General features: G+C 47.1%; 1 protein-coding gene across 1 annotated transcript; it reads right to left on the bottom strand.

Annotated features, from left to right (window-relative positions):
• Positions 1-47,317: 47,317 nt before the first annotated feature.
• LOC119385759 (uncharacterized) lies at positions 47,318-50,239 on the bottom strand. Its single transcript, XM_037653145.1, has one exon. It carries the CDS (start codon positions 50,237-50,239, stop codon positions 47,318-47,320), a length of 2,922 nt encoding a protein of 973 aa, XP_037509073.1.
• Between the last annotated feature and the right edge of the window lie 21,850 nt (positions 50,240-72,089).

Here is a 72,089-nt window from a genome sequence, read left to right as displayed (position 1 = left end):
GTCAATGTAACACGGCCGGTAATACCACCAAACCCGGCGCATCTGCAGTGTGCGGATCATGCGATGTACTTGCTAGGCACCTTTGCGCACGAGGAATCGAAATCGTAGCGCTAGTGCCTTTCTCGACGAGCACTTCAGACAACATCCTCGCTAAGGGTGTTGGATCAGATTTGCTGGATCATGCTGGATCAGATTTATATAAAGGAAGGCTCTGTTTATATATAAAAGAATGTGGAGCTCCTAGGGTCAGCGCAAGGAACACTCCACGCGAATTCCATTCGTGTAGCGGATAACTGATCGGTTTCGCTTCTTCATAGTCGAATGAATGCCCGTCTTATGTTAGGAAATATCCGAAGAAATAGCCGCGCCAAGTAGTGCAGACCATGGATGCCAGCTTTATGTTACAATTGCTCAGAACATGATCTATGCAGTTTGTTTTTCTGTGAAGCACAATCAATGTCGAGGAGAATGTAGCACTGCCTCAGGGGTGCGCTACAAGCGGTTAGCACCGCAAGTGTTACGAACGACATGCTGATTAAGGAAGTGGTTCACGAGTACAGGCGCAAGTATTGAGGTTGCGCATGTGCAGGGCCGTTCGTATAACTTGTCGGTATACTAATAATTTCAGCGTACCTTAGGTGGTAAAATCCACCTCAGCCCGTGTGAGCATTGCTAATAAAGAAAGAGAATAAGTACCAAAAGCCGCTACGGTTGTGTTCGCGAAGTACATTACAGGTGTACGCACCGAAGGCATTCGAAGATCGGAAAGTTGCACGAGCCCTTTCCTTCAGACGAGGCCCACTGCCCGCCAGGAGAGCCAAGCGATCGAACATTAAGCCAAGAGCAACCACTCGTCAATAAAACATTAGCTATTGCTATACCCGGCATCTGATAATGCTATACTCACGCTCTCACAGCAAAGTGGTCGCATTCGCAGCCTCGGAAAATGAGTGAGTTAGATTATGCACCAAAGCCTCCACAACGCGTCTAAATGGGAAACAAATAGGAGGAATATGACACGCTTGTACACTACGACATCACAAGTAAGAAAATCATGTATGGTGCTTGTCGCGGAAAGGTCATGACAGGTCTATGACAAACGACTCAGACTAATATCCAACTATATTTAATAATTATGTAACTTTTACCGCAGTGGCGCATACTTCTTGTGAATTGTGTACATTCGGTTTGCATGTATAGCGCAGGGGTAACGACGACACAAAAAGGAGCAACAAGACAAGCCCCGCCCCTAGGCTATGGAATCAGATCCACTAATCAACACACATCTCCACCAATTTGAAGCACATGCACAGCGGTTCAAAGCATATCATTATTTTTTAAAGCATTCTATATAAAATACTCTGTTGAATATACTTTCCAGTTTAGTGCTATTTAAGCAACACAGTAATATGCTTCAGAAGAGCTCTACAAGTAATAAATCTTTAAGCCGAGAATATTACAATTTCAGGGCCCCAAATACGTCATGCTACATCAAACATCTGTGTTTTAGTACTTTAAGCGTGACGTATTCGTGCCATTTTTTTCTTGCTTTGTATGCTGCGTGCGTCTTCATCGTCACTTATTTTCGTTATTTTTTTTCTCCTGCTTTGTCTGCTGCTCGTGTCTTCAGCATACGTCCCACGTACACACGTTGCACTTCCGTTTCTAGTGCTTGGTACAAGCATCACAGAATAGAACGGTAGCAAAGTGTGAATTACACTTAATTAATAGCGCGGGCGTGTAGGCGTAAGGGCAGACAACGAGACGGGCCTTCATTAGCAGGCAATAAAACCCATCGTGTGGGAGCTGTTGGCACTGGCATTCGGCAAATAGTGTACCGTCTACCGACCACGTGGGGAATTCTGGTTTGTAGTACAACCTGTACGAGTCAAAAAGAAGAGAGGAATCCCCACGTTCTACGTAGGCTCCCAGTAAACATTCTAATCTTCCGACGTCTATCACGAATGTCTAAGATTAGCCCTTAGTGAACTAACAGAACTGCAGCTAGTATGTTTGCGTGTATCTTTTTTTTAGGTTCTTAAAGGCCGCTTCGGAGCTTGCACGCTTCACGTTCATAAGAACAACAGCCTGTTGGGCAACCTTGGTAACCAACTCGGTGCAAGAGAATGGCAGCGGACAAAATAGGAAAAAAAAGCTTTCCTGGAGATAGATACTGGACTGAATGTACAGAAATAGCTTCCACTTGCCTGCCCCTGACACGCTACATATTCAATACAGCCAGTGGAGTTTCGAATATTCCGGGTTTTATATTGCGATCAAGCTGCAGTGGCACACGTACATTCCTGTTCTATAGCGTGATTCAGTAATTTTATGGAAAATGCTGTAACACTGATGCATGTACGGGGTTCCCTTAGCGTCAAGAATTGGGACAAATGTCCCCTACAGAGCAATAGCAATGAGGCAGAGCAAAACGGCGCTCATTGGTAGTGCTGTGAGAGATGGGAGTGTTGACTTGCATTTGACATAAAATACAAGAAAAATCCTACTTTAAATCTACCGACTTACACTGCATTGTGGCGAATGTGTATAACGTAGGACACGCGTAAAGGCTGTTGGACTTAGCAACGCCAACAGCAATGTCGAGTCTTAAAGATGGAACAAATGTCACACGCAGTGCAATAGAAATGTGGCAGGAGAAAACGGCACTCATTCGGCAGTCCGTGGCGTGAGGGATGGGGCATCAATTCAGGTACTCTAAATTGCTAATTTCGTAGCCAGGGGGTATACCATAGCAACAAAATTTATAAATGTGACACTTACGTAGCTCGCCTGTTCCGACTGCGCAGATCGGCTTCTTTCGGCGCCAGGAAACGTGCACGACTGCAGTCAATAAAACGCCGCTTCCTGGTTTCGCGGAATTGGATTTTATTGCGCCCCAGTGAATCAAGGAGCAACGTAAAACCCGAAGGAACCGCGGGACCAGCGCGTGTAATGCATATTTGACCAAAGTGAGATAAAGAAAATGAAGGACGCGTGTTAGGGAGATTTTTCTCTGCGGTTTTTACAGCAGCAAGCGTTCGTCTAACTGGCTTTTCTTGCTTCGCAAATAAAGCTGCGCAGGACGGCGCCATAAAAGTCAAACTGAGGCAGTGAAATGCGTGCAACTGTAAACTCACGCATCGCTCAGGGTATATATTTCTGAAGGAGAGTCCCTTGGGTTAGTTTATCTAGCAGAGTTACGGAAGAATTTAGCGCGAAGAATTATTAATACACACACACAAGTAAGACGACGTACGAGAAGGAGCGCTTTTAAGTGTTCGTACGGCAGCCTCGTTCCTTCTTGCGCCCGTGCCTTAATTTAACTGCTTTAAATATGTTGGTAACGAAGTATGCATGCGTTGGCATTAACAGCACCAACGCGTTCGCGCGGAAAAAAGATGAGAAGTGAAATTTCAAATGAAAGACTGACCTTCATTTTATTTTCACTTATTGAACCTATGATAGTGAAATTGATTAGATGAGAGCTTTCAAAAGATTAATTTATCAATTGAAACTTATTAATTGTTGCGCTTTTTTATAGTACCTTTAACTAGTCTCACTTGCGGTTTCCTACTCAGCAGAGGTGATATGAACAAGCAGAAAAAACGGGAAACAAAAGGCAGTATTTGCGCGCGCACGAGGAGGTAAGCATAGCCATCGCAAATTGTAAAAGAGTCGTGTAAGGGACATCGTAAGAGACCTGCGGGCTTTAAGATCTGAAGTGATGGCTTCGCAGCTTTCTGCTCCCTAACGCTCACCTTCACGGAATTATCTGACGTTCAATCTCCTTAAAGTCGTATTGGTTTAGATTGTTTATACAACGATGTTAAAGCATTGCCTGAACATGACCCACAGTTTCAAGAGGGCCTATTATATCATAACGGTGGAGTTTCAAAGGCCAAAGAATGTCGAGGGAAATGTTGCAGCGGCCGCAGTTATGAGATCACAACAGCGCCGCAATTGTCCACCGCGGCCGCCGCCGCTGATGTCCGTAACCACTATCGCCCCAAACAAGAAAAAAAATGGAACCAGAAAAATTCCTCAGATCCCACGCGTTGTGGGAATCGATTTCATGCGAAGCAGTCAGCGAGTATTTCTATGCTGCACTTTATGGCTTTGAGCCAACCGTTGCGAGGTGGATTGACGTGTTTTTCTAAATGTATCTGTGTGCACATCGTGGGCTTACGAGGAACGTCGACAACACTGCGTTTAAAGGGTAACTTACGGTGCGACGTGACGTCAGCCGTCACGTTAGACTACATACGTCAGTATTATCGAAACTAAGCACACTTTATGGTGCAATCATGTGAATATCATACAGACTTTTCGTTAAGCAAAGCTTCAATATAGCTTGCTGGATCATAGGACTAGAAATGTATTATTTATTAGACCTGTAAAAGCGGAGCGAACACTGGAACCGCAGACGTTAATCTGAAATGACTGATGTATCATAGGAGTACATGTGTAGTGTTTATCGCTTTCTTGTAAAATTAGATAGCCAGCAACACAACCACAATTGACATTACACCGACAATGCGCCTGCATAGGCTATTTTTCCAAACCAGTTTATATACCTGGCGTGGCTCTGTGGTAGAATACCTGATTGCCACGTAGAATGCTTGGCTTCGATTCCTGCTGCGATTATAATTTTAATTCTTTCCATTCGTCAGATCAACGCTTCTGATGTCGGTTTTCCTTAACGCTCTCGCATTTAAACCACCAACGTCTGTTCTCGCCGTTCCTAAGTAGATATAAACTGTCAATCACCAGTGGCGCATACCCGTACACCGCGGCCCATGCTAAACGGGTATCTGTCACACGTGTCTGGAGGAAAGGGTTCGACGACGTACGCGACAGGATTTTCACGTTATTCAAGTCATGACTCGACAGTCATATTCGTCAAATCCTCTTACCCTCCCACGCTAATTTTGGTCTACATCAAGTTAAGGAGGTGAGCAGGTGAGCATGACAGCCCCATTCGTATACAGCTAGATAGATAGATACGTAGATAGAAACGCTCAAAGTGTTAAAGGTTCGCTAAGAAATGCTTCGCATTTAAAAAAATGCCTAGCATCGGATGGGATTTGAACGTGAGCCACCTGCATGGCAATCGAGTGTTTTACGACCGCACCACGCTGGTGCTTGAAACTCCTTGGCAAAATTTTTACAGTCGTCATGTCGGGCAAGGAATCGCGTTACCTTATGTATACTATAGCGTGGCAGAGTAGTAAAATAACAACGGGGCGTCACACAATGTTAATTGCACAACAATTGTGTGGTTTAACGCTTCCCACCCACTACAAAGCACTCTACCATAATACTTCACATGCAGCCACTTGCAGCATCAACAAAGTGGACATAATGCCTTACAGATGTGTAGCGCGTACCTCGCTTATCGTCTCAAAAAAGAATAATGGCTTAGTGCATGGGTGTTTCCCTGCTTCACAGAACCTATGATTTATGGCATAGTGGATACCTTGAATGTTTGCTTGTGTTAGTTGCCCCAAGATACTTTAAAACGGACTCTAGAAAGACCGCTCATCGAGCTTTCGCTGTGACTGTGCTGCGCCTTCCGCGCAGGACTGGCGTTTTTTTTTTTTTTACTTATGTAGCAGTTTAAGCTGGGTGCAGACAATATGTGGTCCCGTAAACGAGCCCTTAATTCAGGAAGTACAGCGATAGCTGAATCACTCAGGGGCATAGGCGTGCACACCGGCGACGTGGGGTGGAGGAGGGGGGTCCGCCACCCCCTGCTTATGCAATGCGGCGCCAAGTGTGCCCCATAACTATGCTAAGTCTAACCTGTGCCGTCATTGTTTAATGTGCCGGGTTATGTCCATGCAGGTTGCTCACGATAATGGCGCGCGAGCACCCGTGGTGATGCATTCCACGCATTATTAACTACCGACCTAAACTCCCACAAATCTCGCCTGCATTTGCAGGCGTGATTTGGAAAATGAAGGCTGTTTTGAGAACCGTGTTTTGCTTCGTTCGCATTTTTCCATACATTGCGAAAGCCGGGGGGGGGGGGGTGTATGGAGAGCAAGGAGATGCGGCGAAACTTTGCCCCCCCCCTAATGAAAAACCCCTCGCTCAGGAGCCACGCTTGCTCTGAACCATGCTCAAAAGAACGAGAACATGCAAACAGGTCCTGAACATAATTTATTCGACTTCCCTCCATTCTACGTTGCTTGAGTTTACTGGACCGTGGTCTGATGACACCATAGATGTTGGTAGCAAACACACCAAGTAAAATTTTTTTTTTCGGCCTTTAACATAGAGCAAGTAAGGAACCATACGGAACGCGCTGCTCGCATGATTCTTGCTTTCCTGCCTAGAAAAGGGATTGGCCATCAGGTCTCGCGCCATAATAGGGCAGTTACTCTAGCACCTAATTTGGATAAGGGTGTAAGAGTAATGAGTCAATAGCAAGCACACCACGCCTGATTTGAGCGAGAGCCATAGCAGCTGTTTCCATCGAAACATATGCTCAAGTTATCGCACATTACTCAAATATACCCTTCTACGGCGCTTGCGGTGAGACCGCGGAAGCTAAGGACCCAAAGTTTCTTTGGGAGATCTTTCACTGCTCAAAGCGGAAATTGATAAAAGGCGTGCTTAGGTAGGAAACTACCTGTTACCTAAGTATAAACATTATTCTTAGTTAAGAGACGATTTCTTTTCAAATTGTTCATACTAGATTTATTCCACTTCATGTGAATATCTATGTTCTTAAGAATGCGACCCTGCTCTTTTGACATTGTGCATACGTATACGTGGACACCTTACTTCCGAGCGTGGTGCGGTAAGAAGATAGACATAGACAGCCAATGGACCCACTAGGAGTTTTCTGCGTACGCCAACTACTACTACTACGGCGCAAGCCAGCTTAAGACAGTTTCCCTGTAAACAAGAAAGGAAAACATGAACGTTAACCACGCTGGCATCCAGTTGCCCACTTTGTACTCACAGTGAATGGGAAAGAGGAAAATAGCGAAAAAGTGAAAGGGCAGTTGAACCACGCTGGCATCCAGTTGCCCACTTTGTACTCACAGTGAATGGGAAAGAGGAAAATCACGAAAAAGTGAAAGGGCAGTTGAAGATGTGAAGCAACATGACCAGTCAGCAAGTGCGCTAATGGCTGACGTCTTCACCTATGCTAGCAAGCAAACATATAGGCAAGCTGACTTCAGGAACCGTATTAGCCATCTAGAGGGTCGTGTGTAGCTACTCTAAGATAAAAAGAGTGTACTAGTCACTTTATTTGGTGAGTCCGGACTTGTCACATATATAACTGACCTTAAATACACGATGACTCTGTTTTGGCGAGTTGTCACTCCCACGACAGTCGGAAGAAAGTGTAATGGTCTCCACAATAGAGTTAATAAGTATTTTTAAACGTAGTTACAGATGTGACAGGTCAGTAGTCACCAAAAATAGTATCAGGCACTCTTTTTTTTCGTTTTTCTTAAAGCGTAAGCTTACTAAAATTATTCGGCCAAGGTCTCAGCAGCTCTGCTTCCGAGAACTGCCTGTCAACTAGGTGGCTGGGCAATGCTCAGACTTGTGAGTTTCAGCGAATGTGATGTATTGTTTCATGACATCAGCAAAAAAAAAAAAATATGCAGCACTGTTGGTATATTCATTCTACATGAGTGAGCGATGGCGCATCAACTGTTTGTGCCCAGGGTGGGGAGGGGGGAGGAATGTCAAGGAGGGCGATTGCCATCTTAGACATCAAGATGATTGATAGCTCCTGACGCGGCTAGGCACCTAAGATGCAGTCAAGTGAGAACTTGGCGGCATATGACGGATTGGCTGCTTGCAGCAAAAAAAAGAATGGCACCGGCGGTGCTTACACAGTGCTATTCCGCAACGCTATGTACATAGCTATGCACACTGCGAATGTGTTTACCTAGTCATTCCTTCATGGTCACCAATAAAATAACTCGCGAGGCAAGTCACGAATCATTTCGCTAATACTGCATCCGCGGAAAGGTCGACAAAGTTTACCGTTTCAGGCGAACATTTTGGCTCAGCTTTCAAGCATTATTCATTTAATACGAAAACAATTACGCTGATACCTCGCACAACGATTAAGTCGAGTTGTTACGCACGTTCCGAATTTTATACCTGTCTCACTTGAAAACTCGCAATAGACAGGGTGGTTCTTATTTCAAGCGCGAATTCTCCCAGCTAATGTATCTGACGATAAATGTATAGCAACGAATGGAGTCAAGGATAGTCTTCGTACTCCTCAGCCTGTCGCCTGTAGCCTCAGGCAATGAATTAATGGGCCTAAATAAACACGCTAGTCCCCCTTTTGTGCAATTCCGTTAGAGAAGTGGCATATCTGTCATCTGCAAAGGTGCGCGTATAGCAAAAGATTTTGCGGACAGCTAATAAGTATATTATTATCGCGGCGTAAAGGATTGTCTCACAACTAATTACAATATAAGTAAATAAACATGTAGTTCTCCTTATTCAGTCCTAGCTTAGGTGTAAGAAATGTAACCAATACACATGTTTTTTGCCACAGAAAATGCAACTCTCAGCCGAAGAGTTTATTGAATACGCCGTGTGAAGCTGCCCTCGCTATGACGCCCAGCAATACTGGCGTAGCCAGAGGGAGGGGGTGTTGAGATTGGGGAGGGGGGGGTTCAACTCCCTCCCCCCCCCCCTTTCCGAACTTTTTTCAGTTTTGTACGCGTATATATAGACGCACACATACAAACATGCATACGAACATGCATAAAAGGTGGTTTAACCCAATCCCCACAAAAAATTTCTGGCAACGTAACTGCCCAGAGATACCCATTCCCGATGGTTTTTAACCAATTGGACTCGACACCATTTTCCGCAACCTATTCAAGGAGCTGTCGTGTGATGCGTGTATTGATGGCGCAGAAAGAAATGAAAGCGTTACTGCAGTACTTAAAGTCGGCAGGATGGTGAGACCGCCTGTATGCATAATGTGATCCCCCAAGTGTGTGCGTGATTCTGTCTGCCCCTTTCTATTATTTTATTTCTCTTTTCGCCCTTTATCCCTTTCCCTAGCGCAGAGTAGCCAACCGTGCGTGTGTCTGGTTAAACTCCGTACCTTTCCTTGCCGCTACCTCTCCCTCTCTCTCTCGCTGTAACATTCACCGGAAACTGACGTAAAAAAAGACTGCACGTTTAAAATCTCCCACCTTTGTAATGCTACAAAGGTGTTTCTCTTACTTGCACCCTGTTGCATTGATTTAGATTTTTTTTTACTCATAACACACCTCAATAAGGGAATGTTGGATAGCATCGCTGAATGTGATCGTTGACATCGCTGGCACCGTTCATCACTGTTGTGGTGACGCTTATCTCTACTCTAACTGCTCTTGCCATTTTTGTCTTTCCACTGGCAACTTTTGAAGAACTCATTGTAACTTTTGGGTATACGCTGAGAGCTTTCAAGAAACCTCATCACGTTGAGTTTACGAGCTCAGTCTTCTCCCGTCTCCTCCTATTTCGCAACCGCCATATAACAGCTGAGCGGCTGAGGTATTGCACTGCTAAGCTCGAGGGACCAGGTTCGATATTCTCGACCACGGCGGCCACGGGCGAAATGCAAGACCACCCGTGTACTCAAATTTGGGTGCACGTTAGAGAAACTTAAAGGGTCAAAATTTATCCGGAGTGAGCTAGTACGACGCGCCTAAACGTAATACTGTTGTTTTGGCACGTAACAGCTAGGAATGTACTTTCTATCCCATTTTGTTTCGCGGCGAGCTTTCAGTGGTGTCTTGATGCCTTCAACATTGGGAATTAACCGAAGTCCCGTACCTTGACCGATGACGTTGCAAGCACTGTCATTGACAGAGGGATGCCGCGTGGCCTAGGGTTTGACAATGCAACCGTTTTAGCGCCACGCAGCCGTTGCGAACTTTGCAAATAACAATTGTTGGGGTTTAACGTCCCAAAACCACTATATAACTATGAGGGACGCCGTAGTGGAGGGCTCCGTAAATTTCGATCGCCTGGGGCTCTTTAACGTCCATCTAAATTACAGTACACGGGCCTCAAATATTTTCGGCTCGACCGAAAATGCGGCCGCCGCGGCAGGGATGTGATCCCGCGACCTTCACGTAATCAGTCGAGCACCATAACCACTAGACCCCTGGGGCGGGTGATACTTTGGAAATGCGATTGCCACCACATTATCTATGTTCTGCGCTTGCTTGTTTACAATGCCCGAACGTAGTTACAGGCCGTTTCCTGCTCTTTTATGTACATCGAATACCCGATCACATTATTTCATTAAACATAAAGTCTGCTATACGAGACAGCACTCACAATAATTTATAATAGTCAGTGCATGCTGTTCCTTCAGGCTCGAACGCCGCACCACTAGCACTAATTGAGTATAGCCGCTAATGCATGAAGGGATCCAACAGCATATGTTACGCTCTAAGCCATTTCTGATGCACGCTAGGTATAACTTTGCATTAACTATACCCTCATAATGAGATACTGTTTGATATCAGCTGGGACGCACTATCTTCGCTTCTTCATCTGAGAGGCCGGTGATTCACGAGATCCGAGTGTTAATGCACGGCCCACGATGCAGGAAACTGCATCGCACAGTAAAACGTTCTCAACACCAACACACCACGGAAGGTGGCTTGAAAAGCAAAGCTTACTTCTACACCTTCTACACAGGTGTATCACGTCACGGTTGTTTGGATTGGCAGCGAACACGGATGAGAGCGCCTCCCTGAAGTTTTCATGCTGGTACTTTTCAGAGTGGCTGGAGAACATGTAATGATACGCATTTCGTGATTATGCTTGCACGTTTAGTTGTCAGATGGTGTAAGAACCATTACAACTAAATCATTGAGGTCGGAAGGTAACGGCAGAGTATTCGGACGGAGTGAGGTTTGCGCCTGCTTATGAATAGTAATGCTGTCGGAGTCGAGCAGCATGGTCTCGAATCTAGTACGTACATTAGGATCCACTGTTCAAATAAGGGATCACGCGAATGTAGATTGCAATAAACTACCTGCTTGTAAAGTGCAGAACGACTCGACTTCCCAGCACGTGATTTGAGGACGGTGACGTTGTTGCTTTCGTATACACATATGCGATTAATTGGGATTGTAAGAGTCCTCGAGTGTTTGTCTCCTTTCACTCTTTTTTAATAAAGAGAGTCAAAACTCTCACTCAAATACACTTCGCAGCTCACGCTTCATTCCCAGCAGTAACTGATATAGCACGAAATCTACCTACTACCCAATCAGTACGAAGAAGGGCGACGATCGTCCATCGACGAAAGCCAGGGCATAAAAGGGGCTCAACAGGAAACGGATTCTGCTGAGAGACGCCTCTTCGGTGACGCACAATGCGAACCGAAGATGAAAGGAAACAACGTTTCCTGCTGAACACGCACTACGTGGTTGGCTGGCATATAAAAAATCTATCAGGAATGGTGTGGGGGAAAAAAAGACATATAGTATTCTGCCACAAACGTATTCTTGCAACTCCACTTCCTGCTTCGTGGCTGAGATTCCTGGCAGGCTGCTCTACCGTGGACAGCGGTAGCTCCTTTTCGTAGTGATCGAAACAGGCTTTGTAGCCCCCCAGTACAGTGGCGTTCTGAGGAAGTGATGATTTTTTTTCTTATTCAAGCAAAGCTTCTTGTGAGTTACAGATTTCGGTGGTGGCAGCGGCGGCGACGTCGCACATGTACAGAAACGCAGCTCTCGAAGGTGCACTGGTCATAGGAGCATTTTTGTACTCCGTTTACCAATAACTCTCTCTCGACCGTGGGCTTGTCGGTGATCAACCGTTTCTGGTATGGCAATCTGATCTTCTCATGGAAGTCTTATTAGAGAAAAGAGTCGGACTAGTTGGTGCGTATTGACTGTAGACATAATTAGCGCAAAAAAAAAAAACACAGACAAGGTAAAGGCAACAGACAAGACGCGGCGCCTTTTAGCGCCGCGTCCTTTCTGTTGTATTCATCGTGTCCGCGGTTTTATTGCCCTAACTAGCTATATCTGCAGTAATTATGGAAGTCAGTTGTCGTTTCACGACAGCACATTTCATTGCTCCCGGGTTATCAACGCATGACCGTCGTTGTTGCTTGTAGCAGCTGTTGCGTGTTCAACGCGTGAATGCAGATCCAGTTGCTCGCATGGAGGAAGGAAAAAGTCAGACGGGAGCATTGCGCAGTGAGATACAAAAAATAAAGGAAGACAAATAGAAGGTCAGGCACGCACACGCCAGGCTTCCCTTGTCGCCATCTTCCCGGCAGGAAAACGGCTCCTGAATTTTCTAGAGCGCAGCTCTCAGGCGCAACCGATAAAGCGAACGCAACCGTCGTCGGCGTAACCGATAGAGCGAACGAGGACGAAAGAGAGAGAACTGATAGAGCAAACGAGGACAAAATAGGAGTATCTGGCACCCATAGAACACAATACAAATCATTTTTACCGATAAAAAATTATGTACGCACTAGCAGATGCCATCAAATTTCAGGACGTCAAGCCAACTTGCGGGAACATCAAGGTGGCTTTGCCAACCGTATTTTCTTTTTGTGCGCTTGCTGGCTTACCAAGCGTCTTCTCGCACCAAGAGAGGCGATAGTGGTACTTTTGAAAGAATAATTTACCAATACTAGTTGAATCGTTTGCCTCTCCTGTCCCTTCAATATGTTAGGGGACAAATAAAGTTACGAAATGCTCCTAATCAAGCGAGGCTAACGAGAAAACTGATTTTTCGCGTATTAGAAAGTCACCTTTTAGAATGCCACTAGCAGAACTCTTGCTAAAGTAAGACGCTAGGAAACCGAAAAAAAATGCGCTAGAATATACGGCTGGCGACACTGCTTCGATGTACGGTGTCCTTCTGTAATATTCACAGAGGAAGGAAAGTTGCACCCGGCCTTCATTGTCTTTTTCTCAAAAGAAGCCTGCAACACTTTTCCAATTAACCATCGAATGGCTTCAATAAATGAGTTTATTGCCTCACGAAACGACCGCCGCAAATGTTTTTAGAGTCCGTCAAGTACGAGCGGAGTTACAGAGATTTGTCGCACGCCGAAATTGCTTTCTCTATTCTCTCGTCCCGGCGAGCGCACTGGAAGCTAAGCAGGAAGGGATGGCACGGGGAAAAGAACTTACGTCACGCGCGCGTCATGACATCAAGCAGTTTTCCTTTTCTTTTTTTTTTTCTTGAACGGGCGACTCACATTAAGTGCGATCGCGAGCGCACGCGTGGCCACATGGCGGCCTCCTGTGGTGGCCACAGTAACTATACAGCTCACAATGCTCAAATCAGCCAATAGATGTGAAATTTGGTATATGAGGCGGTCATTTGGGAATACGGTATCATTCGTAGAATGTAGAAAGAATGATTTCTAGCTGAACTTGAGAATTAATTATAAATTCCAGACCGCGTGCTGCGCCTAATGTTTGGCTCGCGTGTTCTCAGGAGCCTCGACTACCGATCGGCAGCATTTTCTGACCATGCTGAAAAAAAAGGGCAGATACTAGAGCTACTCAATATGCAGGTGCATCGTTTGTGCTGTTCAAGCCGACATATGTATTGCGAATCGCGACCCTTTAGCGCTTCTCAGCCGTCGTAATGCTAGTAATCCGTATTCCATTATTTCGTGTTTTCTGTTATTTAACATTACATTCGCTCTTCACCGAGGTGACATGGCAAAAACAAACATAGGTTCAAAAGGTACAGCACGTTCGGGAGCGCTTGATGCAATATGTGTATATACACCGTCGGCACACGTTGCCGCTATACACTTGCCCCGACAAGCGCGTTCATACCGTTGTCGGTGGCGTCATAACTGCACTCCCCAAATCTCCTCACGTCTCTCCGACTACGAGATTTCGTGGCCAATAGCAGGGTGCACAATCTTATGGGACAACGGCCCGTGCGTGATTCTCGTCTCTGGTTCTGTTAGTGTTTACGGGCATGGGCTTTCGGCGGGGAGCTCTAGGTCCGGTTCTGCATGCCTTTGGAGCTTAGAATAGTGGCTTCTCGAAGCCACTGTCGTGCAGCAGACACGTTCGTAAGGCTTCCACTTGTGTGCGCCTAGAAGCCCCACTGCAGGGAACGCTTCCTTTCATGCCGGCTGTATGATCTGAAGACTCATCGTCACAGTTTATGGCAGCTCGCTGCAATAGTTGTTCCTCGAAACCGTGGAAGTGTAAATGTCTCGCGGACAGTGAACATCTTTCAGTCCTCTTTGCGGCTACTTACACCTTTTGGTGGGAATTCCTACGTATGCTATAACGGGTGTCTTACGCAATGTGAAACAGAGAAAACATTTTTAAATAGAAGTGACAAACTCGTCACGGTTGCATGTTCTTCTTAGAAGTAAAGCTTCTTTACGGCGATGCCATTCGCTTCAATGCATCCTTTATCTGCAGATGTTCTGCATTGTCTACATAGGTTTGAATGTGGTATACACGAATGCGCAACGGCAAAACCAACTCCCAGGCATTTTGATTGGTTTTGGCAAGAATGATCTAAAGAAACGTTGCCAGTGTTCTTCAGCATGATCCGCAAGTTAATCCATCATTTCAAACAGCAGATCAGCGCCAAGTCTATCTTGGTCAAAGAGATATATGGGTCCAACACACAAATCAGAATCATGAGGTTCAGCTAGAGCTACAAGAACATGTCACATACCAACGCCGCTGTCTTTATGTAAAAGATATTATTCACTGTTTTGCATCAAAAACGAAACACTGACAACACTAGCAATGTATCGAAAGCAGTGTATACAGGGCTAGTGGCTTTATTGGCCCTGTCTATTGCAGTACATATTCGCGAAGTAATTAAATACACGAGCACGGAGTCTGCGCGCACAGGAAGACACAAGAACATCTCAATAGATGACCGCCAACACTGGATTTCATGGCAATGGTATGAGTAACAGAACAAGCAAACATGAGAGAACGTATTTATTCACTTTTTGCTTCTTTGGGCAAACGCGAGCTGCAAGTAAGTCCAAATATACCGGCAAGACAGTCACACGAGGCTACATACCAGCCGGCTCGCTCAATTTTCGATGCACCACAGACCACTTGCAAGATGAAGCTCGCGAGTCATTTTACGCTAATCGTGCGGCGCGGAGGGCACTGCCTTTTAAGGTTTTGACCTTTCCTGACGCGCTGACTATCGAAGAGACGCGCGCTCTCTTGCCTGGCCGCACACGGCGTGACTCCAATCCCCTTCCTCCCCCCCCCCTTCTTCACTTGAGAGCAGCGCGTTTTCTTCAATTTAACGCTCTGTTTTCAGCCTACGGCGTACCGCACGAGGGGCGTTATAGTATCTTTCCCCACTTGAACCTAGTACGAACCACCCCGGCGACGACGACATCGCCGATTAGTTCTTGCTTGCAGTGTTCCGTATCGGCTGCCGCAATTAAAAGAAAGCTCATAACATAGGATACCTATAGTAATAAAGTAGCCTTGGGCGTGAAATCCGCGCCGTATGTTTGACTGTTTACATATACGAAACAACGACAATGGATCGAAGGGGCCGTTCTTTGTTGGATGCGCCCATATGAAGCAAACACACGATGAAGCCAGGAAAGTCACATGGGGATGTTATTTGTAGCATTTATTTGAAGCGTAGTAATTATGCTGGAAAGTGAAGTGAAACAAGATGAAAAAAAAAATGGGACAGCTACGCACTAGTGATGCGAAGACTGAGGAAACAGCGGAGCTTGTGGCCTCCCCCTCACTTCCCTTTCCCCTTCCTAAACTATACCATACAAGGGTACGCAATGCTTTACCCTCTCCTTTCCTCCTTCTCCACCCCCTTACATCACTCCTGCTCACCCTGACTTCCCTTTCCCACCTCCTTGCTATATTATATATACTATTCATAGCTATGGTATGCTATAGGAGCTGCTTGTCACATAAACGCTTTCTGTGGCGCGTACCCGCCATGTTTTTGCGAACACCATGTAAATGTTACACATATAAGGGCCTGCTGAAACAGCTTCGCTGTTAAAATCAACTTGCCGCCAGTGGGAATCAAACCCCCAAATTTAGCATTACGCTTCCAATGCCCTGCAAGCTGAGCTGTCATTCCTTACTCCACTCTTAAGAAACAAAGTCAATATAGGTAAATGAAAAGGTAACTTCACGCCTTCGCAGTATGCACGCGAAATAAGAAGACTGTGGGGGATCGCCACTGGTCAATGAGAACCAATATTGTGGCCTCACACTAATTAAGAACATCACTAGTACTCGGCGGCCGCGGTTCGTAAAACAGCTACAACGCATTTCCTCTCGTTCATTTTAGGGCAGACATTTTAGGGCAGGACATTGTAGAACAACCACGAAGACAGCGGAATGTTGCCTTGGCATCCAAGGCGTTGATAAATTCGAGGGCGGGGTTAGATTCCACGCAGAGCGGGCGCACTTCAACGTAGACGAAATGCAAAAACATCCGTGCGTTTTTATGCAGGTGCACGTCACAGAACAACAAGCGGGTTAAGATGGATTCTTACAACTCTACCACGGTATGCTTCATGTCACATCGTGGTTTTGGCGCGTAAAATTCGAGAATTTAATTTCTTTGAAAGGAAAAAGAATATAAAGCATTAGACCAGTGCGCAAGTAAAATATCTATATCTCCTACATATTCTTGTCAACTCAAAATTCCCGCAACCAAATTCTTATAACTTTTGAGCACAAAACGCTAATAACACTCAAACCAGAAAACATAATACGACCCGTTTCCTTATGTTCAATACCTTTGAATTATTGGCGTTACAGCAAGGAAATCACAGATATGAGAATAATAAAAAGAGCACCGCCGCAGCAAAAGGCGATATAGATGGATTACCTGCCCGCTTGTTCGTCACTAATTTCGTTCTCTGGACAATGGCCGCGGAAGGATAAATAGCAGGAAATACAAGCTACGAGGAGCGCCTATGGGAAGTGCGCAAACATGGCCCACAAAAAGAGTCACTGTTTGCCCAAGAAATTTTCGAACCTCGCGCATCGCGTATGACACGTGCGAGAGTCGGCCGAACAAACAGAGAGACGCCGAACATATTGGCAGATGCTGCGCGCAAACTTCCCAGCAGCAGATCTAGGGCGAGGGGATATCGAACTCCTCTTTTGGCGACGCAAGCGTTGCCTGACTTCGTGTGTACGGCGGACAAATTTTCAACACCGAGAACGTTCAGCGCTTTGGCAAAAGTGTGGTGACACGTGCGTTCTGACACTTTGTAAAGTGAGTGAATCTTCTCGACGTAGAAGGATTGACTGACGCAGTAGCAATGTATGTATTCATGAAACGCTCTTTTGCCGCCTCCGCAGCAAATGATTCTGCGTTGTGTCGTAGCGCCGTAGTTTACCCGTAAATATTCGACATACCGCAGCTTACAATTAACTTCCTGCACTACATGTACTTAAGCTTCTTTCAGTTTTGAGAACAATTGTGCCGCATTGTAATCTTTTTTCATAAATGGCCATGTTCTAGTGTATTCGAGAAATTCTGAATTCGCAAAGTCCTGAAAAGAGTCGCATTTCGTATGTCGAGTTGCAACATGTCAAGTCTGCATGCGAATTTTTCGTGGTTCACAAGCATTCACAAAAATCATTTCCGTCTTTTACAAGCCGCAGACGCATATGAATTCAGAAAAACTGGCCGCGCATCTGCGTGCTTCGCTGCAAATGTAGTCTAAAGACGATAGAAGAGGCGCTGCGTGAGATATGGACGCCATCTGGCAATAGGTCGGGAAGCATGAGTACTGTGTTGCGGGCTGGTAGTCCCGGCGCAGCAGCAGGCGAAGACCGGCGGTGACCAACGCGACCGGCGGGTACGCCAGCCAGCCCGAACACGCGGTTTGGCGCGAAGCGCCGAAGCAGAAGAAACGTCCGCACTCAACGAGTACTCTCCACACACTTTTGTTTACACGTCGCCTGTGTAAAATAGCAATGCCAGAGCGGCGCCCCATGACATTTGTACAGTGCAATACCGAACCGAAACCGAAACACAACAATGAGCTTGTGCAGAGGGCACGGAGGAAGGCAAGTTTCAGCGTAGTCGCATTTTCAGCGCAGCTTAAGAAACTAAGCTCTCTAGAATTACGTATCTATGTATTTTCTATTAAAGGAACACACCACCTAATACTTACCTAGTGATGTTGCGCCTCAGATATGCGTAATGTTTGCTTTTTGATCAGCAATGTACACAAGTATGAACCTAGTACGCCGTTCAAGATGGCTGGCCCTTGGGCAAGTGGTTCAACTTTGGCCGGGTGGCATGGGGTAGCTGAATCGAGTGACGTGCCGACAAAGAGAAAGACAGACAGACCAAAATTTCTGCGTTTAAGTTCCCCAAGAAAGTCTATCCTCTTTAAAAAACGTGTTTCATATTTCAGCTGACGATATGTATTCAATTCAAATATAATCGCGAACGATTCGTCAGGGACAAAACAAAATTCGTTTTCACGCTCCTTTTACAAGCGAAGCTAGTAATGATTCACAGATTTCGGTGGTGGTTCCGTACATGAAAAACCCGGTGCCGGTGAGCGTACATAAATGCGTCCCTCGAAGGTGCTCCGGTGACGGGCATATTTGTATGCACCGTTTTCCATTAAGTGATGCTCCTCTCAATCGTGGGCTTGCCAATGATCAGCCGTTTCTGATGTGGCAATCTGATCTTTTATCGAGGTTACTTGTCACTTCACCACATTTCACTGTTGCCTGGATATGAGCGCATGGCCGTCGTTGCTGCCTCTAGCAACAGAGGCGTTGTGCTTATGCTAAGCGCGTGGATGAAGCTCCAACTTCTGGCATGGACGAAGGAAAATGATAGGAGGGAGCATTCAGAAAGAAAGAAAGAAAGAAAGAAAGAAGAAAGAAAGAAAGAAAGAAAGAAAGAAAGAAAGAAAGAAAGAAAGAAAGAACTTCGTCAGGCACGCACACGCCAAACTTCGCTTGAATCATTCTCCCGATAGGGCATGGACGCCTGAACTTTTTTTCCTTCCCATCCACCTGTAAAAATTGTCCGAGTAGCTCTTAGAATGTGCCGACTGCCAGTGCATCATGTTTCTCCGTGTAAATTTCGAGTACTGTCTTAAAGCGATCGCTTTAGATCAATCTCAGCTCAAAAACACACGTTTTCTATAATGCAACCCTACAATGCAAGCATGAAATGACAGGAAAGATGCACCTTTTGAATTGCTGGCAGGGCTTGCAACATAAAGATCGAAGAAGAGAGCAACTTTTCGAAGTGCGCTCTCGGTCGTATTCTCAAGTGCATCCGACCTTATCACTGCAATGCGAACCGTCATCACCCCTGTCAGGTTTCTATGCTTCTCAATAGTAAAAAAAGAAATTCGCCTTGACACGCCTTTAGTGAAAATGGATTGGTACGTCTCTCGCAAACTCGAAAGCGCAGTATGGGAGAGTTTTGCGCAACACGCCAGTTTCAGTTTTCGTAAACACGGGCACAAAATTGGGCAATTGGTCCGTTTCGTTCCTGCTTTTTAGCGTATTATTTGTAGTTGCTTTTAGCTTGTATCTATAATATTCTCGAGAACAGTCGATATTGATCCCAAGGGGAGCGGGAATATCGCACCTTCGCGTGAACACTGTTTCACGTGTTATTGACTCGAGGAGCGCTCTGCCCACTGGAACTCGCCTTACCAGCATTCTCGATATGCCAGGTTTCACTGAATCATAGGTGCACGGCCACCGCATATTCATTCATGCACACAGCATTTTAAAAGATAAAAATAATGTTCTTTATGTATGAAGTACTGGTCTTTTGATAGCTGTGGAAGAAAGGTGGCCCATCAGTTTCCTGATTAGAGACAACAAATTCTTTCTTCCCTTGCTGATACTGGCTTAGGGCCTACTAGTTGCTCCGTTGTGCCCACTGCTCGTCATTATGCATGTTTTGCGCCCTGTAGAAAGCGCGTTTTACTGGTTTCGATAGAATAGGTACGACAAAACAAAAATTTGTTCAATATAAAGCTAACTTAACTCATGGCAAGACAGTGTGATAAACGATTCTTCTGTCTATTAGTTTGCAGGCCTGTCTAGCTTTCTCTTCTCACAGCGTTTTCGTATGTATAGACAGAAGACAGTCCGAAAAAAAAAATTACACCATACATTGTTATTAAGTAACACGTACATCGCGAGCTCTCTTTACTTTTCATGGCGTTTTTTTCGAACTTCCCCAAGAATAGAAAATATTTCTCATCGCAACTATCCTGTGTGAGTAACAAGTAAAACGAAGCTCTTTTCTCTCATCCGGAAATATTGAGACGCCTATGTAGTGACACCGAATATTGTACTACTATTTTTTTTAATTATCGAACTGCCTAAAATTCACAAATGCAGCAGGTGCAAGAGCCACGAATCATTTTTCTTTCTATTTTTCGTATGAATAAAAGAATTAAGAAAGGCCTCCTAATCACTTGTGGGCGCCTGACACAGTCCGAATTATAATATTCTATGGTTCTTTATGTACCTACAATTCCTTTCTTATAAGCTTATAATACTGCGTTGGTCACTTTATTATGCAGATAAATACCAAATCTGAGCAGCTGCTAAGACTTAAGCATAGCGCCGCCACAGTGATGTAGTGGTTATGGCGCTTGACTGCTGACCCGAAGGTCGCGGGATCGAATCCCGGCCGCGGCGGCTGCATTTTCGATGGAGGCAAAAATGTTTGAGGCCCATGTACTTAGATTTAGGTGTACGTTAAAGAACCCCAGGTGGTCTAAATTTCCGGAGACCTCCACTACGGCGTCTCTCATAATCATATCGTGGTTTTGGGACGCTAAACCCCAGATATTATTTAATACATAAGCATATACGCTATTGATATTTCAAGTGTCTGAATTTGAATAATGCTCCGTGAATCGGGCACATGACTTTCAACTAAATTTTTGTGAAAAGAGGTATATCAGTGCATTATGAAAAACAAGTTCAACAAATGCAAGTTCCGCGTAAAACGGCTTCCCATTTTCTCATTTTACAGCTGCAGCATATGTCATGTCCCCTTGTGTAATTTTCTTGTAAAAAGAAATGGCATAGAGGCAGGCTCTTGTTTTTTTGAAAACCCGCAACAGATTACCGCTGCTTTCGACAAAACGTTCTTGCGCAGTAAAAGCGTTCCTTAGTATAGGTCGGAAATGAGGAGGGGGAAAAATTTGGAGCTCACTCAGACTCACTCATGAAATTTAAATTTCCCTTTAGGACTGGCTCGAACTCAGACTCACCAAAATCTTCCTCAACCGGACTCAGACTAAGTAAAATTCTCAACTGGACTAACTCGGAGTCAAACTCACCAAAATCTTCCTCAACCGGACATACTCAGACTCAGTAAAGTTCTCCACCGGAATAATAACTCGGAGTTAAACTCACCAAAATATTACACACCCGGACACAATCAGACACGGACTTACAGCTCGATCTGAGTCTGAGTGCATCTGCGATAGAGTCTGTTAGCGTATAATTAGCTTTTTCGAGCAAGGTTTCAGTGCTCTTTAAATCCAATATGTCGCATAATCAGTGATCTACTTCGCGCCTTTTGATCTCATACTTTTAAGTACAAGCTATGAGTGGTTGCAATCCAGTAAGGAGATTTTTATTTAAGAGAGATGACTCACACGAGCTATTTTCGTCAAGATCTTCCTGTGAAAGAGTTAGCAAAGAGGGGGACGTCAAAGCACCCCCCCCCCTTTCCGTAACTCAGGCCTCCGATCAAAACTATTCCGAAGACGTGAGTGAGTACACGTGAGTAAACTCACTGTACTCAATAATAATATCTGGGGTTTAATGTCCCAAAACCACCATATGATTATGAGAGACACCGTAGTGGAGGGCTCCAGAAATTTCGAGCACCTGGGGTTCTTTAACGTGCACCTAAATCTAAGTACACGGGCCTCAAACATTTTCGCCTCCACCGAAAATGCAGCCGCCGCGGCCGGGATTCGATCCCGCGACCTTTGGGTCAGCAGTCGAGCGCCATAATCACTAGACCACCGTGGCGGGGCTACTCACTGTACTCAGTGTATATGTGTGAGTACACGTGAGTATAAACGTAAGCCGACATAAGGCTGATAGTAATGGTGAAGTTCAGCAGATCGCACCAAAGGTAGCCAAAAATTGGGGGCCGCTTAAGCTTCGCCTTTAAGAGTTGAATGCGATAGCGATATCCTGCCCCTAGTGCGCACTTCGAACACTACGAGTGTTTAACAGAATGCGCGCCCTGAGGTGTGTGCCTTATGTAATGGGTAGCATGCTTTAAACCAGAAACTTTTTCGAAGCTGCGATGCACCCACTACGTGGTCTTAAGGAAATACGCGCAGTAATGTGCGTGCCTTTTGTAATGCGTGGCTGTCTTTAAACCACCAAGTCGTTAGGATATTGACATGGTGCGACGCCCGATGGAAATGTACGCTTGTACCACGCAATATTACTGCGTGGTACATCTCGTACTGTGACACCTGTATACAGGACGCGTATTTTTTGGGAAGCATGAAAGTTACTTTCACTGCAGCGCCAAGCAAAGGCGTGGCTGTGTGGTAGAACACCTGCTTGCCACGCAGACGGCCTGGGTTCGATTCTCTCTCGGACCCAACATTTTTATTATTTTATTTGCAGCTTTTTCGATTTTTAGGTCACGGACAATATGATGATTTTTCTCTCACAACCAACGGTGCCGACACCGTCACCGACGGCGGAATTTCTGCGATACGAGCTCTTTAACGCTATCGCGTTAATAAATGTGCAGCTCACTCAGACTGACTCTAGATATATCTATATTTTGCTTAGGGCTCACTCGGACTCAGACTAACCGAAATTTTCCTCAACCGGACTCACTCGGACTCAAACTCGCCAGAATATTATTCACCCTTACTCTCCCAGAGACAGAAAAATGGCCCCATCTGAGTCTGGGTGAGTCTGAGTGTGTCGACTCATGAGTGAGTTTGGCGACCAATGTTCGTTAGTAAAGCCGTAGCTAATTCTGACGTTGATCACGCACGCTTTTACTGAAAGCAGCCAGCCAATTGTAAACAAATTACACCATTTTCAGCTAAAGGGGACCATGAGGCGATGCGAAGCCGGAGCACTTGCACGATCGCATTCCGTTGGCGTTCTTCGGGCATGCTACCGACCTCGCGTCGAGGAACACGAAGAGGAACGCTACGTGCGTCTTGTCTTCCCTCTAGCCTGGCCGTTAATTCTCACAGGGCGAGCGGGGAACGCAGTCGGCAGGCGTGCGAGAGGGGGGCAGAGAGAGCGAGAGAGGAGGAGGGGACGCGCATGCGCTGGTGCTAATCACGGCGTTGCGCAGAATTTCGGCATTTCTAGCTCGCGTTTCAGAGGAAGAGTGGAAAGGGGGAAGGAAGAGGGGAAAGGGGATAGGGGAAGAGGAGAGATGAGGGGAAAGGGGATGTGGAGAGGGGAAGGTGAGAGAGTGAGTGGAGAGGGTATGCCCATGCGCAGTAAGGATGGTCACGCCGCACACCACCACCACCACCACCACCGGATTGAACTCCGCCTTAAGATACTTCGCATCTAAAAGTGAGGAACTAAAAGCTTTGTCACTTTGGCTCATGTAATACCTACGTCTGCGTGGGCGTTATATCCCTCGCATACACCTTTCACGACAATTTCCAGGAACTTTATGCAAAATATACAGTACGACGTTTTCTTCCCCCGAAATATCTTATTAAACCTTGCTTCTAATGAATTTTTTTTTTTCATTTTCTTTCTCTGTGCCTTAGCAAGGTTTTCGTAAACTGGCTGAGAAAGCCTCAAGCTGTTCATTGTGTCAGCTCTAAAAGGGTTTCCGCTTTACTTGCTACCAAACAGAAGCCAATAAAATTTGATTTGATTTTGTTTGACTGACAATGAAAAGTCACTTTGCACTGCAAGGGCGAAGCAGTTAACGCGATACTAACAAATTGGAATGTTATGCAAAGTAAGGCTACCTGATCGCTCCATTAGTAAGCCACCTGGCGCAACTCAATAAAATGCTGGCTTAAAGAAACGCGGCCGCTGAAGCGAGCGAAGCTATCTTCGTGCTGTCTATGGGCTCAACGCGAACTTTGCGATGAGAACACGACACGTACGGAGACATGCGCGGTCGGCTATCGCTGATAAGATACGGCGTGCGCGACTGCGGGTGAACACGCCCGGCCAGGTCAAAGTACGCATTTGCTGCCGGAACCACGAAGACCCCCTCCCCTGCCCCACCCCTGGACGATTGGGGCCGGCGCGTTTCCTCCTCGCTTGAGTCGCGATCATCAGCGGCACTCGCACGCCTTCACTTCCACATAGAACATAGGAAGCGCAGGGCGCTGTTATCAGTTTGAATTTTATACGGAACCTCAGGCCACGGCGACAGAAAAAATGCGCCTGGAGTCTCCATATGATTGCTATTGCAATAAAAATTACAAAAAAACCGAAACGGCGCTGGGCGAATAGATGCACTGACTTGTTTACGATTCGCCTGTATTTCTTATCAGAGGCAATAAGTTATACAGGTGCTTCCTGCTATGTAAACACAAGCGTTGTGAGCACGACCTCCTGATGCTTCCGGGTTGTTGCGAAGCCACAATTAACGCTCTGATATATCCTAGGTGCCCAGTGGAGCCTAATGAGACCTCAGCGCGTGGAGCCCTGTGTGCCCGAAGGCTATTTGCGGCAGAGGAGTTATCGCACAACGTAAACAGCACTATTCATTCGCTGCCTATAACAATAGCGCTATTATTTCACTTGCAATATCGGTGCTTCGTAATTATATATGTCATGGGTCAAAGCTTTTGCTGTGCATATAGGAGCTACTAACTCAGAAGCCTGTTTCCACATGCGCGATTAATTGAGCTTCGCACAGCGCAGAGAGAAAGAGAGAAGAGGAAGGCCACCCAGAGCATTCTTTGCCGCAGAGTTAAGCTTTTTCAGCCCAGATGTTTCTTCTGGCAGCAGTACAGAAAGAACATTGCATTGAGTTGATGCGCATTGTGCAAATATAAATATATGTATGTAGTGAGATATCTAAAAAAAAGTTTTTTGTGGTGTAAGCTTTACACTGCTCTTTCCACAATGAAACACTGCTGTCTCGTGACGCGGCTGTCCCAATTAACTCCAGCAAAAGCATTTTATAACAAGCAGATGCAGCTTAATATCGGGAGATGCTAAAGGAGGACGTTGTTATTGTATGCAGAGAGTGCGGCCCTTAAAGACAATTCCCAAATCACTTATGATCGACTATGGCAACATTTTAGCGAACTTTTATGTTATCCACAAACATTTTAATTGCGTGAATGCTTGTGGTATATCAAGATTTGTACTGCGTCGAAACATTTTTGTATTGGAGAACTTGGACCGAGGGCGTGAGTGTTGTATTACGTGCCTTTGCATAGCCTTGCGTTTGTTTTATACTACACGACGACAACTATTGTGCAAGAGGAGTAGCCGGTGCCTCGCATTGGCACCAACCTCTCCTGATATGCATTTATTAAAAATAGAGGCATGCAACATTTAGTTTATGCTTTGGTTCATTACATAATTAGTTAACGATCTTTAACCATCTTCGCAAGTAGTAAATCTTAACGAATAGGAAAAAGAAGCCACTGACATGCACCAAAGCACGGCTAAAGTAAAGAAAAAAATCGTTCTACAACATTTAAATTCTTAATGAGACGTACAGTCGTTTCTCTTTACGGTCTCAGTATTTTCTTATGAAAATAGCTAAGGTATGCTGCTGTTTTGCAATATTCTCAACGTGGGATGCAGAAAGGAGTCTGACCATCGAATTTTCAGGGCAGATAAAGAAATGCCACAGAAACGTCTAGACATCACGGGTCTGCTGCAAGCACACGGGGAGCACACGTCGGTACGTTACCATAAATGCTGATAGGCACCACAGATAAGTTGTCCGCGGTAAGCGTAAGAGTCGACTGAAGATAGTTTGCACGGGAAACTAACAGAGGTGGCTGGTTTCGCGCAAGACGGACTAGCGAGCGCATATCGTTCGCAACGTGGTTGAACGGCCGAGCATTCACGAACGATACTACTGCAGCAACACGGAGGACTCTCCCAAGTGTGGGAAAACTTTGGATAGCTGCCGATCACAACAGAGAAAGGCGAGAAGAGGTATCAAACGAACTCCCTCTTTCTGTCAGAACTTTCCTATGGTCGCTACGAAGCAACGCATATAAAGAAGCGAAGCGGCATCTGCCGGGCGACCTGTCGCAATAATTCGTACCAGCTCGATGGCGTCCACTTTCGATTAGCCTTCACCGAACTCTCCGGGGCCGAGATAAATCGATTTTGTTGTTTCGTCAAGGTGCTTTCTTTTTGTTCCAACGTTAATTAGCGCTTCATCCTTTTTTTTTCTCGATTTCTTTCATACCAGGAACAACGGCTGCTGCTACGCGCGACTTCTGTGTAACTCCTTCCGTCACTTCTCGAAAATTCCAGTTCGGTTTTGCCATTCTGACGACAAGCGGAGAAATTCTGTTGCTAAGTGCGTTGTATTTTTACCCGTCTTGCTCAAATTGATTGCAAATAAAACATAAGCGCATCTTTTCCAGTTGACGCAATAAAGAGGCGGAACACACTTCGCTCTTCAAATGAGCGCCAATTGAATCCGACGTTGTCTCAAATGCACGTGCTCCATTGATGAAGAAATATGCTTCAGCAATTTATATCTTATTACAGTGTTACTGCTAGTGTAATTATACTCTCGTTGCTTGTTTTTTAGGGGCGAAGCTCCTTATGCCGTGGGTCTGTCCATCCTCCGTTTGTTTGTTTGTTTCACCTCTAGTTCGTGAGAAGCGCGCGTTGTGGTATGCAGTAGAAGAAGACGACGTTGACGAGTGAGACTCTCGTGCGTGTTCGCCTGTGTGGCGTTCTTTCTTCTTTACTGCGCGCGTTCTGTTATGCAGTAGAAGGAGAAGATCTTACGAATGCTAAAGGCGACCACATGTTCTACCATAAAGACAAGAACGAGGATAGGGAAATGCTGAACGAATTTCAACGTCTAGACCAGCATCGACTACAGACGTTGACGCAGCGGTACCTCCGAGCCCTGCACTCTTAATCAAGTCCTGGCTAACGCATGCCCTGTAGGAGAGACGCTTGAAAACTCAGGAAAACTCCCGGCTACAGTAGGCCTTCGAAAAGGAGTTAGCCGTGACAAGGGTATATAAAAAACGTGCACCCTTCACCGCCGCCTTATAGACGGCCTGTAGTATTAGTGGCGCGTCGGCGTGGGCCGCGTAAATGAGAATCCTGGCTACAGCTCAGCGTATGCTCCCGCGTGTTATAACTTGTCGGCGCAAGGGTCGGTGTATATACATGCGCCGACATCGTCAGCCGCAAAGGCGACGATGTCGGCGCATGCATATACACCGACCGAAGCTAACTGCGCGCTCTCTCTTGCGTGCGTGAAAGGGAATAGGGGCGGCTACGCTCTCCCTGCACTTAAAGTCCCTTGATATATAGAAAGTAGCAACACTCTCCTTCATATTCTCTCCAAAGTGTCCAACCCTCCTCTCCCAAGTGTCCAAACCTTATCTATATCCTCTCCCAAACGGCCACCGTGCGGGTGCCGGCCCTATTCGCCGCGAGATCGACCTATAGGAGGCAGCACCGTCGCCGCGTTAGTGTGGAGAGCCGGTCGGCGGCGCGTATACAAATGCACACATCGGCGCTTCGTTGTGAGCTGTTTGAGCCGATTGTCGGCGAACAAAATGCGTTGATTGCAGCTTACTGGTAATATATACGCTCTTCATTGTTGAATCGATGCACGAAGATCATGCAACGTTACTATTACTAGTGAGAGAAGCGCAATCTGCCAATATAAGGTATGCTCGCCCTGGGTTACAGTCTGCGCTTACGCACTACACGACGTTTTTTGTTGTTTTCTGTGTATACGTGTTTACCTTGTGTTCTGTGTACTACGCACTGCTGTAGCACGCCAGAACTACTTAAGTGTTTACTTCTTCTTCATTTGTATACCAGCCCATATTCCTGTGCAATGAGTTCAATAGCACTGTTCTCATACGCATGTAAGACTGTTTAGCACAGAGTTTTCATCGATTGATTACGTGCGCGACAGTGATGCAACAAAGGTCCGGTTATTTTATGGAATAAGGGCTTTTTTTTTTCTCGAACTTATCATGTCCGCTGCCTTCCATCAATTTATAAAAACTCCACACAAACGCTCAAGATAATGTAAAAAAAGGATGAGGTTTTGCGTGACATTATACGACAAAAATGTTAGGCACGCCGTCAGGATTAATTTTAAACATCTGGGTTCTTCAAACCGTACCTAAATCTAAGCACACGGGTGTTTCTGCATAAATTTGGCCCAAAGTTAAAATTGCACGCGGGAACTCCGTTTTATCACTGCCGTGCCCAGGGTGTTGGAACGGAACGAAAATCGAAAACGAAAAACGAAAAAAAAAAACGATATTTTTCACCGGAACGAAAACGTAACGGAAACTTTATCTATTATTTCGTTCCGGAGTGAAACCGAAATTTTTTCAATCGTTTTTCGGTTCACGAGAAAATATCGCAATCCGGAACAACTGAGCTCATGCAACGTGAGCAGTTATGCATATCTCAGGGTACAGTATTAGCGCGTACCTCAAACAAGAATTCCAAAGCAAAGATATGTTGAAATTGTGCGAAAAACGAAAACAGTGGCAGCCAGAGATGTTTATATTAACGTAAGCGGACTTTCGCGCGCCTGTCACGCAGGTCAAAGTGGAGAGGGCATTGTCGGCGCTGAAGTTTGTTACAGCGAAAGCTGTTATGAGATCACAACAGCTGACTTTGGCACCATAGTTGTCCTCCGCCGCCGGTGTCCATGACCACTATCGCGTGATATAAGAAAAAATTAAATGAGAAACAAATTTCTAGCATCGGATGGGATTTTAACCCGCGCCCTGTGCGTGGCGGTCGGGTCTTCCACCACGGTACCACGCTGGTGCTTGTAATTCCTTCACAAAGACACTCTATACAGGCGTCATGTCAAGCGAGGAATCGCGTTAACATATGTAATATAGCGTGGCAGAAGAGGAAAATAACGTCCAGTCATCAGAAAATGCTAATAGCGCAAAAAGTGTGTGCTTTATTGCTTCCCACAAGTGTTGCGGAGTTGCCCCATCAGAATTGGAATGACTCCGGAATCATTACACATTTTCACGACCCCGGAATGGAATGGGAACAACGCTTGGAGGAATGGAATGAGAATGGAATTAAGCGCCTTTTGCACGGAATGGAATGGGAATAAAATTTGGTCTTTTTCAGAAAATAGAGCACGTTTTTTTTCTACGTCCTGTTTTTCAAACTTCGAACATTAGTAAGTCAGAGGCTCGCAATTAACAATAACGCAGTATTTTTAAAATGGCTTGGCTAATTACAAGCACGGTACAATTATAGGCAACGCGCCTACTAAAAACCGGGGCATAAGTTAGTATACAAACAGATGCATTATCCCAGCCGATACACAAGGGAGAAAACAAATGATTTCTGCGCGTTGGTTCTCATTGATACTCCCACACGAAAGTGGCGAATACTCGATGCACAGCCTGATCTTTATCTCACGAGCAGTTTAGTACCTGACACAAGCAAATAACCTTAGCGACAAGGAAGATATTGCATACCTGCCCACAGGTGAACACAGAAATTTCTCCTCACCCCATCCATGCTTGCGAAACGCGCTTGACAAGCGTGAGTGCTGACGAGCAGTGCGGCCCAGCGTTCCGTATTCGATGCAAAGGCACAAGGTGCCCGAGTGGTGCACTGCTACAACTAATACCGGCAGATCCTAGAGGGTTTTCTTCCCCATTAACCAAATCTAATTTTTCTCCATATTCCCGACAGCTCCAGACGCTTGACAAGGCTGCTTAGCCTTCTTGAATACTACTTTTTTCAGCAAAAAATACGCTATGTCGTCATTTTAGCATTAATATATTTAGGCTTAAACAATATTAAAACACCACCATTCGTTCAAAGACGCTGACCATAAAAATACTATAGGTAGCGGGAGAACTGCCCCTATGGGAATTAGTAGGGTGGTTGTACTGCACGACATATGTCACCAAGCTACTATCCCTCGACCTTGGTACCGTGTTTTGCGTACTTTTGCAGTTCTTAGTGTATCTGATGACATGAGCTTTATGGGGCGTTCATTCTTAACTCGATAAAACTATGAAGATGCCTTTCCTACGATGAAGAATTTCAGGAATGGCAATGAGCTGCCCGGCCATTCCCAGAGACCGAATGTGCTAAGTTTTCCCTTAAGAGAAATTGAAAGGAATGGAATTGCGGCAAGTTCTAATTCCCCGGAATGGAATTGGAATAGAATGGAGGCGTTCATTCCGCAATACTGCTTCCCACCCACTGCAAAGTGCCCAGCCCTAATACTTCATCATCATCAGCCGCAGCACAAAGTGCACACAATGCCTTACGGATGCGTAGCGGGTACCACGATTCTCCGAAGAATGACGAAAAATGGCATAGTGGGAACTTCGATACTTCAGAAAAATTACGATGATTTATCGCGTAGTGGGTAGCTTGCATGTGTACTTGTATTAGTTGCCCCAAGAGACTCTACAGTGGGGTCTACAAAGTCCGCTCTTCCAGCTTTCGCTGTGTCTGTGCTGCGTCTTTCGCGCAGGGCTGGCTATCTTTATATCAGAACAACGGTATAGCACATCAGAGAGTAGACTCAATGACGTGCTGCTTCTGAGATCGTGCTCACTCCTTTGACACAAAACATTGAGTCCACTAAAAAATTCCCATTTGTCTTTTAAGAAAATAAATACTATGACTTTGAAAGTAGTACTGGTTTGTGCCAGTTGGTAGGAATTCGTGGTACAGTTACTTCCGCTCCTGTGGAGAACGTGTTTTAGCCTTGTCCCACTTTCTTAAGGGGAGGGCAAGTAACTACATCGCAAATCCATTTTTTTTAATGATTACCTTTACTTCAAATATTTGCATAAAAAAAAACCGTTACGAACCGTTACGGAATGTTTTTTTTTTCGATCTGGAACAGAAACGGAACGGAACTTTTTGCGGTGGAACGAAACTAAAACCGAAACAAAAAACATTTCGTTCCGACACCCTGGCCGTGTCATTCCATTGTCTTTTCTTTTTAGGGGACAGTTTGAGCACCGAAGTATCAGACTTCACTTGATTGAAATATTTCGCTGTAGTGGGACCACGACCGTAGAATAAAAGGACATCTTAAGCACGACTAAAGCTCATCATGAACTACAGTGCCGTAGTTATACACCTAACAACAACGCGAAAGCGCATGAGCCTCGCTTTTGTTTACCACCGAGTCGCTAAACGCGGCATTCACACACTGTTTAATGCTCCTTATGTTTGGGACTATGCCAAGCGCACTTTACGACGTGCTTGAACCAGAAAGCGGCACCTACACTTAAATGGTTCTGGCGAACGAAGGGTACGCCACCAATACACAGCCCTCTCGAAAGTCGCACTCACTGATCTTATTACGACGCGCATGCAGCCGAGCATGCCCATTTTCTTCTCTACATCATGTTAGGTACACGTATGAGCAGTTAAACTCGCGCTAACATAACAGAACAAACCGCCCTTTGAGAACGTGCAGGACGTACGCGCTCATGCAAACACGACGTGGCTAGCAGACGAGGCAGCGAGCAATCCACACTAGGCGCGCTTCAGCCAGAAGCCGCCAGGCGGCGACTCTGCTCGATCTCGCGGCCAATAGCCCGGCTCGCGCCACTTTCCTATCAAGAATGCTATGTCAGGCTGATAACGCGCGCGTTTCCCGGGCGACGGCGCGTGAAGCGGGGAGGTGGAAGGCTGGAGAGGAGGGTGCTCGGCGTGGCGGTCGGTTAAAAGAAAGACGGTACTTTCCCAAAAATATCCAGGGACTTTACTTGCACTCCGCTTCTGCTGTTTTTGCGCAGAGAAGAGAAAGGAAGGAGGTAAAAACGAGAGTTCGAAGATATTGTGCGACGGGAAGGGGGTTGCGTTTTTGGCGCGAAATGGGTTAGTTTTAGCGCATTCCACGACAGCGGCGGATGTTTGATAAGTCGGTGTGATTTGTTGAGCGTACCGCGTGAGCCAGTACTCTGCCTCCATGAAAAAATTATCTTATCTCAATATTAAGGGGGGTTTGCGACGACATAGCGACATCCCCTTGCACGTGAAATGGCTACACGCAACCTGTTGACGCAGGATTACACGACGTTTTCGCGCCATTTCTGTCTAGCTGGTGAGCTCGCTGCGGACGCAGCCCGGCGCATCATACCCACCTGGGTGAGTATTCTTCTTTCTTCACATATATGTTCGTGCTGTTAGCGTTCACAGTGTTGCATGCTTGCGCTGATATATATGAATGACGGTATTGAACTGCCAGAATATTCTTTTGACAGCTTTTGAAATAACTATACGAGTATGCGTAGGAGTAACTATACGAGTATACGAGTACTCATCTTTGTTGTAATCGTCATCCGTCTCTATAGTCGCGCACGTGTTCTCGTGCTGGTCGCATTTGTTGTGAACGCTCATACAGTTCAGACGCTTTCGCCGCTCTTGACACGTGTCACCGAGATAATCACTTCGTGTTGCTTGACAAGCTGTGTAATTTTAGCTCACGTGTGGCTTCTTATCTTTCGGCTAGCAACTGTTCTCTGCATTTATGGTCAATTATACAATGCGGCAATCAAAGGAAGCATACTTTTGATAGCAGTTGAATGATATTAGGATCTGCTTTCATGGTAGGTATTTATATTTCGAATTTACATTTCTTTTTTTTTACCTTTGGGAAGCGGAAAAATTTTTCCACAATCAAAAAGTAATAAAACTGCACTTACGAGTACCGAAGACGTTAGTACCAGGGCCGTACCCAGGAATTTTTTTCGGGGGGAGGGGGGTTTGCGTGTAGAACGGCTGCCATTTTTTAAGATTTATACTGGCTTATTTTCGTGAATAAAACAAGTACATCGCTTACTTGTAATAATTCGATGGTACTTTTCAATTATTTGTACCCAAATAAAGAAATTGGTATGTCAACCTCAAATTCTGGTTAAAGCAAGAAATAAGTTTGGACAATAGCACCACCAAAGCCGGGGACACCGCGATCAACGGCTCCTGATGAAGTAACACAATGTAACCGCGGTACAAAAACGGTATGTATGTGTTACAAGCTGCCACTCTAGCGTCGCCAGCGCGAAGTCGGCGACGGGAATGGCAGCAGGTTAGGTCGTTCCGTACGTAAGCAGAGACAGTGAAGAGATCAGAGACGTGTGTGGGGAAAAACAAAACTCTAGTGATATTGCAGCACTGCAGAGGAATCTAGGAATATTGCAGAGGAATCTAGTACAACACTTAATACCAACTAACAAAATACATATAAAATCAATAAATCAGCTTACAAGAGAGAAGTATTACAAACTACACAAACCTAACCAACAATAAAACTACAGATGAGAAAGTCCGAAGGTATAAACAGGTGAAGGGATACCTGTGATGACCGGCAGAGTTGAGTCCACGACGATCGGATGCGAGAAGTCAGAGAGAGTTCTGGCACAACTGCGATGTCGGCGGTGTTGCAGCGCTGGTGTTTCCGGGAGGCTAGTGCTTGAAGCCGATCTCGGGCAGGTTGAGCTTACTCGAGATTCAAGTACCGATGCCTACGTTACAGACGTTAATTTCGCGTCACAACTAGACGAATGGCTAAGTTTAGGTGGCCAGCCGATACGGAGCCACAACCACTTAAGGGATACTTCTTGATCTCCTTCTACACCATGTTGGTCAGCAACTGGACTGCTTAGCAAGGCGAAATCCTGCGCTTAAATCGACCTCCGTGCCCCCTGATTCTCGTCCTGGGGGAAAAGAGACCTCTACATGGGTCCAATCATGCACGTTTCATTGTTAGAAACTCCACCCTAAAAATATATTGACCACGTCCCTTTTTAATTAGGAGAGGGTCCTCGTCTGAGCGAGAGTGACAACCTGTTGGGGTTCTCTCATACGGCTTGTGCACAAGCAGTTTTGCCCGTGGGAATGGTCAGTTTCCTTGGTTTCAGCCGGTGCGTCTTGCAGTCTACAGCTGGTTCGGGGTGCATCGCGGACTTTGACGACCCTGCCGACGCCGCCGTAGGTACAAAGGATCAAACATCGGCGACTAACGTTTGAAGAAGAACACCCCATTCAGTACTTCCCTGCACTAAAGGACAGTCTTTTCATGAGCGAACGGTTCCACCGGTCAGCGGGGAAGTGCGGCGCCCGTTAATTTGCCGTTACGCCGGGTCGCAAAAATGGCAGTCCGTGACAGCATGTATGCAAGCAAACAAACAAGTCGCCCGACATTCCCATCTTCTTGTTACCGTTCGCACAATCTGCTTGCTGGATAGTTTCCTCGTAATTGCGAAAGAATAGAAGGGTTGAAGCTTGGGCTAGCTGGGTTTAGCTTTTAATCGACTCTTGAAACATAGAGGGAAGTTTAAACGATGAAGTTTTTCCTTCTCGGCAACTTGCAAAATTCTGTGAGGACTTGTTCTGGGGTCACTTGAAGTTCTCGATGGATGCTGAGCAGTGCTATTCCGGTCAATCTGTCGTTGTTCATATTGTCACGTGGTCGTGACGTCGACGAACACAGCAGTCGGCGTTTGTAGGATGAAACTGTTTATTTGGCCGAACTTTTGGCCGGAAAATGAGAACTAGAACTACAGCAATGTACGCTGTACAATGATAGCGGCGAACAGGGCGTCGTCCGTCGATCAACTGACAAGCGATCAAGCGCGTCGGCTTTTATACAGGCGCTATCGAACTTTCCAGCAATATCGCTGGTGGCGGTGTTATCTCTAGACAAAGCTGGAACATTCGCGTGCGGGGCGCAATCTTAACAAACCGATCTACTACAATCGCGACGCTTCTTGAACACTACTTCGCGGACATCGTCGAGCGTTGATAACCGTCCCTGCCGGTGAAACCCGAATACATCAAAACAAGACAAGAAGTGGGCGTGGCATTGCCCCCCTCTGATAAAGCATCGTCCCGATGCTTGTCAAAGATCATAGAAGAGAAAAAAAAACAAAACAAGTGCATACACAAATAAAAAACAAAGGAAAAAAAATAGAGTCCCCAGGCTCGCTAACGCGCAAAAAACGGCTTAAGGCGCACGACATGGACGACTTCAGGTCGCGCACGGCGCTCCTGAGAGTTCGTAATGCCGTCAGGGACAACCTCATAGTCGAGTGCGCCGAGGCGTCGAAGTACCCTGTACGGTCCGAAGTATCGTCGAAGAAGCTTCTCACTAAGTCCTCGTCGACGTATTGGCGTCCATACCCATACACGGTCACCGGGTTGGTATTCCATGTGGCGTCGTCGAAGGTTGTAGCGGCGGCTGTCAGTCGTCCGTTGGTTCTTGATACGTAGGCGGGCGAGCTGTCGTGCTTCTTCGGCGCGCTGTAGGTAGTTGGTCACATCGATGTTTTCCTCGTCGGTCACGTTTGGTAGCATGGCGTCAAGCGTCGTTGCCGGGCTCCGTCCGTAGACCAACTTGTACGGCGTCATCTGCGTCGTTTCTTGGACGGCCGTGTTGTAAGCGAAGGTCACGTACGGAAGGATGGCGTCCCATGTCTTGTGCTCAACGTCGACGTACATGGCCAGCATGTCGGCGATGGTCTTATTTAGACGCTCGGTGAGGCCATTGGTCTGTGGGTGGTAGGCGGTGGTGCGGCGGTGGCTCGTCTCGCTGTATTTGAAGATCGCCTGAGTTAGGTCCGCCGTAAAGGCGGTACCTCTGTCTGTTGTGAGGACCTCTGGGGCGCCATGACGCAACACGATGTGCTCCACGAAGAACTTCGCTACCTCGGCGGCACTGCCTTTGGGCAAGGCCTTTGTCTCGGCGTAACGGGTGAGGTAGTCAGTTGCTACGACGATCCACTTGTTGCCGGAAGTCGACGTCGGGAACGGCCCCAGTAGGTCCATCCCGATTTGCTGGAACGGCCGGTTAGGTGGTTCGATTGGCTGCAGAAGCTCCGCTGGCCTAGTCGGCGGTGTCTTCCGTCGCTGGCAATCTCGGCAAGTCTTAACGTAGTGGGCGACTTCGGCAGGAAGGCGTGGCCAGTAGTATTTTTCCTGTATCCTCGCGAGCGTGCGGGAAAAGCCGAGGTGGCCCTCCGCCGGGTCGTCGTGCAGGGCCTGCAGAACCTCTGGTCGCAGTGCCGAAGGTACAACGATGAGGTAGTCGGCCCGGGCCGGAGAGAAGTTCTTCTTTACGAGGACGTCGTTTTTCAAGAGAAATGACGCCAATCCCCGCCTGAATACTTTTGGAACAACGGTGGTCCTGCCCTTGAGGTATTCCACAAGGCCCCTGAGTTCCGGGTCGGCTTGCTGTCGTTCAGCGAAGTCGTCGGCACTTATGGTTCCCAAGAAGCAGTCATCATCGTGGTCGTCCTGCGGCGGTGCGTCGACGGGGGCACGAGACAAGCAGTCGGCGTCAGAGTGTTTTCTTCCGGACTTTTAAACGACTGTAACGTCGAATTCTTGAAATCTTAGGCTCCACCGTGCGAGGCGACCTGAAGGGTCCTTCAAGTTGGCTAGCCAACACAAGGCGTGGTGGTCGCTCACAACTTTGAAGGGCCGGCCGTAGATGTAGGGGCGAAACTTTGATGTAGCCCAGATGATGGCCAGACACTCCTTTTCTGTTGTGGAATAGTTGATTTCTGCCTTCGATAGCGACCGGCTAGCATAACTGATGACCCTTTCCAATCCGTCGGTCTTCTGCACAAGGACGGCGCCGAGTCCTACGCTGCTTGCGTCGGTGTGGATTTCCGTATCGGCGTATTCGTCGAAATGCGCAAGTATGGGAGGCGTCTGCAGGCGTCATTTCAATTCTTGAAATGCCTGAACTTGCGACGTTTCCCACCTGAATTCGACGTCGGCCTTCGTGAGTTGCGTCAGTGGCTCGGCGAGCCGTGAAAATTCCTTGACGAAACGTCTGTAATAGGCGCACAAGCCGAGAAAACGGCGTACGGCCTTCTTGTCGGTGGGCGTCGGGAAGTCAGCGATGGCAGCTGTTTTCCGCGGGTCCGGGCGAACACCATCCTTGCTGATCACATGACCCAAGAACAAGAGCTCCTCGTACGCGAAGCGGCACTTTTCAGGCTTCAAAGTGAGTCCGGAGGTCTTGATTGCTTGAAGTACAGCTTCAAGGCGCCGAAGGTGTTCGTCGAAGTTTGAGGAAAACACAATGACGTCGTCCAAGTACACGAGGCATGTCTGCCACTTCAAGCCGGCCAGTACTGTATCCATAACCCGTTGAAAAGTCGCAGGTGCCGAGCAAAGACCAAAAGGCATGACCTTGAACTCAAACAGGCCGTCTGGCGTTATAAAGGCAGTCTTTTCTCGGTCTCTCTCGTCGACTTCTATTTGCCAGTAACCGGTCTTGAGGTCCATCGACGAAAAGTACTTTGCGTTGTGTAATCGATCCAGGGTGTCGTCAATCCGGGGAAGGGGATACACGTCCTTCTTCGTGACTTTGTTCAGGCGACGATAATCGACGCAAAAACGGAGAGTCCCATCCTTCTTCTTCACTAGCACCACGGGGGATGCCCACGGACTCTTCGACGGCTGAATGATGTCGTCGCGTAGCATTTCGTCGACCTGTTTCTTCACGGCGTCCCGTTCCCGCGTCGAAACCCGGTAGGGACTCTGACGGAGTGGTCGAGCATTTTCTTCTGTTATAATGCGGTGCTTAGCAAGCGGCGTTTGTCGGACCCGCGATGACGACGAGAAACAGTCCTTGTTTTTCTGCAGAAGGCATCGAAGCTGTTGCTGTTGGCGAGCGGGAAGGTTTGGGTTTACGTCGAAGGGTGGCTCAGTTGTTGGGGTAGTCGTCGTAGCTTTGTCGTAATCCGAAAAGGCAAATGCATCGCTGACGGCCAAGATTTCTTCGATGTGTGCAATCGTCGTGCCCCTGCTCAGGTGTCTGTATTCTTGGCTGAAGTTCGTTAGCATCACGCTTCCTTTTCCTTCGTGCAACCGAGGAATGCCCCTTCCAACGCAGATGTCACGGTCTAGTAGCAAACGCTGATCGCTCTCGATGACACCTTCGATGCTTTCAGCTTTTTCGGTGCTGACGGGAATTATGACGCTGGAGCGAGGCGGGATGGTAACTTGATCCTCGAGCACGTTCAGGGCATGGTGACATGGATTCGTATCCGGCGGTGTCGTTTTGTCCGACGATAGGGTTATCGACTTGGTTCTTAAGTCAATGACGGCGCCATGATGGTTTAAGAAATCCATGCCAAGTATGACGTCCCTGGAGCAGTGTTGCAAGATTACGAAACTCGCAGGATACGTGCGATTATTGATTGTTACTCTTGTGTAAAGGGTGATGTGCGGACCGTCACTTTGATTCATGTACGGTGCAATGAAAGAAGGAGCCGTGCACGATATGGTATACAAGCAACATATATTATCAAGCAGAAGCAACCTTCGAAGACAATACACGCATAACAGATATCCCCCAAATACACTCCAAACTAATATGTCAATACGCGTGGAATGTCCTAGAGTGATGCGCTCACATTCGTTGACATCCTGCTCACGTCCCGGGTAAACGTCTGCAGCACAGCAGGCCGACGGTCGACCGTCTCAGCAGATAGACGAGACGTAGCGGCGCGGCTAGGTGAGCAGCAGGGTGAGTGGTGGTGGACCACGCGTTCAGGCAGGCAGACCGAAACCAGCAAGCGCAGGAAAGAAGCAGGCAGGAACCGGCCAGGTACCGGGCAGGACACGGACACCTTGGTCACCAGCGCCCGCAGGAGCGCGACCCGTCAGGAGGCTGCCCAGCGGTTGACCCGGGTAGCCCTCACGAAACGTGGCCTCTCGAACGCTGTGCCTCCGTGGCCACTACTGCCAGCTCTCTGCTTCTTCTTCCTTTTCTTTCTTCGCCGCCACCACCACGCGCTCCATTTTTGTCCGCAACGTGTCGCATTCCTCGCTGCTGTCCACGTCTTCTTCACTATTTCACCACATCTTGCTGTGCAGACTCCAGACGGCGTTATTAGATGGCCTCCAGCGGTACGGATTTCGGGGCCTTCCCAAGCAGTCTTAACTTTCTTCAACTTCGTGGCGAAAGGCCCACTGATGACGCAATAGTCGGCTCCAGTGTCGACGAGAGCGGTGACGTTGTGGCCGTCGATGAGAACGTCGAGGTCGCTAGTTCGTCGTCTTGCGTTACGGTTGGGTCGCGGCGTCGGGTCACGGCTGCGTCGGTTTGTTCCGCTGCTTCGACGTGGCGTCGTCAGGTCTTCCTCAGGCCGTGAAGTTTCGACGTTAGGGCTTCGTTCGGTCGTCGGCGGCGGAGAATCTTCGGTAGTTCGTCGTACAGCAACCGCACCTCCATCGATTGCTGCCCTTAGTTTCCCGGATACGGGCTAGGCGACCGGCCCCGATTTGGGCCAGTGTATTGCCGGCGGTGCGGTGACATGTAGCGGCCCGGCGAAGGCGAGCGGGAAGGTCGTAGTTCCTGCCACTGTGTTCCGGTGAGGTAGTCGTCGATGTCACGAGGCCGTTCGCCTGGCTGTGGGCGCGGCGCGTTGACGGCGAATCCTCGAAGCCCCATCTGTCGGTACTGACAGCGGCGGTACGTGTGGCCGGCCTCCCCGCAGTGGTAGCAGAGCGGGCGGTTGTCAGGGGCGCGCCAAACGTCGGTCTTCCTTAGCGTGTATCGCTGGCCGGCTGGTGGGCGGTATGACGTCGGTGGCGGCGGCGGTGGTGCCTGGCGGCGGGACTGCTGGGGCGGCACGGCGTCTTGACGTGGGCGAGGAGGGGGGGCGTTGCGTCGGGCTGCAGCAGCGTAGTTCATGGCTTGCGGCTGGGGCAGTGGTGGTTCAAGGTTGCCCAGCGACTGCTGGATTTCTGATCGAACGACCTCTGCGATCGAGTCCACTTGAGGCTGTGGTGAGGGTAATAGCTTGCGCAGTTCCTCCCGAACGATCGCTCGGATCGTTTCGCGCAGGTCGTCGGAGGCGAGGGCATGAACAGCTGGGCTGTCTTCAATCGTACGGCGATTGTACTGGCGGGTTCGTACTTCCATCGTCTTCTCAAGTGTCGTCGCTTCTGAGACGAATTCTTGGACTGTCGAAGGTGGGTTCCGCATCAAACCAGCGAAGAGCTCTTGCTTTACCGCTCGCATGAGGAAGCGGACTTTCTTTTCCTCGGGCATGGCAGGGTCAGCGTGGCGAAATAGCCGGGTCATTTCCTCTGCAAAAATGGCCACGCTTTCATTTGGAAGTTGGACCCGTGTCTCCAGCAAGGCTGCGGCCCTTTCCTTTCGGACGACGCTTGTGAACGTCTGCAGGAAAGCGCTGCGAAAGGCGTCCCAGGTTCGAAGAGTGGACTCCCGATTCTCGAACCAGGTCCTTGCTGCGTCTTCCAGGTAAAAGTAGACGTGGCGCAGCTTGTCCTCGGAGTCTCAGTTGTTGAACGCTGAGACCCTTTCGAAGGTCTCGAGCCAGCTTTCCGGGTCTTCGAATGACGACCCGCGGAAAGTTGGCGGCTCCTTGGGCTGCCGGAGAAGTATCGGCGCAGGCTGCACGGGGTCGGTCATCGTCGCTGCGGTCGGTGTTGGGACCTGGGGCTGCCTGGTGTTTTCGGGAAGGAGCCCGTACTCAGGCTGCAGTCCCTTCTGCCTGCGGCTTGTTCGACGATCCGGGTTTTCTTTGCCGTCGTCCTCCTCGCGGCTTGGGCTTGGGTCAGCGCTTCGCGGGGGCGTCCGGATCATGGAAGAAGCAGCACCTCCACCAGATGTCACGTGGTCGTGACGTCGACGAACACAGCAGTCGGCGTTTGTAGGATGAAACTGTTTATTTGGCCGAACTTCTGGCCGGAAAATGAGAACTAGAACTACAGCAATGCACGCTGTATAATGATAGCGGCGAACAGGGCGTCGTCCGTCGATCAACTGACAAGCGATCAAGCGCGTCGGCTTTTATACAGGCGCTATCGAACTTTCCAGCAATATCGCTGGTGGCGGTGTTATCTCTAGACAAAGCTGGAACATTCGCGTGCGGGGCGCAATCTTAACAAACCGATCTACTACAATCGCGACGCTTCTAGAACACTACTTCGCGGACATCGTCGAGCGTTGATAACCGTCCCTGCCGGTGAAACCCGAATACATCAAAACAAGACAAGAAGTGGGCGTGGCAATATGATTTCGAAGGTAGCTCTTCAGCCTTCTCAGTGTGGAAAAGGTCCGTTCCGGGGTCGACGTCGACACGGATAAAGTCGCCAGGATAGAAAGTAGGCTGTGGATGTTCAGAAAAAAGTCGCGGTTGCACATCTCTAAGGCCTGTAAAGCACAAGCTGGGCGATTCTTTTCTTCGATATGGCAGCATTTGTTCACCCACAGTGTGAACTCTGCTTCGATGACATTAGCCGAAGCAATGTCGCCAAGGTAAAACTGCACTGCATCATCAATATCAGAAAGGCTAGCCGATGCGCAGAATTTCGGCAGCAGCATGTTAAGGCCAACCACGACCTTCTTATGGGCATCGAACCGGTCGCTTAATTGATTTTCGAAGTCAGCCAGCAAAGGCAAATACACATTACTCCGGTAGTACTCTTCGGGAGTAGCAGAAGGTACGTTGCTTCTTTGCATCTGCCTTCCAGTGATGCGTGGTAGGGCCATCTCAACATTTGTGATCTTCAGCAAAGAGAGCGACTTCAGAAAAATCTTATTAAATTCCGTTTCCGCACTAGCCCTTTTTGTGGAAAGAACGTCTATAACATTCTTTACGTTATCGCACGCTTGAGCCAAGTCACAGTCAATTTTTTGAAGAAACTTGCAAAGTGGCAGTGTCAAAGAGAAGAGGTCGCTACAGATCTGAAGAAGCGAAACGACAAACTCGGGCTTCGTAATGGCATTGAGCAGTTGAGAAGCTTTTGATGAAGTATCAGATGACGCGGCCTCTTCTTCCAAATATTCGAGGAATTGTACAATAGACACGTACAGTTCAAGGAAACGCTGAAGTGCATCGTGACTCTCTACCCACCTTGTTTGGCAAAAGGAGAGAACTGATTTTCTTTTTTCTTGTGTTAAATCTTCTACTTTGTCTCGCAGTTGGTTCGTCCTCTGTCGCGAAGCTCTCACAAACGTACAGGTTGAGGATACAGTTCCCAAACAGTTGCGGATGCTGGGGAGTTTGCATGCGTGAAGCAGAGCAAGGTTCAACGAGTGGGCGCTACAATGCACGTACGCTTTGGGCGCTGTTTGACGAATGAAGGCTTGAACACCGTTAAGGTGGCCGCTCATTGATGCCGCGCCGTCGTATCCTTGCCCGCAAAGTAGGTTCAGGTCAACGCCATGACCTCTAAGGCTGTTCAGGATTGTGCTCGCCAGCGCCTTGCCAGTGAGATCGTACACGGGAACGAAATCTACAAAATCTTCTTTAAGTATGGGCACTCCCGACGTGTCGTGTCCAACGTACCTTACACATAGGGAAATGTGGGCGGTGCGAGATATATCAGTGGCCTCGTCAGCTAGAACTGAAAAACACGAACCTGAGTTGACGTTTTCAACTATCTTTCTTTGTATGATTTTACCACAGAGGGTGATCAACTCATTTTGAATTTTTGGGCTCGTGTACAGCGCATTCGCCGGAGATGTTTCCATGTGAGCTCTCAAGGCGGCATCTCCACATTTTGCTCTTATCCTAAGCAGTGCGCGGAAATTTCCATCATTTTCGAATGGCAGCACTTCAGGCATATTTATCGGACCAGAGTCGTCTGTGCCGCGAAGCGGTACTTCTTGCCTGCCACAGAAAAGGATTGTTTCTATTATTGGCAGCAAGTTCTTGCGGTTTTCTTCCGCCTGCTTTTTAAGGCCGTGGTCAAGTTGTGTTAAGATGTCATGCTGTGAGCGGGACCAGACTGCTAAAAAGTTCTCCGATAGCGTTGTTGACATGGCGTGATAACTGCTGGATGCGTGGCTCTTAAAGGCGTCCATGGCTTTCTTGTAATTGGTGAACTCCTTAGTTACAAAACAGCCCAAGCGCTGGTGCTCCCCTTTTCCTGCACACTCGCTTGCGAAGACTACGCAATATTTGCATAATGCTCCTTGAAGCTTCTCTGAATAAACAAGCCATGGATAACGATCTACCCAGTGAGGTTGGAACTTCAGATTCCTTTTCCCTGTGGCTGGATAATCATAGTTAGCCGGAGGGGTCCACGGATTGAGCAGCAGCTTCTCCGTCGTCTCTGGATCATTTACATTATTGCTTTTCGAGACAAACAGTCCCAAGTCGAAAATATTCGCGCTCGTCGCACAGAGGGGAGGCGAACCAGAATGTGTAGGTGCCATGCCACTCACCTTTCTTGGGCATTGCCCAGTGGTAAAGGCGTCACTTTGCCCAGCGTTGACTGTAGAACAAAGGTCACTTGGAGTTGCACTGCGGCCACCATCATTTCCCGGCGGCGCATGGGTGTCCTGCTTGTGTTCGTTCTCAGGTGATTCATATAAACCTGTGCATTCTCCTGAGTCGCTACAGAAGTTCGGACGCGCTTGGCTTTCCACCAGTGCTGAGGAGGGCGAAGTTTTATCCTTCGAAGGAGGCGGTTCTTCTCCGTCCGCTTCATCGGTTCGAACTTTTTTGAAGTAAGACGCAAGACTCCTTTGCTTCGTTGTTGCAGAGTGTCTTTTCATTTTGCTGCCGCAATCCTGTGCACGCACACAGAAGTGGCCAGTGGCTCCAAAAAGACGTTTGCGACTGCTTCGACTGCCTGGCGTGAACGGCGGGCGATGTTTTCTTCCTCTCTTATCCACTTTACAGTGGCTAGAATGTAGAAGGCCCCGCCACGGTGGTCTAGTGGTTATGGCGCTCGACTGCTGACCCGAAGGTCGCGGGATCGAATCCCGGCCGCGGCGGCTGCATTTTCGATGGAGGCGATAATGTTTGAGGCTCGTGTACTTAGATTTAGGTGCACGTTAAAGAACCCCAGGTGGTCGAAATTTCCGGAGCCCTCCACTACGGCGTCTCTCATAATCATATGGTGGTTTTGGGACGTTAAACTCCAGATATTATTATTATTATTAGAATGTAGAAGTGTGATGAACGCGCCGGCTCCCGCGTGGCGCATGTGTTTTCTGAACGCCGCTACAGCTGGTGTGCATGCAGGCCCATTATTGTACTCCAGCTGCAGCAAACTGGATTAACGCTACTTAAAGACCTTTTCACAGGACTCCATGGGCACTGCATACTCCCCTTAATATACGTGAACCCCCAAGAATGCACTGCCGAGACATTTGCACTCCCGTGGTACAGTCCAGAAAGGAGGTGTTGCTCCGTTCCTGTGAAAAAGTCACCTTTTCACAGACGGCTCCCTGGGCGCCTGCATATTTCTCTCTGGGCTGCGCTAATTAAATAGCCGTGACCCCCCAAAAATGCACTTTGTAGGCTGTGACGTCAGCCTCTGTACTCCCGCGCGCAGTCCAGCTTGGCGGCGTTTTTTCTCTCCTGTGAAAGTTGACCGCTGGTGCCGGATTGTGTGCCGGCTGTATCCTCGCTTTGTGCGCTTTGTAGGGATGCGCATATACCTTCTGTGTACAGAAGAGGTAGATTTCCTTGCGTGTGGTTAAGGTTGTTCGAAGTTGCTCGGATATGCCAGTCTTTCAGTAGATGTCATCTTCGATGATTCGTTTCGGTGGCGAGGACTACAGTTTGAGAAAAGTTTACCCTGCAGCCTGCGTCCTCGGAATGCGCCGCTGAGTTCTTCCGCTTAGGGGTTTCGTTCCCTGGCAAATTTGCGCACGTCGTGTTGGTGTGGCCGTTGCTGTCGAACTGTTTACCTTCACAGAAGGAGACGCGCTTTTCGTAGGGAACACAAAGCCGACACGTGAGGTCCGCACAGACGGATAACTTCTCCAGCGGCAATGCACAAGGAAAGCATCTGGAATCAATAAAGGAGCTGCTACGGGGTGAAAGACTCGAAGGAACGCGAGGGCGAAGTGCAAAGCTGTACAAATAGGGCAGGTGCGCGTGCGGGGGAGGGAGCGCTGAGGTGTTCTGGTAAAAGGGTAGGTTTGAAGAAAGGAAGAAGAGGGAAGCAATGCCAGGAAAGTTGCAGCGTAACTTTGGCAGCTGGTGGTCGCTGTGAAGGCGTGTAAATATTTTAGTATCACCCGAAAAGTTAAAGCATCAAAAAAATTTCGGGGGGGGGTCAGAACCCCCTCAACCCCCCCCCCTTCTAGTTACGGGCCTGGTTAGTACGGTTTCACTGGATCAGGCGCTCATAGATACGACTAGCGGTATGTCTTGTTTTTAGGAGGCAAAATCAGCAATTTGACTTTCTGAATAGTGTCGTCACCGTCAGTAAAGCGAAGGAAACCAGAGGGATGCACATGTACACTTTTCGCTTCGGCTATTTACTTTTCGAACATACATAAAAAATAGAATACACACAAAAGGTACTGTCATCAATATTACATCGCTAATGGCTTATTCGATATTCAACATCGCTAAGTAAGAGTCCAAATCACAAACTAATTTCGCTTCTGCACGTAAAAGACAATAAAGTCCGAATTTACTCCTTTTGTGGCAGTTGGCGTCCGGTGTTGCACTTGACCCTTGCTGGAGCCCTCGTAGCATAGCCGGGGGAACGACTTAGAACCAGGGACCGGAGCGTAGCCGATGTTGGTTCTGTCCAGCTCGAGTCGCGTACGTCTTCCTTTCGCCCAAGCCAAGGTTCGACTGCCCCGAGCTCTAGGTCGTCTTCGTCGAAATCACTCTCCCGAGATTCCTTGGGGTCAATTGTGGGAGAGGAGCCTTTCCTCCTGCCGCGCCGGTGCGCACGGTGTTTACATTGAACTTTGCGCGGCGCCGGGACCGTGGGGCCCGCGCAGGGGGCAACTTCACGTTCTGCTGTAAGATACGGGGGGCCCGCTCACGGGGGCGGCTTCGAATTCGCACTGTCTGGCGACGTCTTCTTTTGGCGCAAATTCACTTGGCATCTGATTATTAAACGAAGTCCATTTGAATATGCACATACATGACAATATCCCCCCTCTTAAGAGTTTTACCGTGAGGAAAAACTGCTCACTGCCAATACAACTAATACAATGCATATGCAACAACACTTCAAACATGGAACATCACTCAAATTACACATTGCTCCCATAAGTATAGATATTCACTCACAAAACACGAAAATGACAAAAAGAAAGACGCTGAGCAGTTTAGGCTAGCCTGCTCATGAAGTCAGCTCCTACGTTTTACTTGCCTTTGATATACTGGATGTGGAATTCGTACTCCTGGAGTACCAAGCTCCATCTCATCATGCGGCTGTTTGACAATTTACTCTTGGCTAAATACTGTAGCGGCTGATGATCGGTTTGCACGGTGAAGTGCGTGCCGTACAGGTATATGTGAAATCTTTTAATTGCCCACACGAGAGCCAAGCATTCTTTCTCTATGGTGGAGTAGTTTCTCTCGCATGCGTTCAGTTTTTGCTTGCATAGAAAACTGGATGCAGCATTCCCTTCTCTTCCTGCATAAGTACAGCTCCTAGAGCGTTGTCTGAGGCGTCCGTACGCAGGACAAACTCCTTGCTCATGTTCGGTGCAAGTAAAACGGGCGGCTCTTCCATTCGCTTCTTTAACTGTCGAAACGCTGCCGCCTCCTCTTCTGTCCACTTAACGGCGTTCGGGGCTCCTTTCTTGGTTAGCTCCACCAGCGGGTGAGCTACCTCTGCGTATCGCGGGATGAACTCCCGGTAATATCCGGTTAAACCCAAAAACGATTGCACTTGCTTCTTTGTTTCAGGTATTTCTGCTGCTTGGATCCTTTCTAGGATATCGTCTTTTGTTGCAATGTGACCCATGCCGATCTTGTGGCCGAGAAACGAGACTGCCTCGAAGCCGACTTCGCATTTAGTGGGCTTGACTGTCAAGTTAGCCACTCTAAGTCTCTGGAACAATTTCTCGAGGACCTGTAGGTGCTCTTCCCACGTGTCTGTAGCCACCACAATGTCATCTATATAGTGCTCCACGTGTTCGATTCCTTCAAGAACCCGCCTCATAAGCTTAGTGAACGTCGCTGCCGCTGTCTTGAGTCCGAACGGCATGTATCTGAACTGGAACAATCCGCTCGCGCAGGAGAACGCCGTTTTGTCTTTGGATTCCTCCTCCATTGGTATTTGCCAGTACCCCTTGGCCAGGTCGAACTTTGAGAAGAACTTCCTGTGTGCAACTCGCGCGAAAACAACATCTGTTCTCGGGATGGGTTCTGCGTCTGCGATTAGAATGCCGTTTAGGCGCCTAAAGTCCACACATATCCGGTGTGAGCCATCAGCCTTTCTGACCGCCACCAATGGCGAGTTGGCGAGTTGTAAGCGGACTCTGTACGCTCTATGATTCCCATTCGGAGCATCTCCTTTACTTCTGTTTCGAGTGTATCTTGAGCCGATAAAGGCAGTGGATACTGCCGGACGTGTACCGGCTGTTCGGTCGTCAGTCGTATTTTGCAACTGAGAACTGTTGTCTTGCCAGGTACATCAGAAAAGACTTCTTCATACTTTCCTAGGAGGGCTTTAACTTGCGATGTTTTGTTGGCATTGAGTTCGGGACTGATAATCACTTTCTCCGATCCCATGCTCTTTGCAAGGTTGCACGTGGGCATTTCTGCGACCTCTTCCTCTTCGCTGATTACCATACAGGCAATTTTCTGATTGTTAGGGGGGCTTCTCTCTTCGTATTTCTTCAGCATGTTTATGTGAAAAATCTTTTTGTTTCCATTTAACTGTAGCTCGTAGTCGACGTCATTCTTCTTCCGTGTCACCGGAAATGGTCCTTTCCATTGCATGGTCAGCTTATTTCTGTCACTTGGGAGTAAGATAAGCGCTCTTTCTCCTGGCTTAAGCTGTCTGTCTACCGCCTTGCGGTCGTAGAACTTCCTGTACTTTTCCCGGGCTTTATCCAGATTCTCATGCGCCATCTTGCAGGTCTCCTCTAATCTCTCTCGAAGTTCCAGCACATAGGCATACGTTGTCTTCAGTTCAGCTTCGAGCTCTTGGTTGGTCCAAAGTTCGTGAAGAATGGCTAGTGGCCCTCTCACGGTTCTGCCGTATAACATCTCGAACGGTGAAAATCCTAAGCTTGATTGTGGGACCTCTCGATAGGCAAATAACAGTGCAGGTAGGTACCTGTCCCAATCAGCGGGCCTTTCTTGACACATCTTCTTCACCATATGCTTAATAGTCCCATTGAATCTTTCTACCAAACCGTTACACATGGGGTGGTAAGGCGTGGTTAGCAGTTGCTGAATGGACATCAGCCGGTTGATTTCCCTCATTAGGTCTGATGTAAAGTTCGACCCTCGGTCGCTGAGTATCTCCTTGGGAACTCCATACCGAGCGAACATCTCCAGCAGTGCCTCTGCAATCTCCACAGTATTGATAGTCTTCAGAGCCACGGCATCCGGGTATCTAGTTGCCATATCCACCAAAGTTAGTACGTAGCGGTTGCCTTTCCTTGATGACGGGGAGATGGGTCCGATGACATCGATCGCTACTCTCTGGAATGGGAGTTCGATGGTGGGCATGCTTCCGAGGGGCGCTTTTCCCACTCGTCCTTTCGGTATAGTTCGTTGACATATGTCGCAAGATTTGACGTAACGTTTTACGTCGCTCTGCACGCCAGGCCAGAAAAATTCTTCTGTTATCCTGGTCGTTGTACTTTTCGCACCTTGGTGTCCAGCCATGACTGCGTCATGCCCGAGACTCATCACAGCGGCTCTCAAACCCTCCGGTACAACAAGTTGCAGAATTTCTCTCCCTGTGCAAAAAGTGCACTTTCTGTACAACAAGTTATCTCGAATGAGGTACTCAAACGTTGTTCGACCCCTCTTCCTCTTCTGAACTTCCCCCACCGTTTTGAAACAGTCGGCGAGTGATCCGTCCTCTTTCTGCTGTTTTGCTACCTCCGCAGGTGTAACTTTCAGCGCCTCCGCCGCAGGCACCTTCAGCTTCGGTGTTTTTTCTCTGTTCGCAGTGGCCGCTCTAGTTTGCACCGCCGATGAAACCAGGGGGTTGCTTATTTCCAGCTCCTTAACCTCTGTTGTCTCCTTACTTTTTCCCTCCTTCGGGTTTTCTTGAGGGGGCCGTTCCTTCGTTTTTTCCAGTTGCCCGCATCCCTGCGTATTTTGTCCGGTTTCGTATGTCGCCTTCCATTCCGGATCTGGGTCATCTACCTGTCTTACGCCAGGGATATTTCCAAGAATTAAGTCGTACAAGGGCTCTTCCACGCACTTCGCTGCCACTGCTCCTGAATAGTACGGTGTAGACACGCTTATGATGGCCTCGGGCAGCCACCTCACGGTACCGTCAACCAGCGTCACCGGCGTTTGCTCACCTGTGAGCTCTTCATCCTTGACGAGATTTCTTTTTACAAGGACGGTATTCGTTCCGCTGTCCCTCAAAACTGAGACACGCTCCCCGCGAATATCTCCGTCTACCACTGGCATGCTGAGTCCACAGCCGATCACTGGCTTCGCCATTTCGGTTCCTTTGATCGTGTCACATTCAGTCTTATCCGCATTTGTGACGTCATTGCCTGCCATCCATTCCTGCCTAGGGCTCACGACGCATGCAGCCTTTTCTTGGGTCCTAACCCTGCAGTCTTCGGTACTGTGACCCCTTCTATTGCAATTCTGGCAAACGAGCTGGGCCTTCCCCGTTGCTCCTCCAAACCGACAATCTGCCATACGGTGTCCTGTTCTGTTACAAATAAAGCATCTAGGAGCCGGTCTGTGCGTATTTTCCTGCGATCTCTGCTTCGTCGTATCGGTGCCTAGCGATTTCGGTGCCTCTTCTTTCGCTTTTCCCAGGTTTCTCAGGCCCTGTGCTTCCATAAACTGGTCAGAGAAGTCCGTCAATTCCTCCCCTGTCTTAAGCCTCCGCTCCTTTAGGAATATGGCCAGCTTCGGGTGGCAGCAGGACAAAAACTGCTCCTTCACCATTAGAGCTTTGATTTCTTCGTACGATTTTTCCGTACCTGACATCTCGATCCATCGGTCGAGATAACCTGACAAGCGGGATGCAAACTGTTTCCCTGTCTCTGAATCATTGGGCTTGCTGCCTCGAAACCTTTCTCGGAATCCCTCGGCCGTTAACCGAAACCTCTGTAGCAGGGTGACCTTCACTTTATCATAGTCCGTCGACTCCGTCGCGGGCATCCTTCCAAACACTGTCAGTGCCTCGCCAACCAAACAAAGACTGAGAGCTGTCGCCCATTCGCTTCGTGCCCATCCTTGCCCCGAGGCTATTCTTTCAAAGCGATGCAAATACGCATCCAGATCATCGCGCTTATCGTCAAACGTGGCCATCAACTTCCTTGGACATATTTTTGTCGCTCTCGGCACCTCTTCGCGGGCTGTCGATGAGGGTCTCTCTTCGCTCCCTGCTCGTACCTCTGCCTCCGCTGCACGCAATCGCAGCTCTAGCAATTCTTTTTCCTGAACCGCCTTTTCTATTTGCAAGGCCGCTTTTTCTTTTTCTAACGCCGCCATTCGTACGGCTCTCTCCTCTGCCTCTCGGGCCGCTTCGCGCGCTGCTGCTCTCTCATCTCTAAGCCTCTGTGATTCCTGCTCATATAGCTTAAGCATCTCTTCTTTGCTTAGCCCTAAATTCCCAGACATCATCATCAACTTTTCCAAGTCCATCGCTCTGGTTTCAGTACGAGCGCAAGCGTACCGACATTCACGTAAAGACAAAGTGACTGGTTAGATTGTATCCTGGCAGGCTCGCCAAATTGTCGTCACCGTCAGTAAAGCGAAGGAAACCAGAGGGATGCACATGTACACTTTTCGCTTCGGCTATTTACTTTTCGAACATACATAAAAAATAGAATACACACAAAAGGTACTGTCATCAATATTACATCGCTAATGGCTTATTCGATATTCAACATCGCTAAGTAAGAGTCCAAATCACAAACTAATTTCGCTTCTGCACGTAAAAGACAATAAAGTCCGAATTTACTCCTTTTGTGGCAGTTGGCGTCCGGTGTTGCACTTGACCCTTGCTGGAGCCCTCGTAGCATAGCCGGGGGAACGACTTAGAACCAGGGACCGGAGCGTAGCCGATGTTGGTTCTGTCCAGCTCGAGTCGCGTACGTCTTCCTTTCGCCCAAGCCAAGGTTCGACTGCCCCGAGCTCTAGGTCGTCTTCGTCGAAATCCCTCTCCCGAGATTCCTTGGGGTCAATTGTGGGAGAGGAGCCTTTCCTCCTGCCGCGCCGGTGCGCACGGTGTTTACATTGAACTTTGCGCGGCGCCGGGACCGTGGGGCCCGCGCAGGGGGCAACTTCACGTTCTGCTGTAAGATACGGGGGGCCCGCTCACGGGGGCGGCTTCGAATTCGCACTGTCTGGCGACGTCTTCTTTTGGCGCAAATTCACTTGGCATCTGATTATTAAACGAAGTCCATTTGAATATGCACATACATGACAAATAGTGAAAGTCTTTAAAACGTGTTTTGCTGCCTAATTTCTAAAAAGTTTAAAAACCAGCCTCATTCATGCTCGTGAATACATATGCGTATTTACTGTGCCCCTTCACTGATTTCTGTGGTTTCTGGTCACATTTGCCCATTGGTCTTATGCAGTGCCAAGTCAAGTGTGGACAAGTACATCAGTGCATCATGCACCAGCTGTGGTGTCTGTGCAAACTGCAGATCTCGGTGAAGGTAAAGTAATGCGTAATATATAATTTAGACGTTAGCTACATAATCGCATTTATGTTCTCTCATCCATTATTTCATGCGACGCAACAGCGATATATAACCATGGTTGTATAAAAGTACTGTTGCTTTCGTTGGCAGCTTATTATTTATGTTGGACTGCTCATTGTTAATATTATTACAGAGAAGTGAAGTGCATACAGCAGTTGTAATAAGGGATATACTTGACGTTCATCCTCGTGATAGTATACACAGAATTTGAATACGTTTGCAAGTGACAAAACCTTCTGACACAAGAGCCAGGCGCAGTTTTATCGAGCAACTGGCCAGGAGCTCACCTTTCAGGGTCTCCAGCAGCAGCAGCAGCAACACCGGCCGTGGTGTTGTTTACAATGCCGTAACTGAGCATACGATCTTTCTTTTTGTGTTTTTATTCAGTTTCTTTTTTGTGTGTGTTTCGCTCCCATTTAAATATCGCCGCCGCAGCCGAGCATTGACCCGCCGCAGCGAATTAATTTTTAATCATGCGCTGGCTGCTACCATTCAAATATTCGCCGTGACTGGCATTCACCTGGTATTGAAGAAAATTCGTTTTCAATATTGTGCTATTGGAATATTGTGCAATATTGCGCAACCAAATTTCAGGCCATGTTTGTCTGCCACTTTATTTACTTAACGAATGAATCGTGAGTCTATTGTAAAACTGCTTTCTTTGTGCGTGATTGTCATCGAATTGCGACTGTGCTGGGGTTTTCACTTGCAGCCGACATACGAAACAGAGCTTCCCTTTTTAAGAAAAACTGGAAGTTTCATGGAGAAGTTCAACAAGGTCAAAGTCATACTCGGTCAGAGATGCAATGCTCGCATGTTTTTCGTGGAGATCGATGAGTATTTCTGAGGAAATCATGCTAAGCTTTCTCTCATAATGTAGTAAGTTTATGGTTAAAAAAACTATTAGAAAGCTTCATTAGCAACTTCTGAAAACACTTTCATATTTGTAACTTCTGTCACGCTGTCTACACAAAATTCGACAAGGCGTATAACACATTGAAACGTCCGTTTACTAGGTAGGAGTTTTTGTGTGATGGGCGAAAACACCAGGTTATCTAAGAACACAACGTCGCATGTGTCCTCTGCTTTTTTTCCGTCAGGATGACACGCCAGTAGCTCGCCCATCGCCTGACCGCAGAAATTGAAGCGAATACGACAACAAGGTGTTCTACGGCGATCAAGTGCAAGAGAATCTGAAACTTTCGGTCGGCGCACTTCTAGAGAAAGCCCTTATTTGGTGCTTGACGATGTACTATATTAAGGACCTCACATACCCAACTGGGTATGCTCAATACTTCGTCTTGTGCAGAGTATAATGAACCTAGTTGTTTCCCAGGTGTTTTGCCGGCGGGAAGCTGCTGAAGACACATTGAAAAGATCAAAGCTGCTGAATACACACTGAAAAGATCAATCGTATTCGTTAAGCACCAGAATATATTTGTCCGAAAAAAACATCGGATATCACGTTTATCGTTTCCTTCAGCGCTGAGCATTGCTTTTAGCGCTGTTTGTGTTTTTTTACAATAAATAATTATTTTTACACCTGAGCAGTACCTGTTTCTCGCATGCTTATACACGCTAGACACAGCGGGTACTCTTGAACTATGAAGCTGGTATGGTCCGTCAAGTCATTCTCAACCGAAATGATTCCGTTGAACGGTACATTTATGGGGAACGCGGTGCGCCCATGCTTCAACGGCCGCTACAGAAAAAAAAAATCTATGCGAATTTTTATACGCATGTCGAAACACACTGGATGCTTATAGTTTCCAAGCTCACTGTTAATGGTTAATCTGTACCCATCAAGGCGGAACTGAGTGCAAAAACGCTCCTGTGTGATGTAATCGGTTCACGTTAAAAAAATCCCAAGTGGTTAAAATTAGGCAGTATTAGCATACGGTACCCAGAGCTTCGTGTGCACAATTTCTTGTGTTTGTTGCCACTGCGCATCGGTCAAAGACTAGACACTGGTATACCCACGTTACTTTCCGAATACAGTATAGCGTACGTGCCCAGCCAACGCAACGTCTGCGTACACAATTCTAAAACTCTGTTAGCCAACAATCAACCACTACACGGCGTACCACTTGACGTCAAGGGAGTCCGCATTAGGGATACCGCAACCTGACTGGTTTCTTCGTTCGTGTGCATGCCAGAAACACACAAAATAGTAATGAAGATGCTGGATAGGGTCAATGGGGTATTAGTGAAGAGACCTTCGTCCTCAAGTGGACATAAAATAGGCTGGTATTGAAGAAAAACAATATGCTTCCTTGGAAAAATGCGCGAATCGTTTGCCGTGAAATGCACATATCTAATTTAATGCTCTACTATTAGTAACGGCATGCTGTCGAAATCAAGTGCGGACAGTTGAGCTTCCTCGAGGTGTTCTAGATTTTGCAAAACCGTTCACCCTTTTCTCCTAAATGCTCTACTATTAGTAACGGCATGCTGTCGAAATCAAGTGCGGACAGTAGAGCTTCCTCGAGGTGTTCTAGATTTTGCAAAACCGTTCACCCTTTTCTCCTAAATCCGCGGTAGGCAATGCCTATGTCTGGAAAACAATATTTGCATAATTAAATTACCGTCCTCTGGAGCGTGCATATGTGCCAGAGCGAAGTGCGCACGTCTGTGGGTGTACCTCGTAATAACATCGCTGCATTGGCTTAAAAAGTTCAGAAATCGTTAAACACCCTCACGTTCAACAAATGGCCTTCTACGTTAACTTTCTTGCGATAATATGTCATAATTTAGCAGTTTAAGTTCCTCGTGACGACTGCCACACTGAGGCGCAGCCGCTTTGTATGTGCGCAATAAAAAAATCTGCGCATAGCTCTGCAACAATAGAACCTATTACTCGATGGTGCTAAATTCATTTTCCATTATTGCACCACTTTACTACGTTTTGGATTTTTGCTGTACGCAACGCATCTCAGTCATCCGCACATAGAAAATTCAGTGCGTGAATACGTAAAAACTCCAGAAGGCTATCCCATGCACTCTAGCACAACAAACTAACATTCCCCAGTCGCGTGCGCATGCAAATGCAGCTGTGTGGATGTAGCTCGTAAATGTTAGCGTGTTCATCCGTATCAATCACGGCGAGATTTGTCAAAAGTGTATCAAAAGGTGAAACTTGTACACATAGGCACTGCATGCCCATGAAAGTGCCTTTCGCACCAATACTATACTTAGTACATTGCATAGACTCGCGCATAAAATGTTTCAGTAAACTTACGTGAAAAATAAAGCATCATCCAGTGTGATTTTAGCGCACTCTCGGCTTTGAGACGAGTATGAGGCGATTTAAATTGCGCGGCAGGACCGCTATATCAGCGTGAATCCGGGCGTTCTCAAAAATATGGCCACTGATGGAGTCTTAACAGAACGCCACAAATATTTCTGCGATAGCTTCTGCCGAATATAAGATCCAGTCCATGTTAGCATCAAATTCCTGCCTGCGCACTGCGTGCCTGAGAACGGCGAACGGCGAGCCGCGTCTCCAGTGTGCACAGCCGAATGCACGAGTCACGTATATGTCGCGCGAGTGGCGTCCAACATAAACGGCATTTCCTCTGGGGCGCAGTCCGCCGAGCGACTGCGTAGCTGCATGCAATCAGCGCCAGCTCCTCTCTTCCATGGTAGACGCAAACGTCGGCCACATTTTTGACTGAAGCTAAAATAATGTCTACTGGAATAGTGCCATTCATTTGAGGGGAAGTGACGTGCACTTGCACTATCCAACGTTTAGAGCCAAGATGAGTTCCTTTACAACTGAAGTTCATCTGCAGTGAGCGCACGGCGTACCGCACATGCTCGGGCGTGTTCGCTTATTGTATATATGGCGGACAATACCACGATTATCAGCGCATGTTCATCTCATAGTTATTACGGGGAGAGGGTCCACCCAATCACGGTTACAGGTAAAACATCCTGGCATATGAGCGTGAGCGGTTTGTTCTGAAGCACGGTCGACTACGGCTTCGAAATAAACTGAATAGGCTTAGTGACGATATCGGCTGCCGGTCCGGCAACCGTCGGCGGTGAAGCGGCCGGCGATGTTACTGAGAACACGGCGATACTTCGTCGGTAAACGGCTACGTCCCTGTGCGGTTGCCGCGGATGGATTCCGAGCACACGTTCCACGGCAAGCGAATCTTGGCGTTGAAAACTCGTTCAATCCACAAAAGGCGACCGGCTGACGGCTAACATGAATAGAACTCGGGTATTATGCACGCCAAGATCCTTTAAATGTCACTGAGGCGCCAGTACAGTTTTATCTTTTATACCAAGCACGCGAATTCGCTTCAAGCATGCTCCCAGCACTAACTTGAGTGACCCCGTATATATTTTCACGATTGTCTTTTAAAAAATGTCTCCTTACGTGCATAACGCTACATGCATAATAACGACCTCCACTGCACTAATACGCCAGAGCGTGTAGCGACGCATTGGTGCATATGAACCCCGTTCTTTTACCACCGTGGCCGCGGCTTGATGTGGTGTAGTGGTTAGCGTACACGCTTGCTGATAGAGTGTTCGCAAGATCGAATTCGCGTGTGTTTATGGTGAATTTTTCTGTGGTTTACTTCTGAATGTCTTATGTGCGTATGGATTGTGTATGTCATAAAATATGTGTCTAAGCCTCCAAATCCCCGAATAGAGCTTAAAGGGTCGCCTAAAATCAGTTTCTTTTTTTCGCCGCTTCGTACACCGCCTATAGCTAGGACGCGCCGCAGCTGGGACGCACCGTAGGTAGGACTCACCGTAGCCAGGACAGCTGGTCACGTGGAACGAAGAGATCTCTATAGCCGGCCTTCAACTAGCCGGGATTCGAGACGAAAAATCTCCGGCCTATATTGAGTCCCGCCCATGAGATGAGCCGCTGAGAAAGCTACTACGCCGAGGGACGGCCACGGGTGGCCCCGCCGACAGGATGTGCCGGCTAAACAAACTGTCTGTAGGCGTTAGACTTTTCGTCTCGTTTCCGGGCTATACACTGCCACTTTAAGCAGGACATGATTAAAAGTGTGCAAGAAGACGTTGACTCTACCAACGAGTTTACCATTGGCCTCCTCAACGTTCGATCTTTGCATGTCCACGTAGGCGATGTGGAACGGGACCCCATACTTACTGCGGTGGGCGTTCTCTGTCTTACCGAGACGTGCAACGCCAAAAGACCGTATATCAAAGGTTACGTTCCAGCCGTGTGCATTGATGATGCAGAGCGTCCTGCAGGTGGTGTGGCCGTATAAGTCAAACAAACAGAAAAGGCACAAGATCTGAAACTGCTACCAACGACACAGAGCCACAACAATGAATATGCTGCCGTCGATTTTGATGGATAAATCATCATGACCATGTACCTTGCACCCAATTTGTCGAGTGGGAATATCAAGACATTCACTGACACGGCATTGTGTAATTATGACAAGTACAAGAATAGACCATTTGTGTTAGTTGGTGACCTGAATGTCGATATTACCGAAAAGAATCATGAGTGGTTAATACAACATATGGCAGCCAAATATGCTCTCACGTGCACGTCCTTTGATCATATGGAACCAACGACCATCCGAGGGACGTGTATAGACCTGGTATTTTCAAACTTCCAGTTGCAACCCGTACAGGAACCGCTATCCCTTCATTTCACGGACCATAAAGCCGTGATAATGAAGGGACAACGCAAGCCAAGCATCATCTAATTAAGAAAAATAAAAGTTTGATGTTTGTAACATACACACAGTGTTTCTCACTCTTTATATGATGATTGATGGGGCGTTACACAGAAGATTCGCGGTTTACCGATGATACCCTCCGGAGCTTCGCCGCGCTCATCATCATTCACCACGTGGATATGCTGTGAATTTTTTTCTTAAAGCTATTTTATCTGCTTACGCGTGCAACACTCGGCAAACGAAGGCGCCTGTTGAATATAAGCAACATGATTAGATGGGCGATCGCACAGATATTTGCAAGCGAAATCGCAACTGCAGCGCGTTTGTCTCAACGAGAAAAAATTCTCCCGTTTTCTATTTATCCTCCATCTTCTGAACCAAAGCGGGTTGCGGAAAACAGAAAAAAAAAACGTATCGGACGTGCGCGTTGCATTCGCATACATTCGTCTTGACAGAAATAAGTTCTTGTTGTGAAGGAGTATTCTTTCACTCTATGCCATACATAGTACCCAAGCCAAAGCAAAACCATGTGTGTACGTGAGAGACACCAGCTGCAGGCAATCGCACGAATGGGTTGTTGTGCTCAGAAATCCGCAATCTTCACTCTTATAAACATGGGTTTGCTTCCTTTGAAGGATGATACACTCAGACGTCTCGGCTATAAAAAAAAATAAAAGCAAGGAAGCCTACTTCGGCGTTAGGATCTTCGTAGGCGTTTATGGTTCTGTGGGCTCGTGTGTTATTCTCGTTGGTTAGCTTTCCCGCGGTCTTCCTATATGACTGTATAACTTTGCCAAAGACAGGTCGCCGATTTCTCCACTATACATCGCTGTCACAACACACTCCTGTCGAGTAAACAAAACAAGATGTCTACGCTTTTTGCTCTCTAGGGCGACGTGGACGCAAAATAGGTTTTTTGAGTGAGGTGCTGTCTGTTTGCTCCCGTCAAGAGTAAACAGAGCTTGTGTCACGGGCTGCAGCTTAGCAACCGTACCTAAAGTGTGCTACTTCTGAAACAATGCACATACGCCGAAGACAGCACCAGGACTAAGCACGTAACACAAACAGAAACTGAAAAAAAAACAGCATGCAGAAAGACAGAGCGTCCTGTCTCTCAGTCTGTTTATTCTGTTGCTTTGTGTTTTATTGTTCGTCTACTATGTACTATCGTACGCAACATGAGCGGGAACGCGCGAGCGCGTGGCAAATAGCCTCCAACCCGACGCGCGGCGAGTCGCGCTGGCTGCTGTCGGAAACTAACTGGAAAGGGCGCCGCGTTCCCGCTAACGGTTTTCATTCCCGCCTCGCTAGTGCTCATTCAAGATAGGAGTTGGTTGCCTGTGACTGGTCGAGAGCGATGATAAGGCGGGTATGTCACGCTAATCGCGGCAACATCGTTTTTCCATTCGCTTTTCTGTGTTTGTGCCAAACGTAAAATAACAGTACAGCAAAGGAGGATTAAAAAACATGGTACAGCTTTTTTCTGCATGAGCGCTACAACAGGCGCTGCAATATCAAACCTGTGTCATGCGTTACGCGAATCTTGAAAACAGACGCGTGGCGGGAGTAACAATAGGGACCCTATACCGTACCACAGAATACGGGACTGTTCCGTTTGCTCCGTGTGCTCGCTTCTAGCGCCGCCCATATGGAGGGCCCTAACGTATTTCGAAATGACCAATGAAAAGTGCTCGTAGTGTCGTAGAGCCGGGGGCCCTCGCTAAATTGTCTGACTGGAAACACTGACCAATCAGGGAGGAGCAACATGAAGTAGTCTTCCGTGTTCTGCGGTACGGTATAGGCCCGCAGAAAGCGTCACCCTTTCCACTTCATTTTTCACAGTGCCACGCCAGCATTGGTCGAACAGGGATTTACGATGTTCGACCGGCGTTTTTCCGTGTTCTTCCTCACATTGCTCAGGATAGTACAAGCTACCCGATGACACTTTCTACAAATTCTGCATCGCTTTCTCCCATCTCTGCAGCGTGCGTAAGTCTGCCGTGAATCACAGGCGTAGCCGTAGCGGGGAGAGGGAGGGGGGGGGGGGTGTCCGAACATTCGCCTCCCCCCGATGGTTTTTCAATTTGGTATATATATATATATATATATATATATATATATATATATATATATATATATATATATATATATATACTCATATGCACGCACGGACGTACATAAAGTATAATTGCACCCCCCATCCCCCGAAAAAAAATCTCAAACCCGACGCACGGGAGCACTCGCTACAGTGAACGCTGCTGTGAAGTAGCACCTCAGCGCGCTCCAACCTTTTCGCTTGACATTTGACTTTTAATTGAGCAACACAAATATAATTCTGGGCTTTTCCGTGCCATAACCAGCTATTTCGTTACGAGGCACTGCGTACAGTGGGGTTTCCGAACCTGTTTTGACTATATGTGCTTTCCAATAACACACCAGTTATCCAATGTACGGCTAGCGGCCAGCTTTGGATACTTCCCTCTTCAAGAGATCAGTGCCATTGGATAGCTTGAACCATCGACCTCATTCTCAGCAGCGCAACTTCATCCTTATAGAGCTGCGACAGCGTGCGATGCCCGACAAACATATGTTGCGTCAGCGCACGAGCCCATACAGACTTAATACAGTCACTAAGTGAACGGCCAATTTCAGCGTGCCCAGATTATATAGAGATTGGTGCCGGCGGTCACGATTGGTTGCACTCCGCTGGCTCTTGCATTAGAGTAAATCAGAACAGGCTGAAAGTGGCAGGCCACTAAGTAGACTCTTATAGCTCACCACAGTTCGGAAGGCCGCGGCGCCACCAGAGTGATACGGCGTGAGGCGGACGCGACTGCATTGCGTGCGAGACCGCACACTCAGCAGCATGGTTGGCAGGCACGTCGCCATTTATCCAATAGATTGCGGAGTTTGCATCTGCTGAAATGAGACCATTTAAGAGCACCACCATGCGACGTCAGGCTTTGTCGGACCAGCTGGCGAAGTATAATTGATAAAATTGAACACTTAACGACAGACGGTTCATTGTATTGATTTTAGGAAGAAAAATTTCCGTCGCTATAAAACTATATGTACTACATAAGTTATTAGTTAGAATTTCAATTAGAGATGCAGCAACTGCGCCGTAGTACTTTGTTCGTCACAACAAATTTGGTTATGACAAAGCTTGGCTGAATGTACAAATGTGTTTCTTCGGAAGTATCATCGTCATCACCATCATCATAAGCCTGACTACACCCTCTGCAGGACAAAGGTATCTCCCAAGCTTCGCCAATCAACCCGGTCTAGTGCCTGATGCGGCCACGTTATCCCTGCAAATTTCTTAATCTCATCTGCATACCTAACTTTCTGCCTCGCCCTCACGCGCTTGCCTTCTGTTGGAAACCAGTTTGTTGCTCTTAATGACCAGCCTTTATCTTGCCTTCGCGCCACATGCCCTGCCCATGCCCATTTCTTCTTCTTGACTTCTACTAAGGTGTCCTTAAAACCCGTTTGTTCCCTGACCCACTGTGCTATCTTCCTGTCCCTTAAGGTTACACCTTTCATCTTCCTTTCCATGGCTCGCTGCGTCGTCTTCAATTTAAGTTGAACCCTCTTTCTCTCTTTCCTCTCTCTCTTTAAATCTCCCCCACCCTGTTCCGATGTGTAGGGTAGCAAACAGGTTTTCCTGAACTGGTTAACCTCCCAGCCTTTCCTTCTCTACTATTTCTTCTCTCTCTACCTAAGCCTTGAGGTTTCCTGCTTGTGAAGTATACTTTGCGGTAACTTTTTTCTACCGTTGTGTCCTGTTTTGCGGTGCTACTGCGTCTATGTACAATCTATACCTGTATACTGCGAACACACCCACGCATCTGCTTTGAATTAGGCCCTGATTGAAAGGGCTAAATGTTTTAATAAGCGGGTACATCCATGAAACGCTCGAATATTCGCAACGAAAAGACTTGTAGAAGGCACACTTGGCAGACCATATCTGGAAAGTACCAAATCATTCGCTTGCGTCTGCTTGATTGCCGCACTTCTTCGGCAGTTCGCGCAATCTTCGTGGTGTCGACATGTCCGGGAAGGTAATGCAATTACCTCCCAGAGCAGAGACTACCCTCGAACTTACTGCCTAAAGGGTGATGGTCAGCGTATGCCAAAGCCACGTTGCGTAATGGTGCAAACGCAACTGCACTCACATCTTCGGAAGTGAAGGGCCTTCTGTGGTTCCGTGTGTCTTCTGTTTCGTATGTGACACCTCGGCCTGTCGCAATCCATCTCCGTCCCGCATCGTAGATGGTGTCACTCAACGCACGTACGCGCTCACACAAGCAAGCGTACACTTCATTTCTTCTGACGCAACGAGACATAATATAAGTGTGTTGGAAAGTGAGCAACTGTGCATAAGAAAAGAAAGAAATCACATCTTCTAGTCTGACGGGAAATCTATGTTTGCACTCCCACCGAACTGGGCCCGCGGGTAATAAAAGTTTCGTTGACATCACTCCTCGAGCAGGCATTAGGCAAATAGCGTTGTATCGATCTACTACGTCGCGGTTTCTCTCCAAGGAATAAATACAATCCCGGAAATAGAAGATGGAGGAGCAGTTGAGCGAGCTGTCATGGAGAATGCTGCCGGATGCTGAGACGCTGTGCTACATGCGGAAGTCGCCGCAATGCAACGATTCCTTTCATATCACGCACCGATATCGCCTTGGCCCTTCATATTTCGTAATGCACGTGATACCAGCGTTGCTTGCCTTCCGAAAACTACTTTCTTACTTTTCTTACTTACCCGAAACTCATAACGTTCGCATAATCGCAAATATTGTGGTCGTTATATGAATTAAGCAGTGTATGACAACTGGATATCTTCAATGATCTTGGAGCGGCTCTTCAAGAAGTCAAGAAGGTCCACAAGGAGAGGGAGGTGTTCAAGACGATGCCCGCATTGAATTGTAATACACGTATACTTGCGGGACGGTATAGACTGCATTCAAGGTCGTTATGTCAGCCGTCATAACAGTGTTGCGTTCCAGTAAACACAGAGCACACCTAACCAAGATATTTTGTCCATTCCCTTCCACCCCCACATATCCACCACAACTAACCGCCCAATTCCTTTCCGGTAAACATTCCTTCAGACAGAGAAAACGCCCTCTTACCACGACACAGTGTATGCTCTCTTCCCACCAACTTAAAGGGAGAAGGCAATTATACATGCTGAGCTATGGGACAGGCAAACCATTAAATTGTCCCTCACTTATTCGTGGTACCAGTCAGGCTACGCCATTGTATGCGGCGTGTCCATAGGGTGCTCCCTTAGAGTGATGGAGGCACCTGCTCTACAGATGTCGAAGATTGCAGTAACAACACTTCCGTGAGCTACAATAAGAAGGTTTCCGCTACAATGACACGGCCAGCTAGGACCATGCTTATATGACATGAGTTACCATAAAACACTTGCTTCAATTCATAAAAAAAACCATAGGTCGGCAATAAAATTTGAGCTCACTCGGACTCACTTAAGAAATGTATTTTGCTCTGAGGACTCACTCGGACTCACACTCACCAAAATTTTCCTCAGCCGGACTCACTCAGACTCACTAAACTTATGCTCAACCGGACTCACTCAGACTCAAACTCACAAACATATTACTTAGCCGAATTCACTCAGACTCAGACTCACGGCTTCACCTGAGTCTGAGTGAGCCTGAGTGAGTCGACACATGACTCCGTTGGCGTGAAATTAGTTTTTTCGATCATGGTGTCAATCCTGTTTAACGCCAATACTCACATAATCGGTGATCTACGATACACCTTTTGACTTTGTACCATCAAATAAGAGTTATCATCATACATCATATGTAATCATTATCATATATCAATTCAGTAAGGACATTTTTATCAAATACACGACTCACACAAGATAGTTTTATCAAGAACTTCCCTTGAAAGAGCTTGCGGGGGGAGGTCATGCCACTCCTTCCCCTAACTCGCGCCTCTGATCAATAAATATTGAGGCGGCGCATGAATGCTAGTGTGCTGAGATATGTGTGAATAGACTTGAGTATAAACGTAAGCCGATATAAGGTTGGCAGTAATTCTGAAGATGAGTAGATATGACCATATGTTGGCAACAAAAGGTGGAGCTCACTCGGGCTAACTCAAGAAATATATTTTGAGCTTAAGTCTCACTCGGACTCAGACTCACCAATATTTTCTTCAACTGGACTCACTCGGACTCAGACTCTCAAATATTGGATTCAACCGGACTCATTCCGACTCAAAAACGCCAAAATGTAATTCAGCCAGGCTCACTCAGACTCAGACTCACGGCCCGATCTGAGTCTGAGGGAGTGTGAATGAGTCGACACATGAGTGAGTTTGCCGACCCATGTAGACAACACATTCCTTCCAGACAACAATACACATCACATGGGGCCTGTTGAATGAAACGAATAGGGATTGACGGGCTCGTTCATGTTAGACGAAACCATACGGAGCACACAGACAATAAAGACTAGGAAAGCACAGGTTGCCTTAGCTGCAGCTTTTAACTGAAGTGTAGTAATTATACGATACCACACACTCACTGCTTGGCCAACATTGGCTCAACTACGCAAACCGTTGACGGTACGTTGGTTCAGTTGCCATCCTTTAGTGTTACGTGTGCAAGTGCTATGTTCAGAAGAATTCCATAGGGTAATTACGACGATACCAGTGACTGCGCCTGTACAGCACGCCACGTGTAATCATCGCCTTCTCCGATCGCTAAGCTAATTTCAATTTCGTGGACACATTGTGCACCCAACCCATTATAAGGACCATTTAGCCACGTTTCAAACAAATGTAGCCATCGGTACAAAATGCGAACGCTGCACTTTAGTGCGCTTTGTCTGGATGTTTACTCATGATCGCACTCTCTGGGATACCACGAAACTCAAACGAAGTAATATAAAGATCCCTTTGGTTATTGTACAAGAAAGAAAAACCTTAAAGTCACCATGATACGAACGTTCTACTAATCTCAGTATGCACTTGTAACTCACAGTAAATGGCCCAAGTTGGTTAGTCACACAAATTGGGCTCTACACGTGCATTTTAATTCCAAGTTTTAATTTGAAAGCGCTGCCTTGAACCTCTCCACAGCGACCGCCATTTTGACTTGCACAGTGTGACGGCAAAAAATTAGGGGCCACTGCTCTGTTGCCTGTTTCCAAGTAGTCAGACACAACATGCGGCGTATTTCTGGTACCCACTGACCAAGCAAGGGCGGTTCTGTTCAGTACCTGTTGTTCCAAATTCCTTGCGTAAAGTTACAAAATACTGCAGCAGAACCGCTGAGGCGCACATGAAAGAAAATTCTGCGTTGTGATCACGCCGTTTTCTCGCTCTTGAAATCACTTCCTCTATTTTGCAGCGCACAAAAGAAAAACTTTCAAGATCGACGTTTGTGACATAAAGAAGGGTTGTCACTTTATTTCGTCACAAGCCATTACTGCAAAAGTGCAAGCACTGTGGGGCGAGACGGACCCTCCACCACATAATCAGGGGGTGCGATAGCTGACCAGGGGCTAAAGCAAATATAAATTGTAGAGAGGCCTGGGAAGCACTGCTGCTGAGCGAGGATCCTGCTCCACAGCAAGAAGCCATCCGCCTGGCAAAAGAAGCCGCGAAGAGTCAAGGCCTCTTTGCCTGTTTTTAAACGCGGAGGTGCCGGCCCCCGTCACCTAGGCCGTGCGCTGGGGACGGGGTGTAGGGGGCCTCCTTATCGGGCGGAACACAAAAGCTAGTAGCATCATCATCTTCCCACATCACTGTGCGGTTGAAGCGCCCGTACTTAGGCCAGGTACGGGCAATGTTTAAAATCACCGGCGGGGCTCAGGCCTGCCGCCACATGACACTTTCGGACTGGGGTAGGCTTTGTTCGAAAAAAAAATGGCTCATGCAGTACTCCATTCCTCCACTACTCCGCAGCTTCGGCCGTAGGGCGACGTTGTTTGGAGACATTGAAGACTTGCTGTGAGGAACTTAAGCGAACGACACATGTGTTAATTGAATGTGAAAATTAACTCTCGGTTGTATGTTTGAGCACTAGCCCACAGGAAGCCTTAGGTTCTGGGGTAGCACCGGAAAGTTAAGCTTGTCCACGATGCAGATAAATAAAAGACAGTCAGAGCATTGGTAGAGGGAAAGTAGGAAGAGGTGACAAAAATATATACAATGAAAAACGAGGTTACTCGACCGCATTCCGCTTGCCTGTGACCCTGTTCAAAAAAGGAACAAATAAAATACTGCAGCAGATGCTCATGTAGAGAACTTGTTAAAAACCTTCACCTTTTACATAACTCTTTGAGGCGCACAACACGGTACCTTTGAGGCCTTCGTCCGCCTTCTTTCGTAACGGTGTATGACGTCCATGATATCAAGTGCCATTTCTGGGGAACTTGCCTCAGACCCTGCCTCTGCTGGCCTACCACCGGCGATGGAAGGGACAGAGGAACTGAATTAAGAGGCTGGAAGTAGAAATCCGGAGCAGCATAACGAAACGGAAGTGTAAATCGGACGTGAATTAAGGAATCAGAAGTACGAATCAGAAGCGATCGTAATCGCCTTACCAGAAGTCACTTGTGCTCACCCTGCATCAGTAACAGCCGTGTACGGTTAGCGAAAGCCGCGGGGGTTGTTTACAAAGAAAACTGCAGTTTAATATAAAAATAAACGCCGGTACTGCGTCTCTCTCCAAGCTAGCTTTCTTGGCGAGTGCAGCCGTGTTTTACGCAGCGTCGGAACATTGGTGAGGCCTAGCTTTCCAACCAATTAATGCTAGTGAACTGTTCACCCTTACCCTCCTCAAAGATAGATAGATAGATAGATAGATAGATAGATAGATAGATAGATAGATAGATAGATAGATAGATAGATAGATAGATAGATAGATAGATAGATAGATAGATAGATAGATAGATAGATAGATAGATAGATAGATAGATAGATAGATAGATAGATAGATAGATAGATAGATAGATAGATAGATATTACCCTGGTATATGCCCTGGATTACTGCTCCACGTGTCAGGTAATAACTACTGTAATGGGTCATTCCACGCGAAACGCCCCAGCCATTTTGGTGACCCTCTCAAACGTATTCGGAAAAAATGATGCTGATTTATTGCATTGAAAAGAGAAATTTGCTAGAATATTTCCCCAAGAAAAAATTGTTTGATAACGTGGGAGCCTTTCCATTTCCGCAGAATGTCGTGTGAGTGCTGTTTCTCAAAAAATGTATCCTAGAGTATCGTTTGTCGTTTCAATAGCTTATTCGGTTTGGATAATAACCAAATGTGTTACTGTAAGGTGTTTCAAGCTCAATAATATTACTGCAATTTTTCTGTCATATACGCCTCTAAAATTTTGCCAGAATGTTCTATGTCTGCGTGTTTATCTGGGTCAGGAATAGTTACTCTGAGGAAGGTATCTTATGCGCTAAAAATATTTTCAGACCACTGAAATTTCTCAATTCTACGACAAAAGAAACCCGTATTTGAGAAATTCATCATTTTGGTCCACTTGAGATGCAATTTACGCAGCGTGGTGCTTCAACTAAAAATCTGCTTTATACCTCAATCGAAATCAAATAAATAGTTATTCTTATGTAGTAAGTTTTATCATTAAAATCTTTGTTTTAAGGAAAAAAAATAATTTTTGCTGTTCCCTATTGATGACATTGGGGAACTTCAATGAGGAAGCTGCCGTATGTATAAATGGTAAGATAGCCGTCATTGGGGAATTTCAAAAAAGTCAGGGGACGAATTCACAAAGCTTTCTCTTGCCTGCGCAATTTCTTAGCCAAGAATTCTCGTATCTCGAGGGAATACGATAGCAAGGGTACGAATTTAACTTACTCGCCACTTTTGAGGGAAAGGAGGCAAAGCCAAAGCCGATGAAACGACAAGGAAAGAAAGAAGTGGGCGCAGGTGATAGCAAGGCAGCACGCGAAGCGTCTAGCATCGAGGGTATACGATGATAGTGAATGTATTTTCGAAGTATCTCAGCTGCCAGTTCCGGGCGTCTGCTACAGCGCTTACGCGTTGCAGACGCCCGGAACTGGCAGCTGAGATACTTCGAAAATACATTCACTATCATCGTCTGAGAATTTTTTTTCGGGGGGTGGGGGGTGCAAGTATACTTTATGTACGTCCGTACGTCCGTGCGTGCATTTGAGTGTATATATATATATATATATATATATATATATATATATATATATATATATAATATATATATATATATATATATATATATATATATATATACACCAAATTGATAAAACGGGGAGGCGAATGTTCGGACACCCCCCCCCCCTCTCCCCGCTACGGCTACGCCTGTGATTCACGGCAGACTTACACACGCTGCAGAGATGGGATAAAGCGATGCAGAATTTGTAGAAAGTGTCATCGGCTAGCTTGTGCTATCCGGAGCAATGTGAGGAAGAACACGGAAACGCCGGTCGAACATCGTAAACCCCAGTTCGACCAATGCTGGCGTGGCACTGTGAAAAATGAAGTGGAAAGGGTGACGCTTTCTGCGGGCCTATACCGTACCGCAGAACACGGAAGACTACTTCATGTTGCTCCTCCCTGTTTGGTCAGTGTTTCCAGTTAGACAACTTAGCGAGGGCCCCCGGCTCTACGACACTACGAGCACTTTTCATTGGTCATTTCGAAAGACGTTAGGGCCCTCCACATGGGCGGCGCTAGAAGCGAGCACACAGAGCAAACGGAACAGTATTCCGTATTCTGTGGTACGGTTTACCCTGTTGTTACTCCCGCCACGCGTCCGTTTTCAAGATTCACGAACGCATGACACAGGTTTGGTATTGCAGCGCCTGTTGTAACGCTCACGCAGCAAATAGCTTTACCATGTTTTTTAATCCTTCTTTCCTGTATCGTTCTCTTATGTTTGACACGAACACAGAAAACCGAATGGAAAAGCGATCTTGCCGCGCTTAGCGTGACATACCCGCCTTATCATCGCTATCGACCAGTCACAGGCAACCAGCTCCCATCTTGAATGAGCACTAGCGACGCGGGAGTGAAAACCGTTAGCGGGAACACGGCGCCCTTTCCAGTTAGTTTCCGACAGCAGCCAGCGCGACTCGCCGCGCGTCGGGTTGGAGGCTATTTGCCACGCGCTCGCGCGTTCCCGCTCATGTTGCGCACGATAGTACATAGTAGACGAACAATAAAACACAAAGCAACAGAATAAACAGACTGAGAGACAGGACGCTCTGTCTTTCTGCATCCTGTTTTTTTTTAGTTTCTGTTTGTGTTACGTCCTTAGTCCTGGTGCTGTCTTTGGCGTATGTGCATTGTTTCAGAATTAGCACACTTTAGGTACGGTTGCTAAGCTGCAGCCCGTGACGCAAGCTCTGTTTACTCTTGACGGGAGCAAATAGACAGCACCTCTCTAAAAAAAAAACTAGTTTGGGTCCACGTCGCCCTAGAGAGCAAAAAGCGTAGACATCTTGTTTTGTTTACTCGACAGGAGTGTCTTGTGACAGCGATGTATAGTGGCGAAATCAGCGACCTATCTTTGGCAAAGTTATACAGTCATATAGGAAGACCGCGGGAAAGCTAACCAACGAGAATAACACACGAGCCCACAGAACCATAAACGCCTGCGAAGATCCTAACGCCGAAGTAGGCTTCCTTGCTTTTTTTTTTTTTTTATAGCCGAGACGTCTGAATGTATCATCCTTCAAAGGAAGCAAACGCATGTTTATAAGAGTGAAGATAGCGGATTTCTGAGCACAACAACCCATTCGTGCGACTGCCTGCAGCTGGTGTCTCTCACGTACACACATGGTACACACATGGACAGCGCTCACGCGTTGCAGCAGACGTCCTCGGGTCTTGCGCGAAGCCATGTGCTCGTGTCTCATCGATGACCATAGCTAACAAAAATCTAGTTGCTCGATGGCGTTAATAATCCGTGCGCTATCTCGTCAAGTGCAGGCGAACAACGCTCCAGATGGACCGCATCTATGAAACCGCGCGTAAATTGAAACATTGAAGGTTTGAAGATGTGACCGAAGTGTCTCCCCCTGTTTACCACAACCAGTTACATTTTCATGAAGTTGCGCTGCCACTCAAATTAGGCATGTTCGAGCACGGTATGGTAGTTGCCATTAGGGTGTTTTGTAGCTAGACGTAAAATGTTGCATTTCTTAAAAAGATCTCAGTACAAGAGATAGGAGCGGCTTTTGAGCCTACGGAGAACTGTACAGAAATAAAAAGCAGCAGTAAGAAAGGCATGATGCGCGTAATGCCGCAAGTTCAATTAACCGCAGCATTTTGACAGGGCCGGAATGCCAGAGCAATCGTATACGCTTATATATGTGAACGCGTAAAACGATGAAGATTCGTCGGGAGGTTTCTACGAGCTAATGCTTTTCAGTAGACACGGCGCAGTCCTTTCGTCCTTGCGGAGTTTGCGTGAGCAAACATAAAAGAAGTGGCGTTCAGTTATCTCGGCCTGAAGTGACATCACTACACGTGCGCCTGGATTCGCAGGGCGCGCGTGCTGCGCGTTTGCACAATTAACAAAAAGAAAAAAAAATAGACGGCGGTCGCGTTAGTTACTAACGTCTATGGGAGCGAAAGCCATACAAAAGCGAGCGAAAGTGTGATTGTGCTTATATATAAGAATCCAAGCAAATTAATTGAGCAGTGATTTGTTTAGTGAAAATTTATTTAAATGACGATAATCGAAACAAATAGAATATTCAGTTAGTGAAAGTGACATTAGTGACAGTCAATTAGCGATAGTTGATTAGTGATGTCGCACTCGATACAAAGTGCACGGTAATATAACCACACTTAATGGCTTTAACCTTCGAGTCACCTTAGGCAAATGCACTAGGATCCCGAGTTTTTTTTTTTCTTTTTGATCGACTTTCACTGGACGTTTTGCATTAGGTGTCTTTCGAGGGAAAGATAATATATATACAATGAAGTAAGTGTTACAGTGGCCAGCTCTCTTGCGGAACACTGCAGCAGTGGTCGAGTCGTTACAGCGTCCGGCTGCAATGCGGGAGGTACTGCGGTGGATTCGCAGTGTCGCCAAGCACTCACGTATTTCTTTTATGGAAAAACAGATAGCAAGGCCTGAGGTTATGTGTTGCGGGCACTCTTTTTTTGATAATGTGGCCTTTCCACTCTCTTCTTTCACTCCCCTTTAGTCCCAAAAACGCTGCGCCGTGCTCCCTCACGGATCACAGAAATAAGAGTACTTTTTTTTTCTCTAACCACTACTATCGCAAGAGCGTCCAGTCCCGAAACCCAATTACCATACCTGGGCATTACTTTTCACGACTCTGGCTATTCGGGCGCCGGTCAGACATCACGGTGTTTTCGAGAACATCAAGAGACACGCGGCGGCCAAACTGCTTGCGGCCAAGATGACTGCCTTTGTCGGGACATGTTTCCGTGCTAGTTGGGTGGGATTCATTCCACGCAGCAGCGCAAAACGACAGGGACAGAGAGAAAAGACACACACACAGTGATGTGTTTTCTCTCTCTGTCTCTGTCGTGTTGCGCAGCTCCGTGTAATGCCTCTGTCAATGGTTCTAAAGAACTCCAGCAGGCTATCGAGTTCTGAGGAGAGGGCAAAACAGTACGCCTGGGAAAACATTACGGCAAATTCATTTGCGTCATAAAGGGCTACTCTTCCCTTGGTAAGTACATGAAAATTTTAAACGCGAGTTTATTCGTTATCAACAGCAGTTACAGTATAGATGACAGGTGAACAGACAAAAATCCGCATATTCAGCTTGACTAGTTTTGTGCCCTAAATAGTAATTGGCAACACGTATGACAATACGTAGAAATACCACGCACATATGTAAAAGTATGTACAGCCACGGGCGAAAGCTTGGTTATGCTGGTTGAAGTCGACTAGTCTATTCTACATATTCGACAAACGCAATCTGTAGAAGCAATGTTACACGGAGGAGCTGTCCTATAAACTTATTTTTGCTGGTTGGTTGCATAGTTTTCAACTTCTTGCTCAGAACTGTACGTTGTAAAATGAAACATCTTGTTTGAATGCACACATTTTATGTAAGGTTACGTTCATTTTTGCACAGTAGGAAACATACTTGAGAAATGAAAATGAGATAGAATGAGGAGAACTGGAAAGCAAATAGCGAAATTCTTATAAAAGTTACAGTAAACAAAATAACGTAAGTTTTTGTTTAAGATACATACATACATACATACATACATACATACATACATACATACATACATACATACATACATACATACATACATACATACATACATACATACATACATACATACATACATACATACATACGCGCATACATACATACATACATACATACATACATACATACATACATACATACATACATACATACATACATACATACATACATACATACATACATACATACATACATACGCGCATACATAGGTACATACATACATACGTTGAGGTGTAGTTAATAGGATGAACTGCTATAAAACAACAATGCTGATACACTCAGTCTTGAGCACATGAGGTTTCAAGGCAGTAACTTACGAGAGAAATCTCTCACCACTCTTATGT

This window comes from Rhipicephalus sanguineus, chromosome 3 (assembly GCF_013339695.2).
Source record: "Rhipicephalus sanguineus isolate Rsan-2018 chromosome 3, BIME_Rsan_1.4, whole genome shotgun sequence".
NCBI lineage: Eukaryota > Metazoa > Arthropoda > Arachnida > Ixodida > Ixodidae > Rhipicephalus > Rhipicephalus sanguineus.
The sequence above is the reverse complement of the archived record's forward strand: the minus strand, read 5'-3'. Positions and strand labels throughout refer to the sequence as shown.

Coding starts and splice junctions, on each gene's coding strand:
- LOC119385759 (XM_037653145.1), bottom strand. CDS start 50,239: ATGCCCGCGACGGAGTCGACGGACTATGATAAAGTGAAGGTCACCCTG.